The sequence below is a fragment of the Cupressus sempervirens genome, chromosome 4, assembly GCF_028749045.1.
Source record: "Cupressus sempervirens isolate cs-2001-9-10 chromosome 4, ASM2874904v1, whole genome shotgun sequence".
Lineage (NCBI taxonomy): Eukaryota > Viridiplantae > Streptophyta > Pinopsida > Cupressales > Cupressaceae > Cupressus > Cupressus sempervirens.
Genome location: NC_143121.1, coordinates 155,706,594 through 155,778,682, shown reverse-complemented (window position 1 = coordinate 155,778,682; position 72,089 = coordinate 155,706,594). Strand labels below are relative to the sequence as shown.

The 72,089-nt window shown below is 34.8% G+C and overlaps 1 pseudogene; it reads left to right on the top strand.

Moving 5' to 3' along the window:
- Positions 1 to 40,084: 40,084 nt before the first annotated feature.
- Positions 40,085 to 70,891, top strand: LOC149560444 (clathrin heavy chain 1-like; annotated as a pseudogene).
- Positions 70,892 to 72,089: the final 1,198 nt, after the last annotated feature.

Sequence of the window (72,089 nt, the reverse complement as noted above, 5' to 3'; positions counted from 1 at the left end):
ATGGCATTCTAAGGCTCTTGATTGTTCACAGCCTTGTCTAGCTATTACTGATTTCTTTGTGGCAAGGAAGGATCCTTAGTCCTTACCTTGTTTCTCTCCTTGTTTTGTTTGTTTCTTCTCTGTCACCTTTTTGGTGTTGCTGCTTAGGCTGGCTCTTTTGTTTGTATGCTCAGTCCCATAAAACCTCATTAGTTTTTGTTGGACATTAATAATATTATCTTATCTTATCTTATCTTAGAAAACATCTAAAGCCTTACCAGCCAATTGTATTAAGCTAAATAGGCTATAAATGATTATGAAAGTGGGTATTACACCCCTCAAATACTTTTTCTTGAAAATTTGGATATCTCTTAAACAATCTCTTCTATGCAAGTTATGGAAAACTGTGTTTCCAATTAGATAATGTTTACTTAAAGCACTTTATCAACAATTTCTAACCCTTGATTGTGCGTCTCATCTGGCATGAATGTCTGCTAGCAAGTTTTCACAACTTAGTTTTGATAAAAAGAACATTTGTTTTCTGTCTACTTCATTGGATATCCATAGTTGGGAGATGTAAGCTTCCAGGATTGGCACAAACATGGGGGTTGTTGATAAAGAATTTGATTTTTCAACTGCCACTTTTTTTTGAGTTGAAAGACTCTTAAGCCTTATAAAAAAGTGTTTCTCTAGGCAATTTGATCTCCCATGTGAGTCTCCTATACTACCTCCTTCATACCTTTAATCTAGTTTTGTCAAATAGTTTAGTACAATCTAGATATTTCACTTTAATGGACTTGTATCTAAATGTTGAAGAATTATACGAAACTCCTATTTACCCAGATATATATAGGATTCCATTCACTACTACATTTAACATCATTTTTTGACCAAAAATTTTGACCATCAACTAAATAAATTTAGGGTGGTCGAAATGTAAAGGCAAAAATTTTGTTTTTTTTACATATAAGACCCGTATTGGTTGAAAATTTGACCAACACAAGGCTTATACATCCGCAAAGTTCAAAAAATATTTTCCTAATTACGTTTTTCATGCCCGATTTCATTTGACATTTTTGGAGCATTTTCGCATGGTTTTCTCTGAGCCCAGTTTCGTTTCAGGTTTTCTCCACCCACTTGATTAATGATGCTTGCTAGCCCTGGGAATAACATGAAAAGGGGGCCCTGCATTTGCATCAATATAGGGGGGGCGGAATAGTAGTTTGAAAATCTTGATATTTTCTTTCTTTCATTCTTCCTGATGTGCTCGACTTCAAAAGTTGTTCCATTCATGACCTCCAATCACACCTACATCTCCGATGGTCAAGGAGAGGGATTTCTCTTCGAGCATATTTCCATAGGTACATGTGTATTTTTGTTGTAGGTTTTTATGATAATATTGAAGATGGAAGTGAATACTATTACTATCATTATTATTTTTTATGCCAAATTTTAGCCATTGTTGTGTAATATAAATGGGAGAGTCTCTGCTCAAATGTTTTTTCTTAGTGATGTTTTGATGATAAGTGTTAAAAAGAGTCTAGTTGCAAAAAGAATGTAATGTACTTGTTGTTTCATTTTATTGAAAGTGTGTAGATGCAGATTTATCATTTGGAATGTTGGTCTATTGTAACAACTATTATACTTTTTGTTATAGTAATGAAAGAAAAGAAAGGAAATGTATATGCAGAAGCTGTAGTTGTAAAAGCTTAGAAGAAATAATAATGACAAAAATTTTGTTTTATAAATATAGTTGTGTTGGTATCATATTTTTCTTGTATTTTTTTTTTAATAATATATAATTATATTGTATCATTTAGACAACAGTTTCATATTCAAAAAAAGAACAAAAAGAACAAAAAATTGAGTGTGTTTCTCTCTTCAACTCTAGAACTTTCAACTTAAACATCAACACATAAAGATAATAATTTGAAATCTGGTGTGTTTAGTTCTTGGAGTTGTACCCTCAATACCTAGGCCATGTGGGCTATAAAACATGATATTCATGTGATTCTATGTTAGATGATGATGATGATAATGAATAATCACCATCTACTACTAGCTCATTTAGTGATAAAAGGTCTGCAATGCACCTCTAACTACAAGTATGCCATGGAAAACTTGTGATGGAGATGACTCCTCAAACTAATAGACTATCATGGAAATTTTTTGATGAAGATGACACCTACAAATACTGGACTATCTTCAAAAAATTATGATGAAGATGGCACCTAAATTTACTAGACTATAATTGAATTGATGTACTTTGGATCCTTCACCGAAAGTCTCTGTCATTTTGTTAGAAGATGATTTATCTTCTAGTTCAACCAAAAGAATCTCTCTCCTATATTTCAAAATTACATTTAATTGTTGCATTGCAATTAGGCCTTCCTACAAGGGTTTCCATTTGGATGAATAACAAACTTGTTGGTGTTTTAAAACTACTAAGCAACAAAATGCTTAATACCAAGATGACAATACTCACACAGTCTAAAGACTAGCCAATTCTTATTATCAATTGTATGTGCACACCATTTGGGCCAAACTTCTACAAAACCAAGGGTGGTTTTCTACTCTTTTGGCTCTGCAAAACCAGGGTGGGTATACCCAAGGATGATACAAGACTGGGAAAACTATATGAGAATTATCTTAGTTTCATTCTAATTCTCATCTCAAATTCTCCAATACATTTACAATTCTTGATACTTTAATAAACACATCCCATATAATAGATATGGCCAAAAATCTTCTATAGGTCTACAAATGTTCTTAGCAATAATGGCTAACTAAAGCTAAAACATTCCATGCAAACAAGTAGAGGCCAACTTTGAAGATCTATAGGAAATAAAAGTAAATTTGATTATAATTCTGCATTTTGACAATCATGTGTGACACATTTCTCTTTCAGCTGGATTAAATTTGACCAGTGCCTAAATCATTGGGGTTCAGAGTCTACTACAAATCTCTAGATCTAATTTGTTGCCTTACAACAAATTTTATCAGCAATTCTTATCAGAAATCGTCATTCAAAATCCTTTCCACTACTACAACAACCTTATCAAATTCATCAAAGATTTTACTTAATCCATTGAATTAATAGCCATGATAAACAGATATACAACCTAATTGAACTGCATTCAATTGCACAAGCCTTTACTTATACAACATCAAGATAACCAAGTAATCAAAAGGAGACAAAGTTCAGAAAGAACTGATATGGGGACAGTTCATAATTTGTATTCATTTTCCTTGAAAACTGTATACAATTTACAATAGACTTAGAATGACCTTCAGAAAGAAACACAGATCATTCTATATTCATGTATTCTCAAGATCTAATAGAGAAAATACATCACGAATTTTTGCTCAAAAATGGTGGACCAAAAACAGACTAAGTGTATCACTTAGCAAATAGAATTTGGACCTTTTCTCTTTCCCTAGAATTTCACTTAGATAGTGTGAAATGCAACAAGCTTCAGGCTAAGGGAAACTGACAAGTGTTTTTTACAAGGAATATCTACATACACCTATCACAAAATGACAAAACTATGGGTAACAGAAGATATTGAAATCAAATCATTCCTTTCGGTGGGTCAGCTTCTATTACATGTTCTGATGTTACTGAGTTGGCTATTGATCTGATTCATCTTCATATGTAACTGCTAAATTAGCCAATGATGAAGCTTGTTCTGACGAGGGCACATTAACCTCCACCTGCAAACTTCCACCACCTTCATTCTACATGGTAAGGACAACTTCTACCTTTTCCTTTTCTTTAATTGTATTGGCGTCTTGTGGTCCCAGTTCTGCAACTGAAAGTAACAAGTTTTTCTTGTCTTCTTCTTCTGATTGTGTTTTAGTAGTGATGGTATCAATGATTTGGACTTCCTCGCCCTGCACCTCATCACTGTCAGTTTCATCTATATCAAACTATTCCCTAGAAGGCATTTCTGCCATCCACCTGTCAAATAATGTGTCATCTGGCCAATTGAATTGCAAAATATCCTTCTGTTTCTTTATTATATAATCAGCCTCATTATCAATATCAACAAATTCCTGTTTTAAAGAATCAAAGAATATTTTGGCTTTCACCATTTCTTCTATTGTGGTGGCCCACCGTGCATGCCCTGTTTCATTTATGACTTGATTCATTCTTAAACAGAATAAATCATCAAGTTCCTTCACCCATTCCTCTTTGCTTTTCAAACTATTTTTCTTGTCTAGGGCATGAGGAAATAAATTGAATTTTTGGCTCTTATATTTGTCTAAGTAGCCTATTATTATCTTTTGTAAATGTATCCTTTTGCTATCAAAATCAACAAGATCAGAAACAATTTCAAAGGTTTTATCAATCTGATCACGAGAATTATTTATAACAAATAGACACAATAAGGTTATTGCTTTCTCCCTTCTCACCCATTTGTTCACAATAGGCTTTAGAGCCTCATCATCTGCTTTTAACTCCTCCAAGATGTTAATCACCCTGGCCAATTGATCATGGATTAGTGGCCATTCAACCTTGTCTCCTAGATATGTAAGAGTTGTTCTTAGTTTATCTTCATATTTAGATTCTAGCTCTACATGTAAGGCCCACAGTTTACTCTTTTCTTCTTCAAAATCCTCAGCAGTGTAATACTATGGCCCTTGGGGTGTGTCTGGTATTTCAATGAGGGGGGTAGATTTGAATGGTTCAACAAGGGGGTGAGGGTATGTTATTTTAGGCCTGGTGGATTTTTCCAATAGCTTGTTCTCAAGCTCAACTCTCCTTTTTATCTCTTTATTGTAGGCATCCACAACTACCTCATATTTACTTTGTAATTCAAACATTTCCTTTTCCTCCCTTTTAGCAGTAGCCAAGGAAAACTGAGAATAATCCACATTCATGTGGGCTACATGTACATGTGAGGTATCAGCAACTCTCCTCACAATAATATTCCCTATTAGTCCTGAACCATCAGGCTGTGCTAATACAATCCTGGATCCTCTTCTCAATGACCACATAACAGGAGCAGCTTGAACATCACTAAAAGAAGTCCCTACAAATTCCTTTTTATTTGGGTCTTGTAACTCCAATCTATTAGAAACAGAGTTGAAAATCAATGCATCTGCAATATCCCAATTAGGCAACAATAGTATGTTAGAAGTTTTTACCATTTGCCTTCCCTCCTCAGGGGTAATGTTTTGGAATTCTTGCATCATTTGCTCCTTTATTTGGTTTTGGATGGAGGCTTCATCCATTTCTGGATGCTCTTTTTTCATGTTCTTACATCTTTCCTCAAAATTGTGGATGTTTGCCCTCCAAGAAAATTGATGGAAAGCCCTAGACCTTCCAAAACTATCATCTGACAAAAATTGCTAGCTGGCTTGTTCCAAAATAGGGTCCAATTCCCTTCCCTTAAAGTCAGCTACAGTCAGCTCGAGGCTTGGCACAGGAGGTTCCTGGGGGTTCCCTTCATCGATCTCTACTTGAGTGACAAAAACTCCCCCTTGTGATCCAATTTGTTCAATTTTCTCAATAGTGAGTTGCTCCTCCCCAGTTCTCAAAGGGGTCTATGAAGGTGAATACTCCTCAACATGAGAATCCTCCTCTCTTATTATTTTCCTCCTCTTAGGGGAGGGCTCAGTAGGCCTCTCTTCCAAAACCCTACTAGTGGACTCAATTATTTGTTTGCCTTTGTCCACTATATTCTTTTTATTTTGAATAATAGTATAACTCGGCCTTTTTTAGATAGTTAATTGACCTACCCTTATATTGGTAGTAAAACCCAATCTTTCCATTACTTCCCTGGCCTTATCCGGGTAGAACCTAATAAAGAATTGCTTCTTTTCATTCATTGCCTCTATTATTTCAGGAAAATTATTCATAAGTTTTCTCATCTTATCTACATTTGTAACTGCATCGTCCAAAGGACTATAATCTGGATCAAAACAATGAATGAAATCCAAAATTTTAGAAAAGACTTTCCACTTTTCTTTCCTAGTCTCTTGCTCCTGCAAGGAGTACTCATTCCTTATTAAGTCTTCAGGAAAATAAAATTCATGCTCAATTTTACCAAGCTTAATTCCCTGCCTCAGAGCCAAATGATAAAATCCTTCAGAATCATAAAAATGAGGATGGGAAGTGGTCATCTTATAAGGATTCAAAATCTTGTGCAGAGAAAGCCAACCTCCTTTTATGATTACAAAATGATGAGCCACTGTGCAAGTAGGAAAAAATCACCCCTTTTGTCTTTTTAATAGAAAGGCTTCCTCCACTCCTCCCAGCTGTCACAATATCTCAGCAACTCCTACCTTCAAAGGCACTTGGTAGGGTAGTACGTGAGGGCTTCCTTTAAAACCATATATTCTAAATATAGTAGAAATAGAATATGGAATGACATCTCCCCAATTATGTGAAACTTTCAAACTACTTGGGTTGTCCATAGGCCTAATGAGATTCATTAATGCTTTGGGGATTATGGAATTGTCCCTTAATAGGAGGCATCTCAACTTTGAAGTGAAATACCTATCAAACCTGACAAAATTGGCATTGTTTGCATCCCAACTCATATCTACACTCCACAATTGAACTGGTAATGCTTCCCCACTCTCTTCTCTGTCTAATTCCATTTCTTTACTAAAATATGTTATTCCCTTGAATAAGAACGTGCGCATTAACAGAGAATAATGGCCAAAAGTTTTTTCCACCTTACCCTTAGCAATTCCAATTAGTCCATTGTGAATCTCCTCAGTTAAGTAAGAAGCAAAATCAAAAATTATATCCACACCAAAAGAGGAAATCTGAGTAAACATATACATAAAATCCACAAGCATGAACTCTTCTTCATCTCTCCCAAAAACTTTACACAAGGACCTATATATTTCTATAGCCCTAGAATTGAAGTATGCCCTTTTGAAAGGCTCCCTGGAGGATGATGTTATTGCTGGAAGTGTTCCAATTCTACCTATGTGTGCGCTCAGGGCTCCTTGCCTAACTACATCTCTCTTAGACATATACTCATTTTCTAACCCTTTCAAATCAATGGGCACATGATAATTAGTGACAGGCCCTAAACTGAAAACTTCCCTAATCTCCTCTATGCTGATTGTAATCAAGATTTCACCATTAGTTCTCCTCACTACCCTAAGGGCTTGGTCGTAATTCTTAGCTACAGCTTCCAAAAGATCATAATCCATGAAAACACTGGGAACCACCATTTTCCCTAGATCAAAATTCTAGATGTTGGCATGTGGGGCAAAAAGGTTCCTCTTTGAAAACCATTTTTTGAATGAAACAAGACCAGTCTGTGAAGTTGTTGCATCCCTAACCCAGTTTCCTTTGTCATACAGCCCATCTCCTATTTTCAGCCTAGGGTTTAATGAAGTTAGCCTCTTAACTTCTAAAGTTTCAATAGTGGAAGAAGGGAGCAGTTCAAGCAAATCATCGTGGACATTCCTATCCAAATAGTTCTCTTGACCAGAAAATGCTTTCTATTTTGGAGCCATTTTAATTAACTCTCGAAGGAATTGAAATAGCAGGAGGATTATAATGCAAGTACTTACTTTGAATTTCTCTCTAGTTCTTCTCAGTGTTACTGCAATCTTTCTGCGAAAAAGCTGCTTCACAATCTTATTGAATCCAGCATGGTCTTCTCAACAACTATTTCTGCTTAGAAATGCTCTAAATCTTTGTTCGAGTACGGTGGAATTAAGAAAATCTTCTGTGTTATACTCTATTTTTCTTCACACGCAAAGCTTTCATCTCTTATAAATGCACAGGGTGGCATCACCTTCTATATTCAAATTTACACTGTGGATTTACGAAAAATCCTACGATCCAGGGATGCAAGCAAAGATGACTCATGTTCCTCTTGAAAAGCTGGCAATCAACCCAATAAAATTTTTCCATTTGTACCTTTCCTTCATTGTTGGCTCCTCTGAACTGGACCCACAAAACTCTAAGGACATGTGTCACTTAGGCGCTATCTCGCTATACATAAAGAGTGAGCACCTTGCCATAGCGAGATAGTGCCCATCATTGATCTTGATTTGATCATGTGGATGACATTTGATGCATTGCTCAAAAGAAATATGGTGGGCCCCTTGTCGCTATGTCACTATTCATAACCTTCGTGCAACTCGCCATAGCGAGATAGCGACGATCATGGATCTGAGATAGATCTGACAATCAGTCTTTCATATATTTTGTGAACAGGGCATGGGTCCAATCGTTGACGATGTGATGAAATCCTAGCTATATTACCTGCTACTTGGGGCCCATATTTGTTTATTTCTTGGTTGGGTGCTATGTCGCTAACAGCAAGAAGAACAAGTTCTCGATAGCGACATAGCGAATCCCGATGTCTTTGCTTTTCCCAGCGTATATGTGTAGCCCATTAGATGTCAGTGTGTTCCAAAGCTTTATAATTGATATCTGATGGAGTACTTTCTAGGACCCACTCACTTTGAAAAGTTGTTGCAGTACTACTTTCCGTCTGGGCGCTATGTCGCTAACGACAAGAGACACCAATTCTCTGATAGCGACATAGTGATTTCTGGTGACTCATCAAAATTTAGGGTCGAAAAGATAAAGGCGAGTGAAGTCATAACTACCCTCGTTAATGCATCTGACACATAATAAAAAAGCACGTGCACCACGCAGCCTAAAAAAAATTATGATCATCAAAAAATTTAAAAGTGATTGCTGGCCATTATTTTTGGTGAAGGCGTCATGTCGCTAACAGCGAAGTGCCCAATTTCTTCGATAGCGACAAAGAGACTAATCAAAAAAGCTAATATTTCTGTTGATGCCTTTTGTACCTCAATGTTGTAATTCCTTTTCAGGTTTTGACATGTCTGTTGTAAATGTGATGAAATATCTCTGAAACAATACAATCTCTGGTCACCGTATTTCCACTTGACGGTACCGCTTTTCAACTTAGCAGTGGTCGCTATGTCGCTAAGGGTAAAATACTTGTATCTTTTCATAGCAAGATAGCGATTGTCGTAGATCTTTTAGGGATCGGGCGGTCAGAAACACAAAAGAAAAGATGTGACTCAGGGCGCAAAAAGTTTGAAAAGGATGGGAATCTTCGCATATTTTTAGTTTCACACTCAAAAAATTTAAAAGAAAACAAGACCTAGGGTTTCAACAAAAATTTGCTTCAAAGACCTACAAAATATGACTTGGCTAGAAACCCTATTCACCATAGGTGGAGCCCAATCTAAATTCTTCTATACCTTGGACAAAGGAATTCGATTATGCAAAAATTCAGACCAACAAAACTATCATGGGAAAATTGTGACGAAGATGCCACCTGCAACTATTAGACTATCATAGAAAAATTGCAATGAAGATTGCATTAAAAACTATTGGACTATCATGTGTACAAGTCAAAAAATGATTCCAACATATGAAATTAAGTATACTACATAGGATAGTGATGACTGAATTTCCATGCCCTCCAAATTTGGTGGTTGTAACATTTATACCAATTTCATTTGTGGGATACACACTCTTTAAATACTCCAGGCAATTCCTAAGTGTAGATGTTTCAATTCCTTAGTGTCAAAACTTGAATATATTTCATGCTTATCATTTCCTCTAGCAATTCTTATGTAAAACATCATTAAAATAATTGTTCTCTTTGACAGCATCAAAGACTGTATATATACAATATTTTTGAAGTTGTTTTGTGCTAAATGAACCTTTTGCGATAAAGTCTTGTAAATATCTTGGTTGGTACAATTGCAGATTTCTTACTGGCTTTGTACTAGTACCCAAGATTAACATTGATGACATTAGTAGAATTCCAAGTTTTTCTCTTGTATTCCTATTAATTGTACTTGATTGTCAAATATGTTAAAGAACAAACAAATGCCAGTTAATTTACAGACTATAACTAACCTAAATTGCTTGATGTATTTTTTAAATGTTGAGATGCATATACTAAGAATTTTTTGTTGCTGCAAGCCAAGCCACAGCTGACAAACAGTTCAAAGCTTCCAACTATTGTGGATCCTATGATTAAAGAGTTGCTAAACTTGAAATATCTTCAGCAAGTAAGTTTCATGCAAAATATTTCTTTTGAAGGGAATTGACATTATTTTAAAAAATATATTTAGTTTATACAATTTTACTCATGTTTTGGTGGATAAAAACTTAATGTTCTTCCACATTTCTTGCCCATTTTATTGCATATCTGAAATAAGACATAATCTTGCCATTTTCCAATAGCTAAATATCTTTAACTGTGATTGGAATTTGGCATAAAATGTATTTTTTAGGTTAGATTATCAGCTAGTTCTGGTTGATCGCCATTTGAAAATTAGAGGTGCTAATCCTTTCATTGAAGATAAAATTTACAGTGCACTACATATCATCACGCTTACCCAAAAAAGTTGAGCCAAACATTTGATTATCTAGATTGAAAGTCATTGTCCACTTCATAATCTTAGCAAGAGGAACACCATAAGTGCTTGTGAACCAAGTATTTATGATGAAGCAAGAAGGAAAGAAAAATGAAAAAATGTGTTGAGTCAAGAGATAGACATTGGAAAGAAAGCCATTGATTATAAAAAGTATTAAGATCAAGTTTAAAAATAATGTTTTAATTGACAAGAACAAAGCAACATTAGTAGCTAAAGAGCAACAAATTTTCCTTGTACATTTGTGCACTATCTCCATGATTCCATGTTTGGTCCTTAGCCTCTTTGCAATAACCACATGATCGATGATTGCCAAATAGTGCCAACATACTATGTGGAAAGGCCCTTTCTAGATCATATTTCAATGCAACAATTTATCAAACGATGGTGCTTTGAGGGGACAATGATCATCTTCAACCATGTGACTTTGGCTCATTGCTTCAAATTTGTTAAAGGATATAGAAATTTACTGACTATAAACAATAGGTATGTTCTTAGAAAAAAAACCCATACTCATTGTAAACAGCAGGTATGGACTTAATGCATATTTCATGAGTTGTGGTTCATAAAAACCCATACTCATCAGCTTGAATTGTTTGTTTAATACCCAATGCATTGAGGTGACACTTACAATTTGAATTCATAACAACCATTTCTCATCAACTTAAATTGTTTGTTTAGTACCCATTGAATTGACGTGACACTTACAAGGTTGAAGTATTGCAACTTCCTAGAAGGTCTACCTACTCAATTCCATGATGATCCAACTTTCCTTGATCCTTGGGAGAATGATGCAGGAGCATCAAGGTCAAGGTTGAAGGCATGAGAAGACATTAAGGTCTCAAGATAACCAACATGACCATGTTAGAATAGTTGATGTAATAATACCCTGTGAAGGTCCTTTTTGATATGTTTGTAATCATTTTAGTTACATTTGAAAACATTAATTAACAAAAACCATATGTGCAGATATAAACATTAATCACAACAGGTCCAATTTATTTGTAGGTATATTTTCTTGTGAAGAAAGACCACGCCTAACAATATGAATCTAGAAGAAAATAATGAGACAATGGCTGCATTGTGGGCTCAATTCCAAAGAAAACCTGATAAATGTTATTGTCCTTGCAAAAAGTGTAAGGGTTTAAAGAATCAAAGAATTCTAATCACAACAACCCAGAGTTATTGTAGGAAATATGGTCATGTTGAAGGGGCCATGATTTTCGTCCATTGTTGAATGTGGATTTCCTACTGGAGGAACATGGAGGTGTGAATATCCAAGTTGAGGATAACGCTCCCATGGAAGAAGATGATAATGTGCCAGAGGACATGATTGAAGAAGATGGTATTGGGGTAGGTGATGAAGAGGCTCACAATGATGGTACGAGTGAATCTGATAATAATAATGAAGATGGTCTTGATATACCTTTACTTGAGAAGGCACACGAGCCCTTATACCCAGGCTCCCAAACAACTCTACTGTCGGCTATAGTGTTGTTGGTGAACTTAAAGGTTATGAATAGCATATCCAATGTAGCAATGTCACATATGCTAAGGTATCTCATTTTTGTCATCTTCAAGGTTAGCATACAATTACTATTCATTATATTAACAATGCATATTTGTTGTTGTAGGTTGATTAGTGAGTTTTTGTTACCACCATCAAACATTTTGCCTCGTTCGTACCAAGAATTATCTAACATTATGGATCATATTGGAATGAAGTATCAGACAATACATGCATGTCCCAATGATCATATTCTATATCATAAACAATATGAATTTGCAATAGAATGTCCTGATTTTCATGTTAGTAGATATCAGTCAGATCAAATAACAAAAAAAGTGCCTAACAAGGTTCTTCGATACATTCCCATTATTCCACATTTGGAATGGTTATTCAAGTGCGCTAGCTTGGCACAATTTATGGATTACCATGCATGCAATAGAAGTCAAGATGATATCATGCGAATGTCTGCCGATGGTTCTACATTTAAAGAGATAGAAGAAACATGGTCACGCTTTAAAGAAGAACCTCGTAATATGAAACTTTCATTGGCAGTGGATGGTGTCAATCCATATGGAGATATGAGATCTGTTTACTCAGTATGGCCTATTTTTGTTATTAACAATAACTTTCCTTCTTAGATGTCCGTAAAGAGGGAGCACATAATGTTGTCAATGATTGTGCCAGGTAATTTTTTTTTTATACTTATCTAAATTAATTTATAAATAGTGCATGAAAATGGTTATAATAATTACATAATGTTTATGTTCATTCAATTGCTAGGTAAATACCCTGTTAAAGATATGAACGTGTATATTGAGCCCCTAATTGACAAGTTGTTGAAGTTATGGAATGGCATCACTATGTATGACATCTCTAGACCAATAGGACATTGACAATTTCAATTCCATGCAATGCTTGTATGGACAATACATGATGCCCCTGGGCTAACTCATTTTTGTAGTATGTTATATTGTTAAGATCACATATTTTTGGTCTATTATAGTGCTTACACATTACTATCAAATGCTTAAGTTGTGCATGATAATTGTACATGATCCAATTATACATGATCTTTTAGGTCTTTAGACAAAGGGAAAATTTGCATGTCTAGTTTGTGGTCCGAAGATGAAATGTCGTCATTCGAGAAGTTTAGGAAAGCAGGTGTTTGATGAGTTTAAATGCTTTCTCCACAATAATCATAGGTGTCGAATTATCGAAAAACATCTTTTCAATGGGAAAGAAGAGACATTATCAAGGCCACGAAGAATGACACCTCACTTATGGAAGTTGGAATGCAATCAACTAAATTGTCGAGGTAATGTCCAATTTGTCGTCCAAAGTATACAATTTGTATTTCGATATTGTCTTATATTTACTAATGTTGTAATTGATGCTCGTGAAGGTCATCAAGGCATCAATGACCAACTTCCTAGAGGAATGAAAAGTTATCCTACTCAATTTAGTAGGTTACCATACTACAAGGATCTCCCAATCGTGCATTTGTTTGATGCTATGCATATTGGAAAGAATGTAACAGAGACACTATGGAAAATGTTGGATGGAAGATGTGATAGAGAACAAATTGCTAAAATTTGTACTGACATTCATGAATCTAATCATGCACTAAAAGTTTTCGTTGAATCAAATAGGAATGGAGAGCACATAAATACAAGTGCCCTTCCTTGGTTATTAACGGAGCAACAAAGTGATGCATTAAAAGAAGTCATAAAAAAACAAAATTTTCAACAGGATTTGCTGCAAATATAAGCACTCTTCTATCAAAGAAGGGTGATTTTGGGCCAGGGTTGAAGACACATGATTGGCATACCTTTCTCAAGGTAAGTCATGTTTTTTATTTACAGTATATTTGTAAGATTGAATGTAGTACTAGTTGCATTATTTAATAATATATTGAAATGATCATTTTTTAATGATTGCAGTTCGTCCTACCTCTATCCCTTCCACAAAAGTTTGAAAATAGTATTAAACAAGTTATATATGATCTTGGAAAATACATGAGGTTAGAAGAGTGTTTTTTCTTATATTTGTAGCTTTTTATCTAAAATCTATTGTATAATTTTATTTGAAATCTCCTCTATGTGTTTTTGCATGTTGAATCTCATTTAGGCAGTTATCATCTAAAGAAATTCATTAAAAAGATATAAAATATTGGAAGAGAAAAATTCCACAGCTTATGTGTGAAATGCAAAAGTGTTTACCTCCAACGTTTTTCAATGCTCAAGAACACTACCTCATACATAAAGTTGAGGAGATTGAATTGTGTGGACCTGTACAAGCTAGATCAATGTGGATGGTTGAGAGGCATTTGAAATTTATGAAGGGCTTGGTTTGACAAAGAGCATGTCCTGAGGGATCTATGATAGAGGGATATATGATATACCAGACCATGGTGTATATCAGTGAATATCTTTCAAAGTTTGCAGCAGGTATCCATCTAGATCGCATTTGGGATCCCAACTGTAATGACAAATTCAAAGGGGAGTACCTGACGGGGAAAGGTAGATTGACGAGGGTGAGAGGTAATTATAAGTTTTTTTTTTGTAATTTAACAATTCTTATCCATCATCAATATATATAAGTTGTTTCTAACTGGTGTAATTGTCTTCTTTATAGTTGGTCGTGAGTGGGATGCATTACACTTGTATATTGCAAACAATCTTGATTGAATGACAGTGTGGATTGAACGGTCTCAAGAAAATGGTCGCTCATTAACATGGGATGGTGTTGCATCATTGGTTAAAGAAGCTCGTCATAATGGAGATCCTAATGTTACGCCAATGGTACTTGATCTAATATATGGCTTAAGAGATACAAAGGTATGCATAAGATTACTAATCATGAGACATAAGTTTAATATCAACTCATAGATCAATGAGAAGATTCTTGACATGTTTGAATAATTGCAGGTCAAATAGCACAAAGCTATGTACTACCATGGCTATAAATTCCACATAAAAAAGTTAGATGAAATGAAGAAAACGTGTGATTTCGGGATAAGTGTTGTCTTCGCGGTCACCAATATTTCATCTAGAACTGAAATACATCCTCAACAATCTGAAAATTGATACTATGGCATTTTGGATGATATACTTGAGTGTGACTTTAATTCATTCAAAATAGTTCTATTTTTCATCAAATGGTTTAGGTTACGATTGAATCAAAATGATCTCGATAGGACTGTTATTGAACACGACAGCGGATTTACTATGATTAATACAAGGTCATTTGAGCCAGTCAGAGATGAGCCCTATGTTCTTCCAAGTCAATGCGAGCAAGTGTTTTACTTTGGTGTTCTAGACAAACCAGGTTGGTCATTTGTTGTTAGACATGACCCAAGAGGAAGGCTAGTAAAGTATAATGTGATCGAAGAAGAAGATATTGAAGAAGCACCAGAGGAAGTAAATGATTATCAGGAACAACAGTCACCCAGTGATGAAGAAGAAGAAGATGGTGATGATTTTGGTCATGCTAACAATAATGGTGATAATGATGATGATGATGCTGATGACGATCATGATCATGGTGACAAAGATGGTGATGATCATGGCGATGATGGTCATGATGATGATAGTGATCAAGAGGATGATGATGGTGATGAAGATGGTGGTGGTGACGACGACGATCAAAGTGATGAGTACGATGATGGTGATGATGATGATGATGATGAAGATGACATGGATGACAATCATGATGATCAATGAAATCTTCAGGTACGATCAATGTCAACTATGATGGGGTCTTGTATGACCAAATATTTCTTTCCAAACCATATGTGCACATATAAACATTAAGTAGAACATGCCAAATATTTTTTGAGAAATAAACATTAGTTACACTAAATTTTTAACTTAAGACAAATGATTTACATATACAATCTACTTTATTATTAATATTTTTTTTGGTAAGTCTATTACTTTAATTTCGCTACTGATTTCTAAGACTTACTAATTTTTTTCATAGGGCGATATGGATGCACCATGTCAAACACCTTCACTAGAGGTAAACATTAATTGTTGTAAATTTTAATGTTAATATAGAAACAAATATCCTATTATTATGTTCTTTTCTTTATGGGTTTGGATTTATTTTGATGAAAGTATAGGAATATTTGATGTCACAACTGATAGGAAAAAGCTACAATGATCACTGATCAAATGCAATCTAAAATACGGGCGTCATATCTACATGACATTGGCCTTAGTACTAACCCTGTATTCATCACACAATAAATTACACAAAGATACACTGATGAGCTTGTTCAAATTTTCATCAAGGGTGATAGAAGTGAGGAGAAAGAGGCACTGAGAATAGAATTGGACCGTAGAATCCAATCTTTGAAACTAAGTAGTAATTCGACTAAAGCAGTAATAGAAGTTCAACGGATATTAATATTTTGTAGTATCTTATGGATCATGATCTTTGATTTTATATGTTCTTGTATAGACATATGTGCCAGTTGCGACATCACATGCTGAACATGGTTAGGGTTGTTTCACAGTACCTTTGTGTAAGTAACACTTTGTTTGTTTTGATCAACATTATAACACTTACCTTTTTTTTTTGTCGACGTTTCTCGCTAGTATCCCATTTGATCTTTATCCATTGCATATGTTTTTGCTAACAATATTCTATTCTTCAGCTCATGATGAAGTGTGGACTCCTTGCCAATAGTGGCATGTTGTGATGGTTAAGGTGTTGCATTGTTATCCTTGCCATCCAGGTTCAAATCTCATGGGGATGAGGTCCCTCGTTTGTGGCCTCACTGGTTCATAGCTCCAGGTCAAAGTTTTGGTGGTACCGGTGGGCATGTCGCACCAGCGCTACCAGTCACGTTAAAAAGTTTACCAGGCGCATTTTTAAAATTATAAAAAAAAAAAGAAAAAAAAAGAAGAAGTGTGGAATCCTCCTTCAGTTGGTGGTCCACTATTGTCTACTACATTGTCGGCAACAAGGACCATGCAAACATCATCATCTATGCCCAGCAGAACTAGTAAAACCTTGTTTTGCTATATTTTGTAATGTGCTATATTTTGTAATGTCTTTCTACAAGTTGATCAACAATGAAGTAGCACATTAGTGCTTAAATGATGTCTACAGAAGCTTACATATGCACAAACACGTGCATACACACACCACGCATACATACATACATACATATATATATAGCCACACATAGAGAGACATGGACATAGGCAAGGAGGTAGACCAACAGAGAGCAGTACTAAAATTGTCATTTAATTGTTATGATGTTTCAGTTGATAGAGCAACAAAGAGTAGTACTACTGAAGCTGATCCATTTCCTAGAGCAGTTCGTGTGATTAGTACTGGTTTGTATGAAGGGACATTGTTGCTGAATAAGAAAACTATGTTTCCATTAAGAGAACGAAAGCTTCCATGTGCTTTAAAATTGATATTTTTTAAAGTGTAAATTTAGTTTACTTTTACATTACTCATTTTGGACTGATAAATCTTTTATGTTTTTGTAGGTAATAATGCTTTCTTTGAACATCTTTTTCATATGACATTGAGACTGTTTGGACCCACCATACGTAAAAGGTACGTAGTTTCATATCATTGCTACATAATTTTTATTTTCTTCTATTTATTGTAATATAGTAAAGTTATTGATCTAACAATCTATTTGTTTTTAAAAAGGTGGAATTTACAAGTTGGGGAACTAAAAAATCAGCTGATTGCATCCATTGAGGAGAAATCTGGGAAAACCATTTTTGACACTGGCCTACTTCTGAAAAGAGCAGGAAAGCATATAAAGACTATGAGGGATCAATATAGAAGGGGTCTTAAGGATAATCCAAAGTACGATCGTCCTCCTATGATTTCACCAATGGAATGGAATGAAATAATAGAAGATGTAAAGGAGAAAAGGCTATGTGAAGATAGAGATAATGAAGCAGCACAAGGCAAAAAGAGGTATGTCATTATAGTATTAAGTACATTGTAATCATGCACTAATTATTGATATTTGTAAATATATAATCTAAGATGTTTGAAATTGTTCATAGATTGCAGGACACATCTGTGGCTACAAAAGCGAGAATAGAAAAGGTTGGCCAACACAAACTTAGCTCTGGTGGCTATATGAATCTGCAGTCTCGACTTGTAAGTAGAGCAATGAATTTTGTTTTTTTTTTTAATATAATGTTGCAAACAGTTTTGTTTAATGAAACCATACATGGAAAACTAACGTTATCAAGAAAAAACCACAGGGCACAGATTTCAATGCGGAGGTCACAGATGAAGATAGAAAAATTGCCTTAAAGGAAGGCTATAAAGTTGTGGTTACATGCCTACGTGAAGAATCTGTAAGCCTTGCCCAAGAATCTAGTGCACCAAATGATATCTCACAGGTAAATTGGTCAGATGAAAAGTAAATGAAATTAAATAGTTGAGAAGATTCTTTTTTGGTATTAGTTTTAAACGTAAATTGACTACATAACAATGTGCATAACATTTTACTGCAGCCTTCATATCCTACCATAGAACCTGCTCCTAACGAAGGCCATGATGTGCATTATAGTGGTGGAGGTATTAATTTTCTATTGGAAATTAATTATGCAATTATGAATACAATTTAACATCTTCAATTGGAATTTGACATGTATCCCTTTTTTGAATATTTCAGAGCATGTTGAACATCATGCTGAAGGATTGGACCATGTTCCAAGTGTTCAACATGTTGACATAGTGGCAGATCAAAATGTTAATGTACATGATGTGGCATTGTCAGGTAAGAAAAATGCATTTTATGTTGTACTCGTACTTAATTACAAACTTGTAACAATTAGAAAAAGAAAAAGAGTATGCCAATTTATCGCATTCACTTGTTCTTGCAACAGAGCCCCCTTTAGTGCAGCAACCTCCTACTCCTCTAAAGAGGAGCCATCATAATTTGACATTACACATGCCAGAAGAGGAGGAGAATGAAGCAGATATGGATGTCCCTATGAGTGCTTTTCTTAAGAGAGCTCAGAAAAAAAAAAAAAAAAATGATGTTTTAAAAATCTTCTTTGATAAACCTTGTTGGATAATGAAAGAACTTTGTTTTAAGTAATTATGTATGAATGATGCTTATTAATATAGATTTTTATTTTATGTTAATGAATATTGTTATGTGTTAATGAATTTTTTATTAGTATTGTGTATTAATGATTTTTATATCATATTAATGAATGTTATGTGATTGTATTGATTGAATGTTATAGTTCATAAATGGATGAATTAATGAATGAAGTATGTAATTAGATGATAATGGGTACTTTAGATTGATGTTAGGGGGAGGGGGGTGAGGCTAGATGAGCTTCCACCTTCACGTGGTTGGCCTTGTTAAGTAGAGAATATTATAGTATTCTTGAAACCAAGTGAAGCTCAAATTTGTTAAGTCTTCAAACACACATCCCAATTCTCTTTAACGAGACTAAAGTTTTTTTGCTTGTAATAGTCTCATTGCAGTCATTTTTTGGTTCCTTGAACATATAGTTCTTGCTTAGTTTAAATCCCAATTATTAGATATTTGTCCACATTGGAGTTAGTTTGGCATAGAAACCTGCATATTTTATTATATATATTTAGTCAACAAAAGAAGATAAGATGCATATACTATTTAGCATGGAAATCCTTGTAGGTGAATTGTGTGTGTATGTACACACACACACATATATGTATGTATATATATAACTTCAAACAAATATGTAGACTCAATTAGCAAGAGACACCAACCTCAAATCCTGCAATGCAGAAGGAACTGACCTTTGAAATGCAAAATGTTTATAATGTAGGTAGATTTGCCTTAGATCTCCTTCGAGGTCTTCAACAAATCTGCCTTGTACTTATGAATAATTCACCAAGATTTGAAATATTGTTTTTCAATAAATGCTCTAAACTTGGAATATACCTTCATAAAAATTATGCCTTAGATCTGCTCATCATATTCAAAATAAGCCTTCACATGTCTATTCACTTAGGTCTGATTTAGGTCTTCCACAAATTTGGCTTATAATTATGCTCTTGAATCTCTTAAAATTTTCTTTGTATTCAAATGATATTTAATGAATTGATTGATACAAATTTCCTCATACTTGAATCCAAATATCATTGTCATTGTCAAACATAACACAGACATAAAATCATTTTGGATATTCACTTGTTATACAAGTTAGTCTTATCTTTTTGGTTTTCACAAGTCATGCACTTATGCATCTTTGGGATATCCACAAGCTATTAGAGATGTTTGGATGGTTCATGTCCTTATTTTTTTTGTGTTGTTTGTAGGGTTTTTTCCATGAAGTCTAAGGACAGACATGTTGGATGTTTGTGATAGACATGTCCACCTATAAGAAACGTATCAAATGTAGAAAAAATGCAAAGAAAAGCTTATAAGGGTTTTAGTTGTCTTTAGGCCTAGTACAGCTCGTAAGGGTTTTAGGTGTCTTTGGAAGGGTTAGTGAAGTTATAAAACCTTTGAAAAGGTTAGTGAAATATATTAAAGGCATATATGATTGTAAGTTGTCGAAGTTGACACTTTGTGTCAAGTAGACAACAAATTTCAGTTTATAACTAACTGGTAATAGTCAGATAGTTAGACAGTAGTGGTTGTTTACTGTTGTTTGGTTATTTAGAAGGGATTTTTTGAGTGTTTGGAGGAGAAGTAGAGTGTCATGTTCTCTGCAATTCAGCCTCTGTCCCATGGAAAAGTGAGTTCCTATGATGTATCAAATGCATTTTGACTAATATTTAATATGAGAACATTTTATTATTTTTGTTATCTTGTCCACACATTCTTTTAATTTTCATGGCGGGTTGAGTAAGGAATAATAGACTGGTGCATTCAAACTAGTGACTGGTTAGGCATAGTCAACTATACTTATTCTAAAGTTTCCAATGTAGATTCTCTCCTACCACCTGTAGTCACTGTTATTGGTGGGAGACAATGAGGTTGTGATAATTTATTTGTACTATATTAACCAAATGCAGGAGAGTGGGAAAACTTGGTGCAAGTGCAATGTTGGATGGTAATTGCTAATGGAGGTTTAGCCTGGATTAGACACCAGTCTAATAGACAGTGGATCATTTCATGTTTGAAGATGTTTGGGGGGTGAATCCTTCATGTTTGGGGGGTGTCTCTGTTACCAAAAATGAGACACTAGAGCACTGCTAGTGTTATGGTGGAAAAAATATGTCTTTCATTGTGATAGACTATTTCTAAGTCATCTGTGTTGTTTCTTGCTATTGTCAAGCAGTCTTTGTTTTCCTTGAGAGCATGAATAAAATTATCTACCATTTTTGCTAATGATAAACTTTTGACTTGAACAATGATAAAGTTTATTAGTAATCATTACAGTGGAACAACTTTTAACTTGTTCAAAAATTTTAGTCGAAGCTGTTGGAATTGATAGTGAACCCCAAGCTCCTAGAAATCACTTGCAACCAAAATGCATGTTACATCTATGTCTGAGAGAGAATATGATCCAAAAAGGATGCCTACTTTGGTGATTTTGCTATTATTGCAGCACTACAAAGTGTCTTATAGTGTTTCTCATTTTTTTAAATAATAGGCAATTAGTTCATGATTTCATCATATTTTATAGTGGAACAACTCCAAGAATCTTGGGTAAATTTCTTGCTATAAGACTTTCTTGTATAGGACACTCAATAATGTGGGCTAAGTGGTGGGCACAAAGAGGAACAAGAAAGGATCTATACAATTGTACGGTGCAGTAGAATTCAAAAATGAAATTATCTTAGTTTCATTCTGATTCTCCTCTGTTACCCTCACATACATACACATCTCACTTCAATTCTTCAATGCTCTTAAACTTATACACATCCCTTATCAGCAGATTTGGTCATAATTCTCCTAAAATTTACAAATATTCCTGGAAATAGAAGCTACCTAAGACTCAGGAATTAGATATAAATGAGTTGAGACCAGCATTTATAATTCTTGAATAGGATTGAAAATAATTTTGATTTTGTAAGATGATTTGATATGCAGCAGCAGAATTCATCCATGTTTACTTCTGATTTATAGGACCAGTGCCTTATCCATTGGACCAGAAATTGACTATTGGCGAGAGATCTAATTCAAATAACTTGTATAAGAATTAATCAACTGCAATCACCCATCTCCATTCTTATGCAATATCCCTTTTATGAACTCATAAACCCTACTGATTTACTGAAGCATTTATATAATTGCTTGAATTAAAAGCAACAATAAAACCAGCATACAACCCATCCAGACTGCATTCAGCCAAATAAACCTTATTTAAATGACTTCAAAGTAAACAACCCCATAAATTGGAGACAAAAATTGATGATCCACAGATATAGTGTAAATACCCCTTTGTATTATCCTTTTCATATGACCAATACAATAACCAATAGAAAACCAATTGAATGCCTAGAATAGATTGCCATTTCTGTCATTTCAATTTGCTTATCAGAAAGTACAACAGAAGCAAACTCAAAACCTCTGCATACTATTGGACCGACTGAATATGTACTCTTCTTGAAAGAAACAAAAAATTGTAGAAGTCTCGAACCATCACAATGCCTTGAAAACTCATTCATATAGCATGAGTTGCAACAAGCAAAGGGCAATTGTGATCTAACAAGTGCCCAAGGAACAAAGCATCATACAAAAGACAAAAACAATTGCAACAAAATGCCAGGCGTATCAAATATTCCTTCAGGTAGGCCCGTTCCAGTTTCTGTTGTGAATCGTCAACTTCTGATTTTTCTCTCATTATTCTAGCTCCTCAGAATACGTGGCTACCAAGCTGGCCAAAGAAGGATGATCTTGTGATACCTCCAAATCGGTTTTCTCCTGAGGATTCTCACTGCTTTCACCCTGAGCAGGCATTATTACCTTTTCCTCTTCTTCTTTTTTCAGTTCTGGTGCAGAGGTGTCAATAACCTGCACCTCGCCTTCTAGTTTCTCATCATCATCTGAACTATCCTCCTCTAACTGCTCGTCCAACAGAAGATCTACCATCCAAGTGTCAAATTGTATATCATCCGGCCAGCTGAACTGTAGGATATCATTTTTCTTTTTTAAAAATATAACTAGCCTCCTTTTCAAAACTAACAAATTCTTGCTTCAAAGAATCAAAAAATAATTGGACTTTAACCACTTCCTCTATCATGGTGGCCCACTAGGCATGCCCCTTTTCATTAATAACTTTATTTATCTTTGTGCAGAAAAGGTCATCCAATTCTTTACTCCACTCTTCCTTATTTTTCAATTTCTTCTTTCTATCCAAGGCACAAGGAAATAGATCAAATTTTTGATTCTTGTACTTATTCAAACAAGAAACAATTTTCAGTTGCAGAGCAACTCTCCTGTTATCAAAATCTAACAGGTCATTAGCAATATCATACAATTTTTCAACATGGTCATGGGAATACTTTATAATTGAATAACATAGAAGGGTGATTTCCTTTTCCCTTCTTCCCCATTTATTAACAATAGGCTTCAGAGTATCATCATGAGTTTTCAATTCCTCCAATATATCTATTACTTTTACCAACTGATCAAAGAATAAGGGCCACTCAATTTTGTCCGCTAAATACATTAGAGCCTTTCTAAGCTTATCCTCATACTGCGTATTTAACTCTACATGTAAGGCCCATAGTTTGCTCTTCTCTTCTTCAAATTCCTTGGTCGTATAATATTCAGGCCTTTGAGGTGTGTCTGGAATCTCTACAAGGGGGGTGGATTTAAAAAGTTCCACTGGAGGATGTGGGTATGTTATTCTTGGCCTTGTGGATTTTCCCATTGCCTTGTTTTCAAGTTCAATTCTCCTGTTTACCTCCCTATTATAGGCCTCAAGAAGTGTTTCATATTTATTCTGTAACTTAGACATAACCTATTCCTCCTTCTTAGCAGTGGCCAACACAAACTTAGAAGAATCCACATTCCAATATGCTGCCTATACATGTGAAGTGTCAGCAACCCTTCTTACAAGTATATTTCCCATCAACCCAGACTCATCTGATTGTGATGGTGTGGCTCTAGATCCCTTTCTCAATGACCAACTGACCAATGCAGCTTGATCTTCAATGAATGAAGTGCCTTGGAAGTCTCTTCTATTTGGGTCTTGCAACTCCAATCTACTTGAAATAGAATTGAAAATTAATGCATCTGCAATATCCCAATTGGGCAATAATAAATGTTAGATGCCTTTATCATTTTCCTCCCCTCCTCAGGGCTTATATTCTGCAATTCCTTCATCATTTCTTCTTTAATTTGGTTTTGCATGGAAGTTTCATCCATTTCTGGATGACCTGTTTTCATCTTTTTACATTTCTCCTCGAAAACATTCATGTTTGTCCTCCATGCAAACTATTGAAAAGCCCTTGATTTTAGAAAACTGTCATCAGTCAAAAATTGATGACTTGCCTGCTCTAATACAAGGTCCAACTCCCTGCCTCTATAATCAGCTATTGTTAGATCCAAACTTGGGAGAGGAAGTTCTGGAGGGTTACCTTAATCTAATTCTACTTGAGTAATAAAAATATCTCCCTTTGATCCCATTTGTTCAACCTATTCACCAATGAGATGCTCTTCTCCAATCCTCAAAGGGGACTAGGTGGGTGAATATTCCTCATCTTGAGGCGTTTCTTCTGTCATTACCTTTTGCCTCTTAGGACTAGGCTCTTCAGGTCTCTCCTCTTGGGCTATACTAGTAGATCCTATTATTTGTTTGCCGTTGTCTATAGGAACCCTTTTATTCTGAATTATAGTATATTCGGGCCTCTTTTGTACAATTATTTTATCAGTTCTCACATTTTGAGTGAAAGCCAACCTCCTCATGACCTCTCTGGCCTTATCAGGATATGAATCAATAAAAAATTATTTCTTTTCATTCATGACCTCCATTATTTCAGGGAAGGTATTCATGAGCTTACTTATTTTGTCAGCCTCTGTAATAGCATTACCCAAAGGATCATATTTATTATCAAAACAATGAATGAATTCTAAGACTCGGGAATAAACTCTCCATTTTTCCTTTTTAGTTTCTTGCTCCTGCAATGAGAATTCATTCCTTATAATATCCTCTAGATAATAAGAATCGTGCTTGACCGGTCCCAACTTGATTCTATGCCTCAACATCTGATTGAAAAATCCCTCAGAATCACAAAAATGGGGATGAGAGATAGCCATCATATACTGCTCCAAAATTTTATGCAAAAAGATCCATCCCCCTTTGTAATCACAAACTGATGGGCCACTGTGTAGGTAGGGAAAATTGACCCTAATTGCCTTTTCAACAAAAACATTTCTTCCACTCCCCCTAACTGCCATAAAACTTCAGCCATTCCCACCTTCAAAGGAACTTGGTAAGGCAAAACATGAGGGTTCCCCTTGAAAGCATAGATTCTAAAAATAGTAGAAACAGGGTAGGGGATGATATCTCCCCAATTATGTGAAACTCTCAAGTCATGGGGGTTATCCATAGGTCTGATGAGACTCATTAGTACCCTAGGGATTCTAGGATTGTCACTCAATATGAGGCATCTCAATTTAGCAACAAAATATCTATCAAATCTAAAAAAACTAGCATTACTTGCATCCCAAGTCATATCTGCACTCCACAACTAGACTGGCAGTATTTCCCCATTCTCCTCTCAGTTTAGTTCCATCTCATTACCAAAATATGTCACTCCTTTGAACAAAAACATATGCATTAATAGAGAGTAGTGACCAAAAGTTTTTTCTACCTTGCCCTTCGCAATCCCAACTAAACCAATGTGAATTTCTTCAGCCAAAAAGGAAGCAAAATCAAAAATAGCATCTACACTGAAGGAAGCAATCTGAACCATCATGTACATGAAACCAATGGGCATAAATTCTTGCTCATCTTCACCAAAAACTCAGCATAAGGTCCTGTATATCTCTACAACCCGGGAAGTGAAAAGACTCTTCTTAAAAGGCTCTTTAGAGGCTGCAGTAATTATTGGCAAAGTTCCTATTGTACCAATATGTTCCCTTAGTGCACCTCCCCTAATTACATCCTTCTTTGCTTTATATTCATTCTCTAATTCTAGCAGATTTATTTGCACATGGTAGTCTAATAATGGTTCCAGTTGAAAGACCTCTCTAATTTCTTCAGGAGTAATCGAGACCAAAGGAACACCATCCTTTCTTCTTACAACCCTAATGGCTTGGTCATAATTCTTAGCAATGACTTCAAGCAAATCATAATCCATGAAAACATTTGGGACTACTAACTTTCCCAAATCAAAATTTTAGATATTAGCATGTCGGGCAAACAACTTTCTTTCTGAAAACCACTTTTTAAACAAGATAAGGCTAGTTTGAGTAGTTGTTACATCCCTAACCCAGTTCCCCTTGTCATATAGGCCATCTCCAATTTTAAGCCTAGGGTTTAAGGAAATTAACTTTTTAACTTGTGCAGGCTATACAGTAGATTCTGGGAGTAATTCTAATAAATCATCGTGGACATTCCCATCCATATAATTAATTTGCCCAGAGAATGGTTTCTCAGGAGGCATTTTGACAGTATTGAGAGAATTGGAATGCCACAGATGTTATAATATGAGTACTTACTTGACTTGCTAAACTTGTTCTTCTCTGAACTTCTAAAATTTCTCTCGAACGACAGAAGAATAGTTTCACGTCTTTACCAGGCTTAACACGAAATAATCAATCAGGCTCTTCTGCTTAGAAAATTTGTAATCTCTGTTTGCGTGGGACTGGAATTAATGAAAATATCTGTGTTATTCTTTGTTTCTCCCACATGAGAAGCTTTCACTTATCATAAATGCGCCGAACAGAAAAACAGAGTGGTGTCGCACTTTCTTTTTTAAACTTGTGCCGTTGATCCTTGAAAAATCCTACGATCTGGGAATTACAACTAAGCTAACTCAGCTTTCTTCTTAACACATTGGCAGTCAAGCCAATAAAAAACCTCCACCTCTACCTTTCCTTCAAGGCTGGCGCTTCAAATCGGGCCCATGCATGACTACGCACATGTGTCATCAACTCGCTAACTCGTTATACATAATTCTCGAGCACCTTTCCACAATGAGCTAGCGATGATCACTGATCTTACTTTAATCATGTGGTAGACAATTGAAACAACCTTTAAGAACACGATGGTGGGTCCATTGCTCATTAACTCGGTATACCTAATTTTCGCACATCTCTTTATAGCGAGTCAACGAGCATCATCGATCCAGACTTGATCTTGTGGACAACAATTTTACTTCAACAGTAGTGGGCCACACTCGCTAACTTGCTATACTTAACTTCCAAGCACTTCTTCATACCGAGTCAACACCACCCTTTGATCCCGGCTCGATCTCACAATTAGAAATCTTCGTACCTAGTAAACGGGAAATGGGTCCATGATATTGCTGTCCATGATATGGACCCTACAGATTTCTACCAAGCATTAGTTGAAAGTTCGACCAATGAATGGCAGAAAATGCACTAACAAGGCCAACATTTTTCGACCACCGTATTCATCGAAGTTTCGACCAACCTACTAGATGGTCAAATTTTTGACCAAAAAATTTTCAACCAGTGCCATCTAGTTTTCACCGTGCATTGGTTGAAATTTCGACCAATGCCCTGCAGATTTCTACCAAGCATTGGTCGAAAGTTTGACCAATGAATGGTAGAAAATGGCTCAACAACCTGGACATTTTTCAACCAACGTATTGGTCAAAATTTTGACCATCCAGTATGTTCGTCGAATTTTCAACCGGAAAATTATCAACCAATTCGTTGGTCGAATTTGGTCGAAGATTGGTCGAGAAATGGGTCAAAATTTTGACCAATAAAGTTCGAAAAATGAGCCCAAAAGTACTAGTGATTGGTTACAAAATTGTGATAGTTGGAAAAAAATTTCACTAGTGCAAGGAATTCATTCAGAGTGTGTGCGTTGCTAGAGATTGTACTTAGGGAAATTTAATAGTTCCTCATCATTATCTCTAGATGTGTGTTGTCAGATAATCCAAATACTATAAGTGAAACTAGAAATAATCCACAATTTCTACCATAAAATGCAACACAAGGAAAAATACACAATTCAAGTACTAAAGCTTTTCTCTATATTTTACAACATAAGGCAAAAAGGGAAGGAAGTATACTGTTAACACTCTCGGGGTTCAAATTTCACAAAGCAAAAGACAAGTCACATTGAATCATCCATCTTTAAAATTAAAATCACAGAACTCTTGGCATGGAAATGATAATTGATAGTAAATTTGCTGCTCAGGCTAAACAATCTAGAATAGTACCAAACCTTTAACTGTCCCGAGGAGGAATTTTTGGCATCATTTTCAGAAGTGTGGAGTTGTTCATCACCGTCCTTCCATAAACTGTTTCCTCTCCTACAAGACTCCTTAGCACCCTGAAATAGTTCACAAGTAATTGCAACCTCATGTGACTTGAGAAATGGAATACAGTATGAGATGTAAAGACAAAACAAAAAACAAGAAAAAACAATTACTGTCTAAAAAGTTTAGACATAATTAGATTTAAGATCTGAAAATGCATTTAAGGTATGACAATAATTGTGCATATCAAAATAGGCTGCTCAGCTATCATAAACATGGAAAACAGTGCTCTTAGGTTGCTAAAATATAAAAAATCAAATCTATAGTTAAAGATTGTATAGCTTCAAATATGTTAGAATTTTAATTCTCACCTTCCATATGTAACAGCCCTACTAGCTCACACAATAGCAATGCTGAAGAATGTGTTTTTTTATTTTGAAAGTTTTTTTTCGGTTTTTGAATATATGAGTTTTTTTGTATTTTCAGAGTATAAGAATGCTTAAGGAACAAACCATAACTGAAATTAATTCCACAATGCTAACCTATGCAAACACTAGATGTTCAATTGCAATTTGAAAAGATTAAGCACAAATTATAGTGGCACCTGTAACAATGAGTGTCATTCGGTAGTTCTTGCAGCAGTTGATAAATTGCATGCCACCAAATAGTTAAAAATCCCTTCTTATCAGAAATGCTGCTAGCATATAGGTGCAGCTACCATCACACATGGAAATACCTTCAGACTCAAACACAACCTTGCCACAAAAAAACACTGCTCTAAAACAGGAAAGCAGTCCTTATAAATATCTCCCAGTGACATTTCTAGAATTCACAATTAATGACAATCATCAATACAGTTTGCAGATTATACTAGTGCCTCTCAATGACACTACTGATCTAGGAATTGCAGATAAATTGCCTCCCAATGTGCCTTGCCAACTAACACCAAACTGCAGTAGAATGCAAGGAATAAATTTATGAAAATTACCTTAGAATTTATTGTTGTTAGAAGCCAACCAGTTCCACACAATTCACTGGCATATTCTCCAACTCAAAGTGCATATCAGAAGAGGAATTGAGACTTCCTCATAGACCAATGCTGAAACCCTTGTATTTCATCCAAATTCAATAATAAGCGAACATGGAATACTTTGATTTTTTCTCATGAAGACCATTTTACAACCAAAGATGAGACGTGGCATCTCATTTACACTAAATCACCCAAAAGCTTCTTCACAATTCTCACTTAAGAATCTTCCAGTACACATCACATAATCATAGCAATATAATAATAAATGTATTCATTAAGAGACTTAATAGATAACCCACAAATTGAAACTCCATTAATCAATACAGGAAATCACTAAAGAAGTAAAATCATCAAATGCCTCAAGTGCACTGTGAAAAATAGTAACCATGCCAAAATTGACTTGCTATAAATAGCAAGTCACTCAACAAAGACCCTCAAATCTAACTGTCGACTCATGAGAATCACGATGATGAACTAACCTCGCTAAGCTACAATAACCTGCTAAAATGGAGACATTACAATCCTCCCTCACTAAGATTGCTTGTCCTTAAGAAATCATAGACTGGGGTGTTAAAGTATATACTCAGGCCCCTAATTGACATCCTCATGTAGAAGTCCCTGCCACTTCACCAAAAACTCTCTAATGATTTGTCAGCACAGATGTCTCTCCCTGATATCCACAATGGCCTTAGGGAACAACTCTAACCTCCCTTTATCATCTTGTGGGAGTAAAGTAGAAGAAGGAACAATATGTATGTCCAATGCCTTCTTAAGGCATGATAAATGAAACACATTATGAACTTTGTTGTCCACTGGAAAATCCAACTCATAAGCTACCTAACCCATGCATTTCACCACACAAAAGGGACCATAATAATAGGGCTTTAGCTACTTAGCTCCAATCTTCCTAATGGAAGACTACCTATAAGGTTGTAGTATAAAATAGACCATATCGCCCACTTGAAAAGAATGAGTAGTCCTCCTTTAATCAACATAATAGTTTTGTTGATTATGAGCTCTCTGAATATTGTCCCTTAGTGTCCTCATGACATGCTCACTGTCCTTAGCAAAACACCTACACTAGTGATCCTACTCTCACAAATTAGCAAATCCGTGAAATTTGTGGTATTATACCCGTACAAGGCTCTAAATGGGGACATCTAAATAGACATGTGGTGAGTGGAATTATAAGAGAAATCACATAAATATATCCACTTTCCCCAAGCCTACAAAGGAGTTGATATATAATTCTGCAGATAGCCCTCCACCCATTTATTAACAATCATAGTCTAACCATTAGTTTGAGGGTGGTAACTAGTGCTCATAAGTCCCACATAGTCTGAACAAATCTTGCCAGAAGTGACTCGTGAAATGGCTATCTCAAACCCTCACAATACTTCAAGCTAAACCATGCAATCTAAACACCTCCCTAAAAAAGAATTTTGCAATCTATACGACTGAAAAAGTGGTGGTGATGGGAAAGAAGTGGGTATATTTGGTAAGGTGATCTACTACCACATAAATGCAATCTCTGCCTTGGGCTTTTGGTGAGCCCACAACCAAGTCCATAGATAAACATTTTGACTTTTTCTTAGGAATGGGAAGTGGTTGTAGCAACTCGGTTGGATAGGTATGCTCCTATTTGATCTGTTGACAAGCAGAGCACTCTCTAACATATTGTTGCACATCTAACTTCAGGCCCTTCCATGTCAACCTCTCCAGAATCTGTCTATAGGTCTTAAAGAACCGGGTGTCCAACCAATGGAGAATCATGAAAGGCCCGCAATATGATTTATTTGACAGCTGATCCTAGCACCAAATAAATCCTCCCCTCGTAAATTATCAGCTCATTTGCAAGGGTATAACTATTGTCTTCTATGCTATAATCAACAATATTGGTTGCCCATTGATCCCTGCCCTACTCTACAATAATCAGGTGTCTCTAATCCTCAACTATCTCTGTAATCACACACAAGTGGGGTCTCTGTAAGAGGGCATTAACTACAACATTTTGTGTACCCTTACTATAGGAGATAACAAAATCATAGGACTGTAACTTGTTGACCAACTTTGGTTGCCTCTAATTAAGATCCCACTGTCCAAGAAAATGCTTCAAGTTGTTGTGGTCCATTTTGATGCAAAATTTACTATCAACTAAGTAATACCTAATTTTGGCCAAGGCATGCATAATGACCAGAATCTCCTTGTCATAAACACTAAACAATCTATCAGGACCCCAAAACTTCCTTCTCTCAAATACAATGGGATGGCAGAATGACACCACTACCCTTACTTGAGGCATTACAATGCAACTCAAATGGCCTTGTGAAGTCTAGCAATGCTAACACTGGGCATGATGTGATAATCAACTTGAACTTCTCAAATTACTCTTTTGCCTAAGTAATCCACTCAAATGAACCCTGACGGGTCAGATCAATAAAGGGAGTTGCATGTTGAGACAAACTTACCAATAAATATGTGGTAGAATGCACACAACCCAATGAAAACTCTAAGTTGTGTCAAGTTCTCCAATGTAGGTTAATCCAGTATAGAACAAACCTTATCAAGGTCCATGCAAACTTCCTCTGCAATGATGATGTGCCCAAGATAAAGCTATTTAATCATGAGTAATGCACATTTGGACTCCTTCGCATACAAGAAAGCCCTATCAATAATATCCAATACTGTATCCAGTTGTGCTACATGATCATCCTATGTCTTACTATAAATAGATATGTCATCAAAAAACACTGGAACAAATCTCCCCAACTAGTTATGGAAGACTCTGTTCACTATAGACTAGAATATGGTGGGGCATTAGTCAAGCCAAAGGGAATGACTAGAAATTGGAAGTGGCCACAACATCACCAGAATGTCATCTTCTCCACATCCTTCTCTTTGACCCTTATCTAATGATATCCTAATCTCAAATCAGTTTTGGAGAAGTAGCATCCCCCATGCAGCTGATCAATCCGTGGAATTGGATATTAGTTCTTAATAGTTTTCCTATTTAGCATCTGGTAATCAATGCACATTTTTAGTGTCCCATGCATTTTTTTCACTAATACAACTGATGAAGCAAAAGGAGACTTCCTCGGCCTAACATGTCCCATAGTGAGCAACTCCTATATGGTCTTCTCTATCTGATCCTTAAGCCTCTTAAGTTGCTGGTAAGGAGTAATCATAACAGACTTAGTGCCCTCCTCTACCTCAATAATATGCTCAACTCCTTGATCACGTGGTCTACCAAGGGGTATGTCACTAAACACTTTAGAGAGTTTAGTTCTAGGCTATTGAATATCTAGGTGGTAGGTTGGCTTGTTTGTCCCATCTAAAGTAGGCAATGTCCTACACTCTGTTGCCCAATCAACTATATCATTATGTATTCCAATAAAAAAAACTAAAAAATACTATATCATTATGTTGTACAAGATGTTCCATACACCTGAACGAAATGACCTTCAGATTTCTATTTGTAATGGGCTTAAGGATGTGTGTTTTGCCATCCTTAATGAATCTCATCTCCATCCTTTTTGTAAAAACCCTAACTAGTTCTAACTCTAACAAATTATCAACTACTTTACTTTTAGATGTTTGACATTACGTCAAACACTTTACAAGCATACTCTGATAGCTAAAGTGTGTTGTTTCTTGGGCTTTTAGATTTTCTAACAAAGAAATGATATGAAAGAATCAATTGCCACTAATGTTCCAACTCTGAAAATTAGAATCAATGAAAATTCAGCATCTATCAATTCTGAAGGCTGCAAGAAAACTAACTTTAGTTGTTACAAATAATGATGAGACTGGAAAATTCTTAGCTCTTGATACAAGTTGCAACAAACCTTCGATTTCCCCTTTGAGTTACATTCCAATTCACCAATTGCTAGGTAGCTATTGACAAGACCATGATGCCAAAGAAATAAATGTATTGACTGGCCTGTAATGTTGTTCTGATATGAGCAGATATGGAGGTCCAGATAGATGTATAGGTAGGGACCAACGTAAAGATATCCAATGCCTTTGATCAGATGTACATGTGAGCCCAAAATTAGTCCAAGACTGTAGGAGAAATAATATCCAGTAGCAGAAATCTCTAAGCACGAGATCGCTGAAGCTTTATGCAAGATGTAACAACACCCAGCAAGGTCTTTGGCACACGAAATCACAAAAGACTCCTCACCAAAATGTAGCAGCTTGGCATCCAGGCTAAGAGGGTAAAAGAAACCAACGTTGCTGACCTAAGAATGCCAATCAAATGCAAATGATACTCTAACACAATGCCCGATCTTCCAATCTCAGTCCTTAAGTACGAAAATTTGCATACAAATTGCTTCAGCCAATGCTGAACCAACAACAGTAACAGTAAAGGAAGACTCCAAAACAATTTCCAGAATTCCATCCACTACAAACTCTCAGCACAATGAATTCTTCCAAGCTACAGCCAAAATAGTATGAGAAGATATTCCACAAACAACATTCTTTCAATCATAGATTTTCAAGACAATCTTCAGCCAACGAATTACTTCCAATTCGTTCAGCAATCAATGAAAATAAATCCCTGCTTAGACACAATGAGAATAGTAGGAGAAGATAGCAACTTTTTGCAACACAATCTGGAAGAAAATCTTTGATTTGAATCTACAATACTTCAGTTGTAGATCCAATGGAACAACCCAGAATTCAAACCCTTATACTTCAGCAAGGGCACAAAAATCAGAACTCAAAAAAGGCACAAAGGAAGCAAAAGCAAATAAATATCCAAGCATGCTTTTCTCAACAAATGGGCTTGTATTTATAATCTCCAAATTCCCTTTTTATTGCCAAAATGTAACATCACTCAAGAAGCTTCACCACACAACATTAATTAGAAGCTTTCTTTAGATTCTCTCACTTGACTTGGCTTAACTAATTAATAAATGGCACTTTCCAATAACAACTCAACTCTCAACTTAAGTGAAATTATAAAGTTAAATTATAGCTTTATAATAAGCTATTTAATAATTAATAATAATTTGGCACTAAAATATAATAACTCCCAAAATACTCTTCATTTAAATATGTTGTCTAAAATAGGAATCATGCCTATTATTTCTCTATGTGACGAAATGCACTTTCCAAAAATAGAAAGGGTCCATCTCAATCAACATTAAACTTACCAAAAATAGTAAATACGCAAAACTAAGCCCAAACAAAGTCCGATCTTAGCCAAACGAAGACCAACCTGTAGCTTACTAAAATTTGGAGAAGATAAGACCCTCCCAAGCCAAGTCACTGCCACAGAAGACCCTCTATCTACAATAATTAGCCTACGAGAATCACAATAATAGGCTAATCCCCGAAACTCCAATGCTAGAAAAAATGGGGACATTACATTTTTTGGCGCTGACATAAATGTCCTCAATAGTATGCAACTAGCTCATATCAAGTACTACATCAGTGCTGCCCATGTCTACTACATTGAAATCTGCCATAAAATAAAAATTATTTTACTTCATGGGAAGCTCAAAAATCAATTTATTACACCTAAGGGTGTAACCATTAGCCACCTGTACCCTAAGTCCCTCAAAGTCCTGTGTGCTAATCCCTATCTTGGCAACTAGATGCAAATCAAAAAAATTATGTGTAGCACCTGTATCAAAGCGTGCAATAACATGCTGCCCTGCCAAGAGCCCATGCATTTTGAAGGCACCTTCCTTTCTCATGCTAGAAAGGTACACCACCTTGAGGTTTGAATCATCAATCACTACATCACCATCCGCTGAAACCTCATCTGTCTCATGCTCATGATCAGTAGGCTATCCAGAAAAATCAAAACTCTCATCATCATTATAAAACCAATCCTTCATCTTATTTTTATCCTTAGGCTCTACTATAGAAACATAGTCACCTTCTCAGGTAAGATCATTTAGCATCTGTTTATCTAAAGTGGCTGCCATAAGATGCATAGAATCAGCTCTATCATCTTTCTTAGCAGCTTCTTTATCATATGATGAAGTAGTAGGTTTTGAAGAAAACTTACTTCATGGAGTAGATGACTCAAGATTCCTTGTCTTTTCCATTGCTTCCTTCAAGGTAGGTGGATCCAAGAACTTAACCTACCCTCTAAGTGGCTCAACTAAACCCTCTATGAATAGCATGACTCGTCTCCTCTCTGAGATATAATATACCATCACTGCTAGCCATAGAAACTCATTGATAAAGGCCTCAAGCACACCCATCTATCTCAATTGTGGCAGCTCTATTAAGTTTGTCTCAAGGTCCTTCCTATCAAACCGAACAAGCTATCAACAAACTCCTGAAAGGAAACTCTTTGATTGTGATGTAGTGAAACAAGCCCATGGTACCACCAGTCATGAGCTACTTCGTCCAAATACAACACAACAAAGAAGATGGCATCCTCATCAGTCATGGGCTGCAATACAAGATAATTGTTGAGCTTATCTAACCAAGCTTATGTTATAACTTTGTCACAACCATTAAAGTGGGTTGAGATCATCTTGCTTGTAATATCCCCAATTTAGTAGGTTCTTGGGGCTGCAATTTGCCAGCTCATCATCGCAACCCTCGTGAGTTGCAGTTGGATTTGAGGGTCTTAGTTGTAGACTTGCTATTTTTAGTAAGTTTATTTGTGGTCAATTACCATTTTTGGCAGGGCAAATGTTGACTCAATGGTGCTAGTCGTTAATTCAATCATTTTCTCAAGATGAGATAATTTATGCACTTTATGTTATATAATATAAAGTGTTGTTCTAATGTTGAAGCCTCTTTAGTGAAAGGTGTAATGATGAAGCCAATTTGCATAAGTGCTATTATAAATATTATTCTCATTATGAGAATTTGATCCTGGAATATTATTTTATTTCTCAATCATCTGGCTGAGGGTTTTTGAGTTCTAAGAATAATTCTGAGAATGCTTTGCAAATTGTTATTGAGGTAAAACAATTTGCCATTCCTCCTTACTGTTTCAACTGTGTCTAAGGAGAGAGTTTGCTAGATATTATTGTTTGAATTGGAGAGGAGAATAATTATGGTGCTTAGCTATCATGGATTGTGGAAATCTGATCTCTTTAAGAAGAGAATAATTGCCAAAGTCTGAAACCTGCATCCCAATTAAGGAGGTTGATTGGGAACGAGCTTGCTACTGTGAAAAATCAAACTATTGCAGTCACTGATTATTAATCTCCTATCACAAATGATTATTAAACTGCTGAAAATAAATTCCCAGCTAATATCGAAAAATAACACAACTGCAACTTCACTTAAAATATGGAAAGAAATGCGCAACAGAATCAACACAATATTTTCGGACAAATTGTCCCTGGAAAAACCCCTAAGGGAAAACCAGTTCTACAGATGAGAAATTATATTAAACTTCAGCAAATCAAGAGATACAAAATTCCTTGCCTCACATTGGCAGAACTCCGACAACCTCCTAATTTCTTCCGCTGATATTTCTCACTGCTATCCCTGCGCTAACACTGCGCCCTTGCTAACACTGCAAGACTGTTTGCTAACACTGCAAACTGCTTCTCCAAAAGCTTCCTTGCTAACACTGCAAGACTGTTTGCTAACACTGCAAGACTGTTTGCTAACACTGCAAACTGCTTCTCCAAAAGCTTCCTTGCTAACACTGCAAGACTGTTTGCTAACACTGCAAACTGCTTCACAAAAGCTTCTCTCTTGCTAACACTGCAAGACTGTTTGCTAACACTGCAAACTGCTTCTCCAAAAGCTTCCTTGCTAACACTGCAAACTGCTTCTCCAAAAGCTTCCTTGCTAATACTGCAAGACTGTTTGCTAACACTGCAAACTGCTTCTCCAAAAGCTTCCTGCCTTGTGCTCCAAATGCCCCCTAGACCCCTTTTTATACTACTCTCGTTGGTAAACCAACGACCGAGATTAAATCAAACCAACGACTGAGATTAAGACAACTCAACAGCCAATAATAGAATTGGTTGCAAGGTGTCCAAAAGGGAATCTCTAAAATTAGTAAATAATAACCATTTACTAATTTTTGGCAAGTGGACAAACAGCTGTCCAAACCACCCATAAATACAACCGCTATTCATAGATAAGAACAAACAGCTGTCCAAGCTACCCATAAATAGTGCTGCTATTTCCGGGTCAGAAATAACAGCTGTCCAACTAACAATAATTAACAGCTACTGTTCCATATTTAGTAGTGGTTTCCATTTCTTGGAATCACACCAGCAAATTGAGTCTGTGAATTATCTGAGGGTTGGCAGTTTACCAATAGGAGCTGCAATCATTATTTGGACCTCTCACTTTAAGATCAGGGGATCATCTATGCATAAAGGCTTTCGGCTGCACTCAGGACTGAACAATAAGCAACGTCCAAGGCCTGCGATCTGTATTTAGGCCAGTGGCTTACTACCTAAAGTCCTGCGATCATATTGGCAGGAGCTATATAGTCCGTCCTCCTTGGTTTGTACTTCATGCTGGAAGACTTGCGTTCATCTTGTATGTACTGTGATTTACTTTTGGGGTCCACCATTAATTTCATTTGCTGCTACACTCAACTTTCGGGTTCCACTTTATATATAGATTTGAATGTTGTTATTGTGTTTCCCATATAAACATTTGAATTATTCGAATTACTTCATTTGAAGCAGCTTTCAATATATGTTTTGTTCATTTCCAGTGTTGCACATTATTTGTGTTCAAATTCTCAAAACCAAATAAAAAGCATATATTCAACAAAAAAAAACAAGTTACATATGAATCTAACTTGTTCTCTTTTAATATCATCATGATTCTCAACTTCTGTGTTGTGAAGTTGTTAGCACCTTTAAGGTAGTCCTCAGATCTAATTACATTTGTCATCTCGAAGAATGGAATTCCACTATACTATTAAGCTAAGAAATTTGATTTGTCAAGTTTTATTTTGGATTTCCCTTACCTACGCTCTGATACCATGTAAATCTTAATCAAACTTATGATCAGACTATTATGGTTATGGCTTGTTTGCAGATTTAATGGATATTTATCTATATAGTTTGCTTGTAGCTGATAATCAACATAGAATAGATATGAATTAATTCAATTTTGAACACTGAATGCAAAGTTTGAATGTAATTTGATTGCTATACTGCAGGCCCGATCTAAAGAGATATAATCATTACATGATTTCGATGATAGATTCTCATAATCAGTTAACTTATCTATATCCACCGAGAGTCATATGAAGGAAAGGTCATGTGTATTTGGGTACATGTCTCTTTCAAGAGACACGATGTTAAAGACATATTTGTCAAACAAACCCGATGATCAGGTGTGATTATACATGGAACTATTTGCTAATAAACCAATGGTTATTGGTTATGTTTATACGCTAAACAATCTTCATTAACAGCCTCCAATCTATCATGTTAGTGGATCATCCACATGATCCATACTGAAGTACACACGATCGATATTGATCAAGGATGTGCAGCTCGATTCAAGAAATAAATATAATTTGATTGCTCAGATTTTCATACTTAGATTGATCAGTTTAATGCAAGAATGATCTCAATGAAATTTAAAGATAATTTAAGGTCTATGTATATGTGTGTTTATGCATGTATATCAGTTCACAAGGTGAACTAGCATACATACATCCACACACCTATGCATACAGTTTTCCAGTTTATCCTTGAACTCTGACCGATGCTATCATATTTTAACAGTAAGAAAAATTGAATCATAGGCATGTTAAGTGGATGGAGCAACTTTAGTCTTTCACCTTTACAATCAAACAAAAGAAAGGAGCAGCTAATAAGGTAGTTGATGCTTTGAAGAGGAGGGTGTTTGCAGAAATTCAGTTGTAGATTGTTGGATTGGATCAGATTAAAGGACTATACCAGGAGGAGGAGGATTTCAACGAGGCCTATAGAGTGTGTTTTGATTTTATGGTGACTTCTTTGATTTTGTGTTGCAGGAAGGACTTCTATTCAAAGGAAGCAGATTGGACATCCCAAATCTTCCATGAGGGAGAACATTATTAGGGAAAAGCATAATGGAACTCTAGGTGGACATTTTAGAGTAGATAGAACCTTGGACCAAGTTACAAGGTTCTATTATTGGCATGGTTTGTAGAGAGAAGCAAGCACTAATACATTTGGTATCGATTTGCGATGTCTAAGTGTCACAATTATGACGGACATGTGTCGCCACTGCGACAGTAGTAGACGTCGTTGTTGAATGTTGTGGGATATGCCAAATAGCTAAAGGATCATCTACAAACTCAGGGTTATTTCAACCTCTACCAATTCCTAATATGCCATGGGATAGTATAAGCATGCATTTTGTCCAAGATTGCCTAAGACTACTAGAGGTATGGATGTGGTGTTTGTGGTGATAGATAGATTTAACAAGATGGCTCACTTTGTGCCATGTAGGAGCAGTCATGATGAATCTCAAATTACAAAATTATTTTTCAAGCAAGTGGTTAGGATTCATGGACTGCCACTATCCATTTTGACTGACACAGATACTAAGTTTGTGGGCCGCTTTTGGAGGGCCCTATGGAAGACATTGCGGACTTACTCACATTTTCTTCAGCCTATCATCCACAAATAGATGGCCAAATAGAAGTTGTGCATAGGGCACTTGGCAACTTCCTAAAATGTCTGACAAAGAAACATGGAGTAGCTTGGGATCTAAGTTCAAGCCAGGCAGAATATGCATACAATGAATCATTCAATAGGTCTAAAAGAAAGACTCCATTTGAAGTGGTGTATAGGTACCATCCTAGAGGACCCATGGAGTTGAGAGATATTCATAACATGTAAGGTAGAAGTGCCATGGGAGAGACTTTTGTAGAAGCTATTAAGTATGCTCATGAAGAAGTAAACACTCGGTTGGAAAATTCAGTAATAAAGTACAAAGAGAAGGTAGAACAGACAAGGAAGGAGAAACATTTCAAAGTTGGTGACTTGGTGTTGGCATATTTGAGGAAGGAGAGACTGCCTGAAGATCAGTACCATAAGCTTCTCGTGAAGAAGATAGGTCCATGAAAAATTCTTTATAAGCATGGTCATAATGCATATGAAATAGAGCTTCCACCTAATATTGGGATATCACCCTTTTTCAACATAGAAGATCTGACTTTGTACAAAGGGGATAATGAGGTTAGTGATCAGAACAGGTAGAGGACACCTAAAAAGATGTGGAATGGATTATAGACTTGCCACCTAACAAGCCCTTGAAATTGGAATGCATTCTTGCCACTTAGTGATTAGAAAGAAAAAGAAGGGCACCTAAAATGAGTATTTGGTCAAATGGCATGCTCTTCCTAAAGCTGAAGCAGTATGGATGGCAGAGCATGATGTGATCAAACATGAAGTCACTTTGCAGGAGCTAGCAACTCAAGGGACTTGAGTTTTACCATCATGGGACGTATAATGCAGGGGCATCCTAGTTGACCCTCCCATGTCTCCCTTCAATTTTGGGCATTTTGATCACTAGTTAATTGCATTTAGGTGTGTTTTGCATTTGTGGTCATTTCATGTTGAGTTGTAATCATTTGACAAGTTTTTGAATCATTTGCTCATTGGTCAACTCGAGTCAACACTAGTCAACGAGTAGTCAAAGTTGCATTTTGGTTGATTATGGTATAATATTAAAATTGGCACAATCTGAAGCTAATTGGATGTGTTTGTAAGGGTCTTGTGTTGGTTTGTATAGAAATTATCTTTAATGTTACAAAATTGGAAAAACCTTGCAAAGTTGAAAAGGTGCAAAACTGAAACTTTTGGAACTTTTGTAAAATTGCAGAATATAAAGTGTAACCATGAATTTTTGGTTGTTTGTTGCACGTGGGAAGTTGGGAAGTCTTTGACCCTCAGTGGTCTCTTGTTGGACATTAATAAATTTATCTGATCTTATCTTATCTCCCATAGTGATTTAAGATGATGATCGATAATTTATATCTCTTTTTATTTTCAATTTGGCTTTGAACATTTACTTCTATATATGCACTAAGCACATGGTACATATTATTTCATTCATTCTGCATACTTTAGTTGATTGAAACACTAGTACATTTGACCCTATTTTTAGACCAAAATTTTCGACCATCTATTAAAATGGGGTCAAATTGGTTGGAATATGCAAGGGAAAACATCTTTTGTTTAAATCCATGCCTATGTTGGTCAAAATTTCGACCAACACGGGTTTCATTATGTTAAAATAAAAAAAGTTCTACTTCATGTGAAGAGAAATTCTTGTTCAATGGGCAAATTAAAGGGGCTTTGACCATCATGTGTGGAAGGGTGTTTTGCAGATGAAAGGGAGTGAGTGGTGAGAGGAGTGGTGTGTTTGCAGACCAGCATTTGCAAAATGAGAATGTGTTAGTAAGGGGAGGCATTTTCAGCAGGGGCCACGTTGAGCCTTGCAAGTGGTGTTTGGATGTGCCATGAGCCAACATATAATACATGTGTTTTGGTGCATTCGAGGATAGACCCCATCCTCTAATTGTTCTTTGCAAAAATTGTGGTGGCATGTTTTTTTGTGGAAGCACAAGTTGAAGGCAAGTGCTTTCTTTGGGAGGACAAGACCCTAATTCATTGTTATGCCACAGGAAAGACTTGTATTCTTATTTCCTATACAAGCAACACTTTCTTGACTATAAGTCTTGAATCTGGCCTGCATTGATGGAGGCAAAGTAAATAAATGTTTGAATCTCAGATTTTATGGGTTTAGTGGGCTATTTGGTTTGTTTTGTAAATGTCTTTTGGTATTTTTCTTTTCTTTTGAAAGCTTATGGGTTTTGAACCTGTGTGGATTTTGTCGCCAGGACTACGTGCCAACAGTGTTTGACAACTTCAGTGCAAATGTGGTGGTGGATGGGAGTATGGTGAACCTTGGCCTTCGAGAAACGGCAGGTAACACTATTTTAGGTTTTCGTTTCAACTTTAGTGCCTATATGTACATTAATGTTTCAGATCAAAATTTATCAAAAGGAATTTTAGAAGATGCTTCATGGGTGTTCATGGTATCTAAACATAGAGTTTCAGCCACATGAAAGTTTTATCATATCAATTTGTAAAATGCAAAAGCAAATTAGAGCAACCAATATCATATCAGACACAAACAAAGGATCCTTATTTTTGAATGTACATCGGTTATCATGACTTAAATAAGAAAGCTAAAAATTACCAATTTCTTGTCTCTAGAATAGAATAGTCAGTTAATGAGTTGCATGTAGCTTCTCCAAATATGACCTAATATCTTATTATGATTGTGATCAGATCAGAATGGGACTTGAGAATAAAGATAAAAAGCTATTGAAACACATTTTTGTGGTTAAGAATTATTTACCATGCTTCTTTGTCTACTTCCAGACCAACTTAGTTATTTAGACCTATAAGGTATCTTGTCCTAAAGTTATTTCATCCTCTAAATGTTATTTAGAACTACCTATAAGATATTTTGTCCTTGCCTCAAGAACACTAATGATAACACATTAAGAACCATGAGATTATACTCAATAGCATGAAGAATTAAAATTATGTACCACAAAAAATAAGTACTTTTTTGGCTAGTACATGAACTCCTATATCTGGGAAATGATATCTCTAGAGATGGTATCATTGTGGATGAATATGGATTAAAGTTTCATTGATTGTTTCTATGACCTATATGCATCATAGACAAAGTTATTATAGCTCAAATATTTCATTTTTTATGAGGTAATTGTGAACAGTTCAATGATGATCCACAAGATTGGTTGATCAAATTGTTTTAGTTGCTACTACCACCCCTAGTCATCTTTTTGCATGCATCCCTTTGAATGAATGCTCTTTTTTCTTTACATACATATCTGCTAGTTGCTTTCTTCTCAATTTAACAAAAGAATATTTCTCTATCCTTTCAATCTTATATCTCAATGTTAGCAATGTACATTGTTCAGGCTCCTATCATTCAAAGGATTCTTGACAATGCCTTAACAGGGAAACAAAGCATCCAAATTAAAACAATTTTGTCCAAGGGCTTAAAAAATCAATCTTCGCTTACACAACAATCTAAGGCCTCCAAGAAAGATATATACACAACTTTGCAAGGTAAACAAAGTAGAGGCCTTTCTTTTATTCCAAGACTTTAGTTTTGAGAAAAAATAATATACTACACATTGACTGTTCTGAGAGAAGGATACACATTTCAAATGGAAGACAATGGCAGTTTTTAATGAGATCAATAAGTGCTCACATGATTGAAAGATAGCAAAAATAGTATTCATTTGGAATACAACAAATATACCATAAATTGAATTGATTGAAATATGATGACAATGATGAGATGTTAACAAAATTGCTTGGTAGTACATCATTTGTTCCAACACTAAAACTTGCAAAAAAATTAGGCCTAGATAGTTCTATAATGCTATCAATCATCAAATGTCCTTATGACACAAATAGTGTGCTTGAAGCATTAGGCACAAATTGCAACATGCAATTTGTGCCATATGGAGAAACACTAGGGTGCAAAATGCCATTAGAAACTGCATAACAAAACCTTCAAAAACCATTGCAAGTTTATCCCATGTTTTGACAGAACTGAAAACAACATAGAGTTTTTCAATTAATAAGCTTTAATAGGGGTCCACACAAAAAATACTAGAATGCATAAAGATTTCCTTTAGGAAAAAGAAAATAAATTTAGGGAAACTAAGATGAGTATTCTATTGAAATCTCATTCTAGATGTCATAAAAGAAAATTATGGTTGAGTGAACATGGAAGAATAAGGAAATAACCAAGCCACACTAAACTGCCTTTCCAAATAAACAACACTATATATACCTTCAATATCATGTCAGCTTCAGGTCATGTAGACTGTAATGGAGATCCAACATTCTGGGTCATATCACCAACAGCATTTGGTTGACCATCCTTGCCAGCAACATTTGTTGGATACAATTAAATAATTGTGTATTGTCTTTGATGTTACACAAATGTCATATCAGTTATCAGACAGAGTCTACCGAGTTCTATCAACCAGGAAAACAGTTTACAGAGTCTACCGAGCTCAGTCGGTCAGTAAAAGCCTTTTGCAGTGTATATCGAGCATTCCTGTATGTCACACGGTGAGTTAGTGTTAACCGAGTTCACTCGGTAAGCTAAGGAAATTTTTAGTTCTTACCGAGATCACTCGGGTATCAAAGGATTTTGTAGCGAACGGTTAGTGTTAACCGAGTTCGCACGGTAAGCTAAGGAAAGCCGAGTTTTCACCGAGCTCACTCAGTAGTCGAAGACAGCTTTTACCGAGTCCAGTCGGTTTCCAAAGGAAGTGGCAGGTTTACCGAATTCCCCGGTAATTGTAGTTTTTACCGAGTTCTGCCGGTTAACACAGGAAGGAAGTTTTTGTTTTGTATTGACCGAGCAGCGTCGGCCAGTGAAGAATTTTGTTTTTTAGTTCAAGCCGACTTTGGAATATGTTTCATCAAGTTGGTTGGGCAAGCCGACTTTGGAATTGTTTTAACAAGTTGGTTGGGCCGACCTGGTATTAAGAATAATATATAAAGAGGTGCTCAAGATAAAAAAAAGTAGAGGAGAGAATGAATATACGGATAGTGCAAGGAAATGCAAGGAAGAGACTTGTGTGTGCCTAAGTAGAATTGAGCAGAGGGAAATCTTGGAGCTGCAGAGATATATTTGATCAGTAAGGATCTTGTGGAGCAAAACTGAGATCTGTATTCAGCAAGATAAGTTGCATGTATTTTCAAATCATTCATTGTTGCTTTCTAACCATTGTAACAGTGATTCCAAAATCTCCTAACAGAGTTGGTTTAACATCCATTTCATAAATCCTTTAACAGGGTGGCAATTCAGTTGAATTGTTCAAAAGACCTCTTACAAGGCCACTCCTAACAGGGTGATTAAATCCTCTAACAGGGTCACACCTAACAGTGTGTTTTGTAACCTTTAACAGGGTTGGCTCCTAACAGGGCTCACTTCAGAAGAGTGAAAATTGGTGACTAGTTGCTGGTGGTTTTTCCCATATTGGGTTTCCACATAAATCTGGTGTCTACTGTGTTAATGATTACTTTCTTTTACATAATTGCTTATTTCAGTAAATGCTTCATAAATTAACTAAACACCTATCAAGTTTTAAGCAGTGATTTTTGTAGCAGCAGCAACTAAGTTTAAGGCATCTTTGGGACTTTTGAAAATGTTTTTGTGGTAACTGATTCACCCCTCCCCTCTCAGTTACACCATCTTCATTTTCCAATAGATTCCTACTACTCAGAAGCATCCAAAGTCTTCTACTTTCCACATCATTAACATTTGAACCTGAAGGTGATGTCAGATTTCCTTGTGCTTGTGCTTACATTAATAGTTGTTGTTGCTGTGGACTTAGCATTTGAAGTTGGTGGCATTGCTATTGTGGAGAATGAATAAATGATTTTTGTGTCTATAGAAGACCTGGCCACCCTAGATACAAACACATTTGAAAAATAATGAATGTCAAAAAATGTGCTTAAGACTGGAAATACAAAGAAATTATTTTCTAGTGAAGCAATGGATAGCATAAGAACATGAGAACTAAAGTACTGTCTAACAACCATTGAATATAAAATAGCCATTCATCTTTCCAAAAAATCTATCAAACATCATACATAATAGTAAATGACCCATTAATGGAGTCTTCATTACAAATTATTGTGATTGTATGCATGTATGAAATGAAGAAGATTAACTCTCAAAGACGTTAATTAAATGACCCATTAATGGAGTCTCTGTTACAAATTATTGTGATTGAATGCATGTGTGAAATGAAGAAGATTAACACTCAAAGGGGTCAATTGTAAGACAAAAAAATTAGCTAAAAGAAAGTGAATAAGAGATATCTTTGGTCAATGACAAAAAAAAGGATTGGTGCTCCAAGAAGCTAACTCGCATTCACTTCTTCTAAATAACAACATAAGAGAGTAAATATAGGTAGTTTTTCAAATATATATTTTTGGGGTCTATCAAGTAGCTCCAGCCCTGCTGTATCAAGAACAATAGCTAGAGATATAAAAATAATTCAAAAACTATATAGCAAATGAAAATCTTTTCACCAAATATAGCGATAGAAAATTTGAACAAAAGTTGCTCCTACATAAACCCAACCATCTAGTTAGCATATAGTCAATGAGAGCCATGTTGCACAACCATAACCCTCCAAAAAAATAATGGAAAAATAACAAAAGGAATCAAATAATCCTTCAAACACCACTAAGAAACACAAACCAGACTAGATTGGCTCATATGGCCACTTTCAGGAGGCACTATTTTCCAGCATCCTAATACATTAGCATATACACTGTTTCCATAAATAGGTCTAATTGAAGCAAGCACTGCAACATGCACCTTCAAAAATTTAATTACCTCTACACTCCATACACAACCTGAGTCAACAAAAAAAGCAGCATCATAGAGCCAAGGATTAACTTCAAGGTCCATAATGAAAAGAAATGACCATGTACCACATAGACAAACAAGATTCTAACAAAATATCCCCTAAACCTTTTTATCCACCCCTTAATTATGTAATTCTTCTTCCAGCTAGGAAGTGGAAGCTTTGTCTTAACTAGAAAGATTGCATGTGCTTCCTACCTATAATCTATAGTAGCTTCCCCTAAAAAATATCACCATTCTTGACTATTTTCTCTTCATTCCCTTGAGAAAGGGCTTGACCATACATTCATTCACATTCTCACTCACAAAAACTTACATAGATTCTCCTTACATTCAGCTGATATCATAGCAAACAACTAAAAGCATCTAGTGTCAACCAAGTATTCAAGCCCAAAGGTGGTCTTTTAACAATAGCATTAGCTCCAAATCATCACAGTTAAAATCTTCTATAGTCAATGGTCCACATTTGGTCTTTGGCTTAGGAGGACCCAGCACACATCATCTTAATAGAAACCAAAATAGCACAGCCACAAGACACATGAAACAAAATGATCTGAAACATGAACGATAAAAACCCACACATAATCAAAAGTAATATTAAGAAAACATTGGATGGGTTACCTAATATTTGCTATTGTAGAGATTCACTATAGTTGTGTGAGAAAGGAGGAGATTGTGGGCTACAATATATGGCTTTTTTGCCAAATGATGAGTCGACGGGATTATGCCCATATCTAATCCTATAGCCGCATAGGCATAAGGTTCATTTAAAGTGATCCAGTGTTTCACTCTATCTCCAAACTCTTGAAACTAGACTTTAGTCTAAGCTACAAAGTCTTTCTTGCATTCTTAGGAACACTGTCTCTTTTATGCAAGTATGATGACCAAGAAAATAAATTAAAGTTTAATGATTTACAAGTGTTGCTTACTCAATGATTTGAAGCATCCTTTTTTAGGAGGGTTTTAGATATTGTGTTTCGAAGAGGCCTTGATCTTGCAGCTGTGAGAAGCACATATGTTACCACTTACATATGAATGATAGTTAAAAGTATTTGTCCTCACAAGGCCTCTCAAAGGACGGCTACACAAAAGTTCTCAAGGTTTTGTCATATTGACATAAGGGCTAGGTAGATTTCTCAACCCAAATTTAATTTTCTTCAAACTAAAGCAATGCAATTGGGATTATTTTAGACTTTTCCTACATACTAACATCTTGGGTCCTCTATTCCTGTGGGATGATCAAAACCACCAGCTATTTTGCAGAGGGCATCCAAGTTCTCGTCAACACAAATGGCATTAACAGTTGGCTAAGGAGACTATAGAGTGAGCAACACAGAAGATTAAGGGCATCCTCAGCATCCTGTACACATTCTCTAGGTATTTTAATATTATGGTTTGCAATCTGACTACCTCTCTCTATCTCTAGGGTTTATGGTTTCCCCAACTTATGGCTTCTTTTGTATTTATCACAATTTTGTGCAATTGGTTCGAGTTTGGGGTTTCCTACATGTTTGTTTACATGAAATTGCATGTGTAAAGAATACTTATGGTTTTCAAAAAAATTATGTTTTTTTCATGTACAAGAATAGGTAGCAAACCTATTATTACAAATCTAGAAAGTATAGGATTAAATAAATGATCTCTAAATTTTTTGGGAGAAAGTATAAGGTATATAGTGAGAAGGCATTCTATACCCAAGTGTATGACATCTAGATTTCCTATACCCTCCAAAATAACTTCAAATTTAAATCCTATGTTAGTGATGACATGTGGTTTCTATTTCCACTCATTACAATTTCATGTCTGATTTTTGTCTTTTTTATTATGTTATAAGTTTTCATTTAGCATAATTAGGCTTCTATCTTACATCAGTTTGTTGTATCTCCTCAAATACAACTTATTCCAATTCATTATCATCAAAGGATCATTTAGTAACTTAGTGCTTAAGTCATATTTGAGCCTATTGGGCCATCATCCTTTTGATTGTACAATTTTAAAAAAGTGGGTCACATCTCCCTCCTCTTCTAATGTTCTATCCTTCCATATTTCTCTTTAATTTACACCAAATAATATCAAATATTTTCAAATGGAAATAAACTTGATGAGGCTATAGGCTTGATTGAAGTGCATGTTTCAGATAGATCATTCTTTAATATTGAGGAGTTTATTAATCCATGAAGGGTGTGAAACGAGTACACAAATGTCTTTTTATTAGTTAAAAGGGTAAGAGTTGTGTTATTATAAGAATAAATTGCATCCCTTTTTACTCATGTTTTTCTTACCATTAAATATTATTTGGCTATGTTTAGAATATTGAGATCTCATTGAGCTGGTTATTAGAAATAGAAAACTAACAAGGAAACATATTTCTATTTTTTTTGAGTAATTTTTTTTTCATGCTCCTCTACTTCCTTTTACTCTATCATGGATAGTTCAAGAGCATCATTTGTAATACCTTCATTTGAAAAATGTGATAGATTGACTAGACAATAAGAAAACATGTCAACTTGATGTATCTTCAAAGTCTCTTGCATTGATTCACAATTCAAGGGTAAAGGAAAGATGAAGAGGACTCATAAGCTAAATTCCCAAATAGAAAAGCATAATACACACTTCAAGAACCTCGTTTGAAGGTGCAGATTTAACATCTCTGAAAAATTTATTGCACTTAACTATTTAAAAGACTTATTCTCACATTAGCCATCTCCAATACTAAATCACTACACAATTGCTAGCAGGATGTTTTGTGCTTTGATACCACTGTAGGACGCTACGCTGTTTCATATTGAAATTTTTGTAACCTGAACTCTGAGAAATTTTGTCAAATAGTTTGCTTTATTTTACCGCTTTGAAAACCCAACTAATTTGTCCTTCAAGAGAGTTAGGATTCATACTGGGCTAGTTACTTGCACAGGTTCTTTGTGAAAAGCATTTGATTATTTTAAAATAAAGCATGGAGTAATTCTGAAACTAAATGACAAACAATTTTTGTACTATAGCTTTGAATTTCTAATATTTACAAAAAGTATTCCACCAATATGACCACCATGCAATGCCGACTACTGCTATGTAATATACCAGCCCTTGTAAATTTGATGTATAGCTTGAGAAAAGAACTATATCATTTATAATTAGAGCGTAGAGCCATATAAAGAATAAATATACCTATTAAGAACATGCTTGCCCCTGTTGAATGATTTTCAAAAGGTAATGTCCATCTGCCTAGAGCACACATAGATCACATCTAATTCATATTTCCTTTTCTATATTACTGAAGAGCATATATTTCCTCAAGAAAAACATTGCTATACATTAATATGTTTCGATCTTTTAGTCATCTTCATTAGTTGATGCATTAATCACATTAGTCATTGCTATCAGGATTAGTCAAGGCATGCTGCTGATAGCACCTAAGTAGGTTTCACCTTGTGACATCTCTGTGAGGCATTTTGCAAATAATTAAGATACATTGTCTATAACTCCACATTTTGCAAACATCTAGGCCTTCTAAAATTTATAAGATCATTTTAGTTACATTTGAAAACATTAATTTACAATTTCCATATGTGCAGATATAAACATTAACTACAACATGTCCAATTTATTTGCAAATATATTTTCCTGTGAAGAAAGACCACACCTGACAATATGAATCCAAAACAAAATAATGAGACAATGGTTGCATTGTGGGCTTAGTTCTAAAGAAAACCTAATAAATGTTATTGTCCTTGCAAAAAGTGTAAGGGCTTAAAGAATCGAAGAATTCTAATGACAACAATCCAGAGTCATTGTAGGCAACATGGTCACATTGAAGGGGGCCACAATTTTTATCCATTACTGAATGTGGATTTCCTACTGGAGGAACATGGAGGTGTGAATATCCAAGCTGAGGATAACACTCCCATGGAAGAAGATGATAATGTGCCAGAGGACATGATTGAAGAAGATGGTATTGGGGCAGGTGATGAAGAAGCTCACAATAATGGTATTAGCAAATCTAATAATGATGATGAAGATGGTCTTGATATACCTTTACTTGAGACAGCACACAAGCCCTTATATGAAGGCTCCCAATCAATTCTACTCTCGCCTATAGTGTTGTTGGTGAACTTAAAGGTTATGAATGGTATATCTAAAGTAGCAATGTCATGTATGCTAAGGTATGTCATTTTTGTCATCTTCAATGTAAGCATACAATTACTATTTATTATATTAACAATGCATATTTGTTGTTGTAGGTTGATTAGTGAGTTTTTGTTACCACCATCAAACATTTTTCCTCTTTCATACCAAGAATTATCTAACATTATGAATCAGATTGGAATGAAGTATCAAACAATACATGCATGTCTCAATGATCACGTTCTATATCATAAACAACATGAATTTGCAATAGAATGCCCTAATTGTCATATTAGTAGATATCGGCTAGATCAAATAACAAAAAAGGTGCCTCACAAGGTTCTTCAATACATTCCCATTATTGCACGTCTTCAAAAATTATTTAGGTGCACTAGCTTGGCACAATTTATGGATTAACATGCACGCAATAGAAGTTAAGATGACATTATGGGAATGCCTGCCGATGGTTTTACATTCAAAGAGATAGAAGAAACATGGTCACACTTTAAAGAAGAACCTCGTAATCTGAAACTTTCATTGGTAGTGGACGGTGTCAATCCATATGGAGATATGAGATCTGTTTACTTAGTGTGGCCTATTTCTATTATTAACAATAACATTCTTCCTTGGATGTCCATAAAGAGGGAGCACATAATGTTGTCAATGATTGTGCCAGGTATTTTTTAATTTTATAGTTATCTAAATTAATTTATAAACAGTGCATGAAAATGGTCATAATAATTATGTAATGTTTATGTTTATTCAATTACTAACTAAATACCAAGTTAAAGATATGAACGTGTATATTGAGCCCCTAATTGATGACTTGTTAAAGTTATGGAATGACATCACCGTGTATGACATCTCTAGACCGATAAGACACTGACAATTTTAATTCCATGCAATGCTTGTATGGACAATACATGATGCCCTTGGGCTAACTCATTTGTGTGTTATGTTATACTGTTAAGATCACATACTTTTGGTTTGTTATAGTGCTTACACATTACTATCATATGCTTAAGTTGAGCATGATAATTGTACATGATCCAATTGTACATGATCTTTTAGGTCTTCAGACAGAGGGAAAATTTGCATGTCTAGTTTGTGGTCTGAAGATGAAATCTTGTCATTTGAGAAGTTTAGGAAAGCAGGTGTTCGATGAGTTTAGACAATTTCTCCACAATATCATAGGTATTGAATTGCCGAAAAATATCTTTTCAATGGGAAAGAAGAGACATCATCAAGGCCACAAAGAATGACACCTCATCTATGGAAGTCGGAATACAATTGTCTAAATCGTCGAAGTAATGTCCAATTTGTTATTTGAAGTTTAAAATTTGTATTTTGATATTGTCTTATATTTAATAATGTTGTAATTGATGCTCCTAAAGGTCATCAAGGCATCAATGACCAACTTCCTAGAGGAATAAAAGGTTATCCTACTCAATTCAGTAGATTACTGTACTACAAGGGTCTCCCAATCATGCATTTGTGTGATTCTATGCATATTGGAAAGAATGTAATAGAGACACTATGAAAAATGTTGGATGGAAGGCATGATAGAGAATAAATTGCCAAAATGTGTACTGACATTCATGAATCTAATCATGCACTAAAAGATTTCATTGAATCAAATAGCAATGGAGACCACATAAATACAAGTGCCCTTCCTTGATTATTAATGGAGCAACAAAGTGATGCATTAAAAGAAGTCATAAAAAAGAAAAATTTCCAATAGGATTTGCTGCAAATATAAGCACTCTTTTATCAAAGAAAGGTGATTTTGGGGTAGGGTTGAAAACACATGATTGGCATACCTTTGTCAAGGTAAGTCATGTTCTATATTTACAGTATATTTATAAAATTGAATGTACTACCTATTGTATTATTTAATAATATATTGAAATGATCATTTTTTAATGATTGCAGTATGTCCTACCTCTATCCCTTCCACACTAGTTTGACAACAGTATTAAACAAGTTATATATGATCTTGAAAAATACATGAGGTTAGAAGTGTTTTTTCTTAGATTTGTAGCTTTTTATCTGAAATCTATTGTATAATTTTATTTAAAATCTTGTTTATGTACTTTTGTGTGTTGAATCTCTTTTAGGTGGTTATCATCTAAAGAAATTGATTAAAAAGATATAAAATATGGGAAGAGAAAAATTCCACAGCTTATGTGTGAAATGCAAAATTGTTTACCTCTAACCTTTTTCAATACTCAAGAACACTACCTCATACATCAAGTTGAGGAGATTTAATTGTATGGACCTATACAAACTAGGTCAATGTGGATGCTTGAGAGGCACTTGAAATTTATGATGGGCTTGGTTCGACAAAGAGCATATCCTGAGGGTTCTATGGTAAAGGGATATATGGTATACCAGACCATGGTGTACATTAGTGAATATCTTCCAAAGTTTGCAATAAATATTCATGTAGATTGCATTTGCAATCCCAACTCTAATGACAAATTCGAAGGCGAGTACCTGATGGGGAAAGGTAGATTGAGGAGGGTGAGAGGTAATTATAAGTTTTTTTTTTGTAGTTTAATAATTCTTACCCATCATCAATATATAAGTTGTTTCTAATTGGTGTAATTGTCTTATTTATAGTTGGTTGTGAGTGGGATGCACTATATTTGTATATTGCAAACAATCTTAATTGGATGCTAGTATGGATTGAACAGTCTTAAGAAAATGGTCACTCATTAACATGGGATGGTGTTGCATTCTTGGTTAAAGAAGCTCATGATAATGGGGATCCCAATGTTATGGCAATGCTACTTGATCTAGTCCATGGCTTAAGAGATACAAAAGTACATATAAGATTACTAATCATGAGACATGATTTTAATATCAACTCACAGATCGATGCAAATAATCTTGACATGTTTGAATAATTGTAGGTCAAACACCACAAAGCTATGTACTACTATGGCTATAAATTTTGCACAAAAAAGTTAGCTAAAATGAAGAAAATGTGTGATTTCTAGATAATTGCAATTTTTGCGGTCACCAATATTTCATCTAGAACTGACATATATCCTCAATAATCTAAAAATTGATACTATGAAATTTTGGATTATATACTTGAGTATGACTTTAATTCATTCAAAATAGTTCTATTTTTCATTAAATGGTTCAGGCTATGACCTAATCAAAATGATCCTGATAGGACTATTATTGAACATGATGGTGGATTTACTGTGATTAATACAAGGTCATTTGAGCCAGTCGGAGATGAGCTCTATGTTCTTCCAAGCCAATTCGAGAAAGTGTTTTACTTTGGTGTTCCACACAAACTAGGTTGGTCATTAGTTGTTAGACATGACCCAAGAGGAAGGCCGATAAAGCATAATGTGATGGAAGAAGAAGATATTGAAGAAGCATAAGATGAAGTAAATGATTATTAGGAACGATAGTTACCCAGTGATGAAGAAGAAGAAGATGGTGATGATTTTTGTCATGCGAACGATAATGGTGATAATGATGATGATGATGTTGATGAAGATCATGATCATGGTGATGATCATGGAGATGATGGTGATGAAGATGATGATGAGGGTGATGAAGATGGTGGTGGTGACGACGATGATCAAAGTGACAAGTATGATGATGGTGATGATGATGATGATAATGATGATAACATGGATGAAGATCATGATGATAAATGAAATATCCATGTAGGATCAATGTCAACTATGATGGGGCCATGTATGACCAAATTTTTCTTTCCAAACCATAAGTGCAGCTATAAACATTAAGTAGAACATGTCAATTTTCTTTTAGATATTCACATTAGTTACACCAAATTTTTGGTTAACTTAAGAAAAATGATATACATATACAATCTACTTTATTATTTTTCTTTTTTTGGTAAGTCTATTACTTTTCGTTGCTGATTTCTAAAACTTACTAATTTTTTTCATAGGGTGACATGGATGCACCATCTTAGACACCTTTAGTGGAGGTAAACATTAATTATTGTAATTTTTAAGGTTAATATAGAAACAAATTCCGTATTATTATGTTCTTTTTTTTATGGCTTTGGAGTTATTTTGATGAAATTTTACTGATATTTGATGTCACAAATGATAGGAAAAAGCTAGAATGACCACTGATCAAATGCGATCTAAAATACGGGTGTCATTTCTACATGACATTGCCCTTAGTGTTGACCTTATGTTCATCACCAAAAAAATTAAACAAAGATACACTAATGAAATTGTTAACATTATCATCGAGGGTGACACAAGAGAGGAGAAAGAGGCACTGAGAAAAGAATTGGATTGTAGAATCCAATCTTTGAAGGTAAGTAGTAATTCAACTAAAGAAATAATAGAAGTTCAATAGATGTTAATATTTTATAGTATCTTATGGATCATGATCTCTAATTTTATGTGTTCTTGTATAGAAATATGTGACAGTTGTGACATCACATGGTGAATGTGATGAGGGTTGTAGCACACAACCTTCATGTAAGTAACACTTTCTTTGTTTGTTTTCATCAACATTATAGTACTTACCTTTTTTTCTTATGGATGCTTCTAGCTAGTATCCCATTTGATCTTTATCCATTGCAAATGTCTTTGCTAACAATATTGTATTCTTTAGCTCATGATGAAGTGCGGACACCTCCTTCGGTTGGTGGTCCAGTATTGCCTGGTGCATTGTTGGCAACAAGGACCATGCAAACATCCTTGTCTATGCCCACTAGAACTGGTAAAACCTTGTTTTGCTATATTTTATAATGTTTATGCCCTCAAGATGTTATTATTCTATTTATTTATCTCTATCTCAAGCTTATACTTCTGATAAATGATCTTTGGTATTGCATATGTAAGCTATAGGTATAATGTATTTGTTTTGGTGTTAATATGAGCATTTTTACTGATGACTCGATAGTTTATTTTAGTAATTGTTTTTATCCTGTAAAACAATTGTTAGTATGAGATAACTATCTTTATTGTTCTATTTCTTCTCTATGGAAGGGAAGTCACTGAACCAGAGTTTCCAATTTTTTATGAGTTTATCTTCATCTTTTTATTTTATTGATACGATAGCTCTCATTGGCTTGATGAATTATTTTTTGTATTTTTTGAAGTCATCTCTAATATATATTATGTAGGTTCTTCCTGACCAATTTGATTTTTTTGTTCAATCATCAACTCTGGTTTAGCTAGGAGCAGTTTTTTAATAAAATTGGTTACTATGAATTTATTTTGTGTTTACCATTTATTTAGGGTAGGACATTTTAGCAGCTTCGATTGCTTAAGAAAGGCTCTATTAATTGATTCATCTTCATTCTTGAAGCTGATTATCAACTTGTTTGTTTATTGGATCTTGGTTTTTGGTTATTTGTTTGCTAGGAGTAACCATTTCTAATATGGCCCACACTCAAACTAATGTGTTTTTTTCCTAAAAATAACCCTTTTCAAATCATCATATGTAACTTTTAGTCCATCATCTACCAAATATTCCTACAAGGTTTTTTTTTGCCAAATTGGTTTCTCCTCAAAGAGCTTAGACAAAAATTTACAAAATATAGTAATTTGAACCCTTCACTATTTTATCCTCCTAGTTCATCTTTTGTGAAATTTATTCTATCTTGAAGTCAAACCTAAAGCATAAAGTTATATCCATCCCCTATTGTTGTTGCATAGTTTTCTCTTGTTCCTTAATTGCTTTACAATTTTAGAAGGCTTTAGCTTTAAATCTTGGAAAAATACTACTTCCTTATGGCATGCTCTCACTAGTTTATTGTGGTTGTCAATAGCTCTTCTAATTCTTTGCATATTTGACCATTTATTTTCCCAATATAGTTATGATTGTTCTAGTATTGGCCTATTTGTATTGTTGGTAATCTATTTCTCTAGTAATAATAGTTTGAATACTTCAATTTCATCGAATTGAGAAGAGTTTCAAATTTGTAAGCCTTTCTAGCATCTACCTCAAAAATCTCCAACAACAACCATATTTTTCTTTAAAAACTTTGTACTAACCATATTTGTCCTTTCTTTCACATAGGTGTTCTCTATTGCTCAATAGATGTTTTTTTCTACTATGAATGCAATAAAAAATAAAATTCATCATTTAGTACATCTAGATTGTAATTTTGATAAAAGTGAGACTGTTGGTGTCTCTCTGTCTTTCATTTCATTTGGTGTGTGCTTTAATTGTCATGATGTTTCAGTTGATAGAGGAACAAAGAGCAGTACTACTGAAGCTGATCTATTTCTTGGAGCAGTCTGTGTGATTAGTACTAGTTCATATGCAAGGACATTGTTGCTGAACAAGAAAACTATATTTCCGTTAAAAGAACAAAAGCTTCCAAGTGCTTTAAAATTGTTATTATTTAAAGTGTAAATTTAGTTTACTTTTACATTACTTGTTTTGGACTGATAATCCCTTTATGGTTTTGTGGGTAATAATGCTTTCTTTGATCATCTTTTTGATATGACATTGAGACTACTTGGACCCACCATACATAAAAGGTACGTAGTTTCATATCATTGCTACATAATTTTTCTTTTCTTTCATTTATTGTACTATATTAAAGTTATTGATCTAACAATCTTTTTTTTTTTTTTAAGGTGGAATTTACAAGCTGTGAAATTAGAAAGTCAGTTGATTACATATTTTGTGAAGAAATTCGGAAAAAACATTTTTGACACTAGCCTACTTCTTAAAAGAGCATCAAACCATATAAAGATTGTGAGGGATCAATATAGAAGGGCTCTTAAGCATAACCCAAAGTACAACCATCCTCCTATGATTCCACCAATGGAGTGGAATCAAATAATAGAAGATGGAAAGGAGAAAAGACTATGTGAAAATAGAGTAAATGAAGTAGCACAAAGAAAAAAAAGGTATTTCATGATAGTATTAAGTACATTGTAATCATGCACTAATTATTGATATTTGTAAATATATAATTTAAGATGTTTGAAATTGTTCATAGATTGCATGACACATCCGTGGCTACAAAAGCGAGACTACCAAAGGTTGGCCAACACAAACTTGGCTCTGGTGGCTATACGAATCTCTAGTCTCGAATTGTAAGTAGAAGCAATGAAATCTCATATTTATTTTTTTATATAATGTTGCAAACAATTTTTTTTAATGAAACCATACATGGAAAACTGCCAATATTAAGCAAAATATACAGGGTTCAGAATTCAATGTGGAGCTCATAGATGAAGATAGAAAAATTGCCTTGAAGGAAGGCTATAAAGTCATGGGTGCACGCCTACATGAAGAATCTAAAAGCCTTCCCCAAGAATCTAGTGCACCAAATGATGTCTCATAGGTAAATTGGTTAGATGAAAAGTAAATGAAGTTGAATAGTTGAGAAGATTCTTTTTTGGTATTAGTTTTGAACGTAAATTGAATGCATAACAATGTGCATAACATTTTACTCCAGCCTTCATATCCTATCATAGAACCTGCTTGTGAAAAAGGCCATGATGTGCATTATAGTGGTGGAGGTATTAATTTGCTATTGAAAATTAATTATGCAATTATGAATACAATTTAACATCTTCAATTGCAATTTGACGTGTATTCTTTTTTTGAATATTTTAGAGCATGTTGAACATCATGGTGAAGGAGTGGAGCATGTTCCAAGTGTTCAACATGTTGACATGGCAGCGGATCAAAATGTTAATGTACATATGTGGCATTTTTAGGTAAGAAAAATGCATGTTATGTTGTACTAGTACTTAATTATAGACTTGTAACAATTAAAAAGAAAAAGAGTATGCCAATTTATCCCATTTACTTGTTCTTGCAACAGAGCCCCCTTTAGTGCAGCAGCCTCCTGCTCCTCCAAAGAGAATGAGCCATTGTAATTTGACATTATATGTGCCAGACGAGGAGGAGAATGAGGAAGATATAGATGCTCCTATGAGTGCTTTTCTAAAGAGAGCTAAGAAAAAAAATTAAAAATGATGTTTTAAAAATGCTCTTTGATAAACCTTGTTGCATAATGGAAGAACCTTGTTTTAAGTAATTATCTATGAATAATGCATATTAATACTGATTTTTATTTTATGTTAATCAATATTGTTATGTGTTAATGAAGTCTTGATTAGTATTGTGTATTAATGAATTTTATATCATATTAATGATGTTATGTGATTGTATTGATTGAATGTTATAGCTCATAAATGGATGAATGAATGAATGAAGTATGTAGTTAGATGATAATGGGTAATTTAGATTGATGTTAGGGGGAGGGGGTGAGGCTAGATAAGCTTCCACCTTTATGTGGTTGGCCTTGTTAAGTAAAGAATATTATAGTATTCTTGAAACCAAGTGAAGCTCAAACTAACATACCAAGGAACCGCAATACCCAAATCCATCTACCTCTCATCTTCTCATCCCAATAAGTCATCTTTTCTGCCACTTTTATTTGGAAGGGTCTAAAGCCTGATCAATTCATCATCTCCATATCCTGAAATCATAACACTCCAAAGAAAAGAATGATGTGCTTGAATAATGTACACTATTTCTTTCAACCATTTTATTTAGATGCCAATTGCTTACATCACCAAGTTGAGGTAGTGTAACTTGTAAGCTACCCAAAATATGCGCTCATATCTCACCTTAACTGATGCAGAGTCTATAGCCTTAATCCGCCAAAATCTTCTTAAGTGCCTAGTAGCATCCAACCCATTGCAAGATGCCAAGCAAGGTTACTAGACTTTACCCAATGCTAACCTTTGTCTCTCCAAGTGGACTCCACTTCTCTAAGGTCTTACCCCCTTTCTAAGGCTCTTAGAAAACTTGGGTCAAATTTCAATTTTTATTCCATTGTAGCAAGAAAAATTACTTTATTGCATACTTTGTTTAGATCGGTGATAATAAGTTTTTATTAATAATAAAATTATAACAAAACACAAAGGGAAATTAGGCACCTTTTCCATATGGCTACTTACCCTCTGCACCCTTCATAACTAAGCCTTACTACCGATACAATTGAATATCCCATGTTCTATAAAATTTGGAAATACAGGAGGAAGTTTACCAAAATTTGTAGACATAAACATCTAAATATAAATATCTAAAAAAGCTCTATTCTCATTCCATACCAGCAAAAACATTTTTTGGCTGTTGGAGATGCCATTGACTAGAAATCTACTACATTTGCACTTCTTTACTATTCTCTTTTGTATACTAATGTCTAATGTTTTTCATTATTTTGGTGTGTACGTTTAAAGAGAGTGAATGACAGTGCTTCTATTTGAGCTTTGTTTGGGTATTAGAACTCGTATTTTGCTATTATGTATGACACTGGTAAATAGAGTGGAAAGTGGATATATGAGTTTCAATTTTGAATTTTTTTAATGTAATAAGGGAAGACAGGGTTCACAAAGAAATAGGCAAATATGTTTTCCCCACCAGATTTTGCTGATGATTTTCCAGTATGCATGCAGGTAAAATTATTTTCTAATGACCATGCTATAGGGACTATTTGAGATATTGGTCTCCTAATGCAATTCTTTGATATTAACAGATGTCACACAAGTATAGTCTTAGATATGTAATTACAAAGTTGGGATTTTTATTTGTTTACGATTTGGAAACAACAACAACAGTTTATAGGAATAGGATCAGTCCAAATCCAATCTTTTTAACATCTGAAGAAACCACATTTGGTGGGTTCTTTGCTGTGAATCAGAGGGGGCAAGTTTTGCTTGCAACTGTCAATGAAGCTACAATTGTGCCTTTTGTTAGCGGACAGGTGGTTTTTTGGTATATGGTATTTTGACTGAAGCTAGTCTTCCATTTAATGCTCTCCATATATTAACTGATGTATTTATTAGATTTCTCTAGCTCAACAACCTTGAGCTTGCTGTGAATCTTGCTAAAAGAGGAAACCTTCTAGGGGCCAAAAATCTGGTAAGTGTCAACAACAATGATGTTGCATATTTTAGTGCATGTCTAAAATGTATGCATATTATGTTCTTGCAGCTTGAAGAAATAGATGTTGTAATTGGATAGTTGTGTTTGTTATGTAGGTTGTCCTGCGTTTCCAAGAGTTGTTTTCTTAGATGAAGTATAAAAAAGTAGCAGAACTTGCAACAGAATCTCCTCAAGGCATTCTCCGTACACCAGACACTATAGCAAAGTTCTAGGTAGTTTTGGATTTCATCAAAGATATATCCTATCAGAAGTAGGTCTAATAAATAGCAAGGGTTCAATATTTAAAAATATCATACTCAAAATTATTATTAAAGAAACTGCCAATGTTTTTGTAGAGTGTTCCAGTACAACTAGGGCAAACACCACTTCTCCAATATTTTGGTACTTTATTGACAAAAAGGAAAGCTAAATGCATTTGAGTCTCTTGAACTATCATGATTAGTTGTAAATCAGAACAAAAAGAACCTTTTGAAGAATTGGCTTGCTGAGGACAAGTTGGACTGTAGTAAGGAATTGGGGGATCTTGTGAATGTTAGTTATGATACTTTTGGTTAAAATTAGGTACCATGATTTGCACACTAATCAACACTGCAGTTTGTAATTACTAAACTAGTAGATGGTCTTTTATGCCTTAAGGTTTCCTATAATCTTGGTAATTAGTATAATTCTATTTTTGGCTAAAGTTGCCAATGTCAAGTTTGTTATTTTTGTCGACCATCCTTTATGTCTGCTCTGTGACTGTAAATTGTAGCTATTTCCTCATTTCACTTTTTGAGAAAATGTGTTTTGGAAATTCTTATCCCTATTATATTCTAAAATCTAAATGGCTTGGGTACTTGTTACTGGGAAACTTATATCTTGTTTTAGTCAAGTGGCATGGAATTGTTTATAATCTTATAGTTGTTTCTTCATGCTCTACTTTAGCAAAACCCATTCTGGTTTTAATTCTGCAGCAGCTTCTAATTTGTTTTTATTGGAAAGTTATGAAGTTTTAGAATGTTTTATTAGTGGATTTCTCTACTCTACTGTTTAATCTCGTCATGCTTTTTCCAAATGTCTTTTTTGGATTGTTTAGATCTTTTTGTAACTTCTTTGTTCTATTTAAAAACTTGGATGATTAATTATATACTTTCTACACATTTGTATATATGATGCTAAATCAATATTTTGAGTTACCTTTTGTTTCTTGGTGTAGACTGTGGACAATGACCTTGCACTAAAAATATATATTAAAGCAAGGGCTACCCCCAAAGTTGTAGTAGCTTTTGCTGAGAGAAGGGAGTTTGATAAAATACTTATTTACTCTAAATAGGTACACCTTGGATTTGTTCACTTGTCATTTATGATGGAAGATAGGGCTTGTTTATGTTTAAACTAACTAGAAAAATATATTTTTCTTGGAAGCATTTGTTTCTTTTAGTTCAACATTCTCTTTGTTGTCTTTAATGCTTATAGCTTTAGAAATTGTGAATGAGGCATAACATAGGGCACTCATGAATTTTTTAGGTTGGCTACACTCCAAATTACTTTTTTCTCCTTTAGACAATTCTGTGCTCTGATCCCCAGGTATTATCAATTTATAAAAGTATATTTCTGATAGTGAATTTGAAGATGTTTTAAAGAAAGAGGTCTTATTTGTTGAAAATTATTTCCAAGGCACTATTAATTTTGCACTGATGATGTCTCAAATGGAGGGGGGTTGTCCTATTGACTACAATGTCATCACAGATCTTTTTCTTTAGGTATATGCTTTCTAGATGTTGTAAGTTCACATATTTTCTTACTATTTATAAATAACTTTTGGATTTTGATGTTGAAGTTTGCAGTTGAGGTGACTATCAAACTATTGCTCTAATTGTGGCAATTAAGAAAGCTAAGCTTGAGCATGATGAAGATGGAATTACTGCTACCACCCTTCGTGAGATATCCATTCTAAGGATGTTATCTCAGAATCTTAACATTGTAAGGTAAGGAACACATTGTATCTCAAAGCCAAAAATTCATTTGCACTTATTTAGATTGAATGCATTGTTCTCAATGCCAATAATTCCTCTGTGTTTATTTACATTGTGTGCATTGTTTCTCAATAACAATAATTCCTATGTATTTGTTTACATTGCATTTATCAGTCTTCTCATTGGGGTTAATTAAAGAAATTATGCAGGTTGCTTGATGTCCATCATATGAAATGCAATGACATTAGACTCTTTGTCTGTTTGGTATTTGAATACATGGATTGTGATCTCAAGAATTATAACAAACTATTCAAGGAAAAAATACCTCATAATCTTATTAAGGTATTTTTCTATGATAAGAAATAATGTTTCAACTTTTACACATTATAAACTAAAGTTTCTCATGAGTTAAGGTAGATACCAAGTGTTGCATTTGATTCAAATTCTTTATACTTTCTTTTGTAATAAATCAATGTTGGTGTATAATCTTATGTTCTAAGGTGCCTTAAGAACTAAGGAAACTCTTGAGGTGAATTATGGTTACAGTTTTATTTAGATTATCTATATGAATCACTGGCTCTTTGGTCTTGTTGTTGGTATTTAATTCTATCTTTCTTTAGTCCCCAACCCCCTTCTTATTAAGAAGTTATTATGTTGCATAGCTTCATGTACCAGTTGTTGAAGGGAGTTTCTTACTGCCATGGTCATGGTGTAATGCACATGTGCTTCTATTTGTTTCACATGCATTGTGTTGTGGGTCAATTTTGATTTTCTTTTTTGATAAATTAGTGATGAAGAAACTTCATGATGCACTTTGGGCTGATAGGATCACTTACAAAGGTACTATTGGTATGTCTCCCTTCCAATTGGTATATGATGTAGATGCAACCATTCATTTCCTTTAGAACTCATTCCTTGAATATGTAAAAGGCAATAAAAGATGAAAAATTCCAGTTTGGTATTGAGAAGAGAATCATGTACTTGACTCATCTAGAATAGAAAAGAGAAATGATGCTAGATATCATTGAAAAGCATCATAAAATTGTAAAGAAGATATTCAATAAGATATCTTGACAAAGATACTTTTAAATTGGAGATATGGGTTTTTTTGGGATAATTAAAGAAATCTAAAGGATTACATAAAAAGTTTGACTCTTTGTGGAGGAGTCCTTTCAAAATTAAAAAAGGTGCTAGGTAACAATTCCTTCCTTTTGGAATACCCATATGGTACCAATCTTCCTCTTTCCTACAATGGGAAAGATTTAAAAACTATCTAATCTAGTGCCCCCCTCTTTTCCTTGTACACAATATCCTTCTTTCTTCTATTTTATGTGTCTATTCATTTGTGTCTACTCTTTTGACCTCGGTCATTTGGATTCTCTCTATCTTGATATTCCTTCTCTCCCTTTAGAGCTATTTTTAGTTACATTCCATTTTTCTTTGTTTCTAAAGGTTTTCTTTTTTTGAGAACACAAGTCTAACTGACTTGTTGTGGTCTTGGTCCCCTTTCCTAACTATCAGTCTCACATGGCCTTTCCAAAGTTGGCATAGAGTTATGGTCTTTCTTAAATCCCTAATCCCTTGACAATGTGTGAAGTATTTCCAATTCGTTGGTGAGAGGTTTTAATAAGCTTAAAATCCCCAATTACTAGTTAGAAGTCTAGGATAATAGGTGACTGATTGACTAGTGAGTTGCAGTTTACGGGCTTGAAATCTGATTTAGCTGACTATAAGGCACTTTTAAAATTTGATGAAGTAGCAATTTCTAGGGTACTTTGAATGAGAGAGATATTCTCTAGCAGCACAACACAAGAGCTAGATGGAGGCTTCCTCAATATTCCTTACTTGTGTATATGGCTTGGATGAATCAGCTCCTAATGCTAGACTTGCAGATCTATCTCTATCCTATATTGTGTCAAATACTGAGGCTATTTCGAGATGGCAACAAAGCTCTTGCATAGCAATCAAGTGTACTTGGCCAATTTGGATCCCTCGATTTGAATGGCCCTAAAATGAGACGTGTGTCCTCACAAAGAAATTTGAATGATCACTTGGGAGGACTGGTACATGCATAATTATATACATACATACATAACTATGTACATCTGGAGGAATCCCTTAGATTGGCTTGGCTTGGATGATTTTGGATGATACTAGAATTTACTATCAATGGTAAACCTCCTGTTTAGAATTTACTATCTTCTTGGGTTGTTGTTGTGGAGAAAAGAGATGGACTGGCTTGGCCTGCCTTTATCTTGAAGGAAGTGATCAACACATAGGGTGGTTTCAAAGCTCTTTGTTAACCAGCATAGCCACTAGAGGATAGGCACCATACAAGAGCGTTCTAACTATTGGAATATTAAATGCAAATGTCCTTTTGCCCTTGGAGCCAAATGCTCACCTACCATCCCTGACAACCTGCACAACAGTTATAAACATGAATGTGGTAGGTGAAATTTTGAAATCAAAAAAAGAGGGGGAAAAATATGACAAAAGGAATGTTTACATTCATTCAATTAGAGAGACAGAGAGAGTTCAACAGAGCAGAGAAGAAAGAAGAAAAGTGATTAGCAGATCAGTCGTTGTAGAGATAGAAGGAATCATTGTCGTGCTTGCAATTGCACATCTTTCTATCTGTCATTCTATAAGTTCATAGTTTATTGTTTCATTCATCCTGTTGAAGCAGTGATTGCTCCAGGCGTTATTGTATGCAACCATTAGAGCTGTAAGTTTAAAGTTTAAAGTTTTCAATTTGAAGTTATTCAAGTTTTACTAGTTTAGGGTTTTCTAGTTAAAGCTGAATGCTCCCAGATTTTGTAATAGTTTGAATCTAAGTTGAATAGTAAGCAAGCAGGCATACGTGATTCCATTGCTTCTTGTTCATTGCATTTGTGAAGTTTATGGTTGAGTATTTCAAGCTTTGGGTCTCTGGTTTTAATGGTGAAAATATTCACGTCATAAGTCTGCACTCGGTATTGTCTTTGGTAGAAGTCATTCTTTGCAGTGGCTACCGAGTTCATTCGGTGCCTTCTTCTACCAAGTTCCATCCTCCTGTGTCTACCGAGTTCCTCTCTTACTGAGTTGATTCTTCATCTACCAAGTTTCTCTTCTACCGAGTTCACTCAGTAATTGCTTTGCCTACCGAGTTCACTCTGTAATCACACCCTCTTTGGTTACCGATTTGTGTGTTCTTCATTTACCGAGCTCACTCGGTAAACACTCCTGCCACTTAGTTTCTTTGGCTACCGAGCAAATTCTGTCACTCGATAATAGTTTTTGCCGAGCAGATTTTTAGGGTTAGGTTGTGAGTTTGAATTTAATTTTGTTTTATAATTTCTCACACTAACTCATGGGTTTGTCTTTTGAGATTTCTTTTTGTTAGGAATTATTCATTACTATGTCGAAAGATTTTCGAGTCTTTTTCATATACTGGTTAAAATTAGTTTATGACTAAATGTAAAGAACTCTATAAATATATATTGAAAATAGTGCTATGGCGGAAGTTTTCCTTACTCATTCCTTGGTTTTATTTACAATTTTGATAGGTTTTGTTATTTCTTTTGTCAATATTTGGAAAGTATTTTAACTTACTATCTGTGATTTTCATTAATTTGTAATGGTACCAAATCATGCAATAAAATATAAATTTAGCCTCCAGCAACCTTCCGCATTATGTTTCTATATATCAAGTATAATGGTGTCTGTTTTTGAGATGATGGTTGAATGGGATATTGAACTGTGAAATGATTTTGAAATTGTTTTTCGTTCATTTCTATATCAGTCAACCACAAACCACAGTTAGTATTTCACTGTAGCACAACATCCTATATCAGAAAACACCACACTTTTCAGTTTCAGAAGTCACCACATCCCAGAACAACTCAAACTTTCACCATAATGTCTGGGTTGTGATAAATGGGAATGATTACAAAGAGAAAAATTAGCAGGTAAGGGGAAATATTAGACAGACTTGGGACAAAAAGAAGAAATGGGAAAGATATGAGTGCAATGAAGAAAAGCACAATATCTTAGGAGTGCGACTAAATACTATCGAAGTGAAGCTGGTCGTAAATCTAAGAGACAACCTAAAGAATAACCAAAGATCGGTCAGACTGGAAACAACAATGGTTCCGTGGTCAATATTATCCAAATCACTGTAGTTCAAGCCCTGTAAACTATAGGTTATTGAGATTAATTTGGTCACTTTCCCTAATGTTGCTGATGCTATCTTGGCAAATAGAATTTTCAGTCACTATGACCATCCTCGTATAGCACAGTTGTGTGAGAAAGCTTCTTTATATACGTATAGCACAGTTGTGTGAGAAAGCTGGTTTATATATGCGCGCACTTCAGGTAGGTGATTTGTTGGGAGTACACTTGAGCTTTAATATAGATTGAATATTTTGTATGAAATATTGTCTATATGAATTTTTGTGGAAATTTTTTTTAGGTTTACTCCATTTTTCCTTATGTCAAATGGTTTCTTAGGAAATATTTATGCATCACTAATATTGTAAGTTTGGTTACAGCACTATACAGAGTTGCATGATATCAAAGGTGTAATTGTCAACACCCACGCTATTGAGCCACAGGTCTGTGAAACATCCTATGCTCTTGAAATTGAATAGAAACTATCAATTCCCTTACTGATTCCAGAACTTTTCAAGCCCTTGTCGAGTTCTCTAGGACCCTTTCTAGAGAGTGGGCATTGGAGTGCATGAAAGATCTCCTCCTTGTTAACTTGAGGGGAAATCTCCAAATCATTGTCCAGGTAAAAAGCTTGCAGCTTTAATGCACATTTTAAATCAATAATGGGTGTAGATGACAAAGATAAATGCTATCTTTGTTTTTGATAATTTCTTTCATGTCTCACAGACTGCAAAAGAATATTCTAAACAATTGGGTGTAGATTCATGCATCAAGTTGTTTGAATAGGTCAAGTCTTATGAAGGTCTTTATTTCTTCTTGGGTGCATATTTGAGCTCCAAGGGATTTGAATTGAGATTGTCACTTATATTATTTTGTTACTTGAAATCCATTTGATTTGACTTCAAATTGATGCTTATATGGCAAACTTCATTTTGGATGTCATTGGTAGTGAGGATCCTGAAATTCACTTCAAATACATTGAAGCAGCAGCCAAAACTGGACAAATCAAGGAGGTGGAATGTGTTACAAGGGAGTCAAACTTCTATGATGCTGAAAAGACAAAGAACTTCCTTCTGGAAGCAAGACTTCCAAATGCTCGTCCACTGATAAATGTTTGTGATCGATTTGGATTTGTTCCAGACCTTAACCACTACTTATATTCGAACAATATGTTGCAATACATTGAGGGCTATGTCCAAAAGGTAGGTTCCTATATCGAACACTTATTTTATACATCAAAGTGGTATTTAGTCAATTGTTTTCTGTAAATATGTTCTCTGTTGATATTAAAGATGAACTACAGGAACTGTTATTGGTTGCATTTACAATGGATTTCATGAAATGGTCCCTGGATTTATGTGAAAGGACATTAACACTTAGCTGAAACTCTTTCAAATTAGTTTGATTGTGGAGTTCTTGTTTTACTTTCACCTATAGTGATCTCATACTCTGATTTTCCTTGCAGAGAAGTTCAATATTATGAGTATATTTTCAAATATTATTTAATCTAGTTTTCCAGTCTTTTGAAATACATTTGATTTCAATTTTTATTCCATTGTAGCAAGAAAAATCACTTTATTGCATATACTCAACTGGGCTCTAATTCATAATTGTTGATGGATTATATTCCGTGGTTCTTTGGAGCCCAGTATCTATAAGATTTAATCTTACCCTTGTTCAGTATCTGCTATGTGTGGAGTGTGGTTTTGATTATTGGTTCAGTGAAATTGTCATTAGGTACTTGTTATTGAACAAGTCTAAGAACAGCCAGTACTATCATCTTTCAATTTGAACTGCCTAATATTGATGGTTTTGTGAATGATATTCTTCTGAGGAAGTCTTTGGAGCCTTTCTGGTTGTTATAGTATTCTGTGCTTTTGATTATTGATTTTTATATGTCACAATCTCTGTTTGCATCCTTTCATATATTTAGTCTTTTAACTTGTGAGCTTTTATCAATATGTGGATGAATGCACAAGTTGATTTGGAAATTGCAAACGCTATGAAAAAAAGAAAATGCAATGCAGGGATTGGGAAATGAAGCAATTCATGAGAGATGTCATCTTTATATCAAAGATAATTCTCACTTCTTTGTTTGCTTCTTTTGTTATTATTCTTTATTATAGAAAGTACTACATCTATTGTCAGGAAATATGCTGAAAATTGGAAGGATTTTGTGACAAAACATAACCATTTTTTCATCAATTATTAGACTTTAGTTATGGAAGTAATGCAGAACTCTGGTATAAGAAGACAAAGTTAAGTGATGAAAAAATCCCTCTCTTTGATACATTTAAAATTGAGTTCCAATCTTAATGCAACACTTGAAAAGTGGAGATGTCTTGAGCTGGACTTCAATGGAGGGACACAGGTGCTTGACAATACAATATGCATTTCCAGTTTGGAAAACTAGAATTAATGAACATGAAGGGTGCTGAGAAAATTGGTTTTTTAAGAGCATAGTGAGGAAGATTGACTCTGTTGGAAGACTAACTCATGAAAATGATTTTATTTGGATATTTACAATAGCAATCCTCTATGATGAAAACATAATTTGTTTACTCTGCAACTCATTGGCTTGTTTGATGAATTTCAATTAAGATGGATTTATGGCAACAGTGGAACTTTTTAGGCTGAAAAGGATCTTTTAGATGGTGCCTATGATTGCTGGAATGTCATTTAAACACCTTGAGATTGATTTGATTTTCTATTTTGCCTTACAGGTGGACTGACGAGTCAGTAAAGAATAAGAGTCTGATAACAGATTTGGTTTCATCTCTCACCTGCTAACTTGAGAAATCCAAGTTCAGAGGACAATTTACTAGAACATGTAATTCTTTGTAATTAGTTAAGGATTCCTTCCCAAGAAGTGATCCTATGGAAGATGGCTCATGTATGTAGTGATAGTCAATATACACGCTGCTAAAATTAGAATGGGGGAGTTTTTCAGAGCCATGGTGCTCGATATTGTTTATTAACAGTGTTACTTATTTTGGGAACTTTATTTATTTATTTTTGTAAATGCCTTCTGTTAAGGTATAGATTTGATACAAAAATTGTGTCAAGCCTCCCTTGAAATGCCATTGCACTCATTAACTACTAAAACCTGCACTATGTTTATTAACAGCACTATTTATTCTGTGAGCTGTAGTTGTGTATTTTAATAAACACCTTGTTGTAAGGTACATGCTTGATCAAATATTATGTCAAGCCCTATTTAAAATTGCACTCAGTAATCCCTTACTTATCCTGCACATTGTTTAATATTTATCATTCTTCTGTAACCTGGCCCTGAAATATCAGACATAATTTGATAATTTCATTTACCTGCTTTCAGTTTCTGTTTTGTCGGTAATGGTTGCATTGCTTATAAGTGCAGTGTGTTTCCTTTACTATGTCGATTCCATGTTGATACCTAAGGCTTATAGTTCTCAATAGTGCCAGTCGGTAATATAACATATATTTTAAAGATTCCTTGCGACTTGGGTTTGCTAAATTATATCCATCCTTGCATATTGGACTATTGATATGTGATGCTGCACTACATTTTTATAATATCCAAACAGGCAGGTAAAGGCAGGACAGGTTTGATGGTGTGTGTGTATCTTGTATACATGGGTACTCCAGCTGAGGAGGCTTTGTAGTTGTATGCATATCGTCGAAGCTATGTCAATGAAGGGGTATGCGACATTGATTTAAATTAGAAAATGTTGAGAAATTCGTATTGTGACTTCTCATTAGCTTAATAATTTTTTAATTTTGTCTTAGGTAATTATTGCAAGCCAGCGATGCTATGTTGGCTACTGGAGTAAATCAGTTGTATTTCACAATGGGAACACAACTCCTGAGGTCATCCTACCTGTACCAAAAAGCCGAGAACTCCAAAGAATTCGCTTGTATGATACTTTATGTTCTAGTCCTGTGCAGTTTGTTATCCAAGAAATTAGAGACGTATGTATTCAGTACTTCATTTCAGATATTCACTTCAAACATACAAAATGCTGGGTTTCTGGCTATTCCATAGATGTAATATATGCTTATGAATAGGTTTCAACAATTCAAGTTCTAATTATGATAGTAATAATGGATTTTGCGATATGTGCATTAACAAGAGATGGTTCTTGTGTGTTTGTTGATATTATTTTTTTCCTGGATTAGGGACTTCCTATTTATAAATGAAGGAACACGTATACTTTTTTTTAGTATTAATAATTTATTCTGATGTTTAATTGTTTATAGTGAGTTAAAACTTAATACAGAGATACATGAAGTTTAATATTGTCATGAATTTTAATAGGTAAATTCTATGAAGTGTGAGATACAAGCTCCATGTCAATGTCCATAATTTTTTTGTTAGGGATTTTTAGCAACAAAGGAATTTTCTTTCTGCCTTTTTCTCTATAGAGACGTGTAAAGTTTAAAGCTAGGCAAGACATCAATACGCAGATGATATGTGCTTCACCTCACTGATTTGATGAAGATAAGAATGCATTCTTATGAGAGGCTGAAAAAATGAGTATCCTATCGAAACCAGAACTAAGAAGCTATAAAAATCAAATATAAATGGCTCCTAAATCTTACGTAAGCAAAGCAGTAGTTGAACCCTGCTCCATGGGTTCAAGCAATTTATATGCTTCCCCAACTGGGAAACCCGAAGCTTCCACTTATTCTGAATGAGCTGAAAAAAAAAGGCACCTGGCAATAAGCCAAAACTGACCCAGTCCTATCATCCTTCACACTCATTAAATTGAGAAAGGAAGCAAACTAAGCTGTTTATGGGCTCTGAACTAAAAACTGATGCCAAAGTCAATTCAATAGAATTATCCTTAGAGCCTGTACATAGATCTAAATAAGGATTGTCGATATTCTGGAATTCAATGCCATTAGAGTTTTCTGTGGATCTTGTTTTGAGATTCTCCATGACACAGAAGGTACTTGAGTCCATGATTTTGCTGATGAGTTTTCTAAATGGTTTGAGTTTCTGCCCTGTAGAAAAGATGATCATGCAATTTCTGCCCGTAGAAAAGATGATCATGCAAATAAGAAGCCGATTTATTTCCTTGAGAAATTGCAAAAGCACCTAAGAGCATAAAATAGTTAGTATTGGTAGACTATGTTCCATGTGGTGGAAGATGGACACAGAATCACATATCATCTGCAAAATGAGCATTAACAAAGGCAATCACTAATTATTGGAAAATTGCTTAAATTGTTTGCTAGAGAAAAACCCCAAATAGCAGGGCAG